Raw genomic sequence first — 70,149 nt, forward strand, 5'->3', positions numbered from 1 at the left:
AAAGATGCTTTGAGACAGAGGAACTGAGAACTACAGCCTAAACCACCACAGAAACATCACAGACAGATACCTAATTCTAGAAATTCACATCAAACCTACCTCGGTCTTCAAAAGTTATGGTAGACGTGCAGCTCACTGCTGCACAAGTTTTCTGACATTAGGCCCGAGCAATCCTTTTCCTGTGACAAGAACCAAAAAAAATATCATTTTTGAGTATTTTTCAGAATTTACAAAATACAAATGCATCTACAAAATGAAACTGTGACACTAGCTCCAACCAAATATCAGACAAATATCAGACGAGAAAGAGCGAACATTACATAGACTACTAATGGTCAACAGAAAAATAGGAAAGCCAGAAGTTCCTTGTCATCATGGACATGAATGGAGAACAATGGCTTTCATGGACATGAAAGCCAGAACAATGGACATGAAAAGTTACTCCACTATAATTCTAAAAACTCATTGTTTACCAAGGCGAACTAGGTTAGTAGTTACATATCAAAGGCGCTCAGCACACCTATTCTGTCTTAAACTCTGAATTAATCTGGTAACCTTTCCAGTGAATTCTAGCAAAGTTGTTGAATCAGAAAACATTAAACAACATTACATCTTTCTTACTCGTTACCAATATCAATAAAACCAAAAACAAAAAAAAAGTACTTCTACAGTAAGACAAACTTTTTAGCGATGTTTCCGTCTGGTTTGGGCCATTTTCGTCCTTTTTTCTCCTTTCTCATGTCTCCTATAAACAAAAAACAATCATATATGTATGAATGGAAAGGATAAAAGTAATTCACTCCAACTTTAAAAGGAAAGGAAAAAAGTTTTTTTCCAATTATTCGATAAAATCCAGAAACAACTTTTCCAGTCTCAAAGATAGGATACAGAAAAATGTAGCTCTAAAAGAAGAGAAAGAATAAAAAATTGACTGCAAACTGTTCAATAGATGAACCAAATTAAATTTCTACCTCCTCAAAGATAAAGGCAGACGAGTTTTTCCTTATTCTAAAGGAAACTGTTATTATAAAGGAAATTGATCAAAGGCAATCCTTGCACAAGTTCACATTGAAAATGTGTACCTTGCACAGAAGCAGACCAGCAACTTTGTTTAATTACATGCTTCAATGTTTCTTGCTGCAGTACAGTATGCTTAATGATAGTACTTCTAGGATAAGAATATCCATCTACATGCTGGTCTGCAATGCTGATTCTTTTAATCTTTTGTCCTATATCTCTAGTCTCCTCAGCTACATTCTTCACTGATTCTCCCTTTCTGCCTGTAAGTGCCATTTCAGAGCAAGACATTGATCCTGAACTAGAGAAAATAATTGAAAGGTCCATACATAACAATAGTAATGGCATCAAGTTCAAAGGTTACATCTCCACCAGCATTAACACAACAAACACTGGGGACACAATCAAGGGGAAATCATGGACGAGATGCAGCAGTCAATGACAGGAAATGCAGCAGAAAGTAAAGCACAATAGCAGAAGTAATGAAAGCGTAGCAAGTGTTTCATCACCAATTCCACACCTTAATTGGCACATGATATACTAAAATCTTAAAACGCCTAAAAAAACAATTACAATCATAAGGGTTCATATAACACACTTGACTGTATGAAGTTATTATACACTTAAAGCCAAGCTTTTGGATAAGCAGAAAGGTTGATTCCATTACTGGGCTTTAAACAATGACGTTCCTATGGAACAAGCTTATTCTTGTGCCAGGTTAATTGCAAAAACATGTCTCAGTTAAGAAATCTGCAGAAAGGTTGATTCCATTACTGGGACTTTAAACGGCCAAGTACTCATAGAAGAAGCTTATTCCTGTGCCAGATTAATCAGAAAAACATGTCTCAGTTAAAAAATCTGCCAGTAACTTTTCCAACTGTAAACTTTTCAGGCCTGCATTGCAAACTTTTTTCAGAATTCAAGCATAGTAGAGTGCAACAATAGATCCACATAATGCATTGGCCAACACAGCTCTCTGCGGTATAATACAATGTAATCCAACAGAAGTTGAGTAAATTATGAAATTCCTGTATTCTAACAAATCAATTAACAAGGTACATCCAACACAGAATCATCACAAATCATCTTTGCACGCAAGGCAGTGGTTCAAGACTTTCCTATTGATGAAAAAAATGCTCCAAACGGCATGAAAAAAAAAATTTCCAAGGCACAGGTAGAATCTTTAAAAGCACGAGTCCAGCATACCTGATTACCATTCTACCAATTTCAAATATTTCCTACCAATTTCAAATGAGACCAGCATATCGGTCATATCTTTAAAATTTCCTTTACAAACTTCCTACCAATTTCAAATAGATATATCCATCTCCGCTCATAATAACACCACCCCATCCCCAACCCCACCAAAATAGAAAGTAATTAACAGACGAAAGCTAAAAATTTATTATTAAAGTGTTGAAGGATAATAAGAGCATCCTCATGAGACTTCATTGTCTAATTGCACCCAGCTCTCCCTTCATCCTTAACAAACTTCCTACCAATTTCAAATAGATATATCCATCTCCGCTCATAATAACACCACCCCATCCCCAACCCCACCAAAAAAGAAAGTACTTAAAAGAAGAAAGCTAAAAATTTGTTATTAAAGTGTTGAAGGATAATAAGAGCATCCAATTGAGGCTTCAATGTCTAATTGCACCCAGCTCTCCCTTCATCACAGTCTAATGGATTTCCCCAAGTTGCTCCACCTTAAGGCTTTTGCATTCCTAACACACTTTCAAATTTGAACTCAAAACCATACTTTGCAAGCTAACTAGCAATTACGGAGATGACCAAGGCACCTTTGGCATATGTCTAGTACCAATTGTTAAACTTGGGGTGTCAGGTTGTCCTGTATACATGGAGATCACACTAAGTACCAACAGTACACCCTAGAAATTATTAATAGTATACACGTACCGCTTAATAATACATAATTAAATTCACAAAGACAAGATAACACACCATTTTAATTACATCAGAACCAAAATTACCTGTAGCAGGACTGACAGCATGAATTGGAGAACGAAGCCATGGCTGATGAGTGACCAATGGGGCATACATGTAACAATCAGACTTCATGTAATCCTTAACCTTTCCAAACATATCTTCGTTTTTCACCTCAAAGGGTTCATATGCCTGAATCCCTAATGCAACAATATAATATTTCATTCAACCCCACAAGCCATACTTGAATATATATATATATATAAATTCCAGATTAAAGAAAGAAGTAATCATTACTCAACTTACCTGTAGAGGTAGTACAACATGAGTCAACATGATCAGAAGTCTGAGAGGAAACTAAGGGTGCAAACATGTAAACATCTGACTTGAGAAATTCTAAAACTTTCTTCAGCTTATGCAGCACTTTCTTCTTCTTGTTGTCCCATTTTGTAAGCTTCTTGTTGTAAATTGGAACAAAAGAAACCACTTTCTTGGCCATAGTTTCGATCATATCCAACAATTCCAAGGAATTTTCGAACACAAAGTTGTAGATTACGTGAATTTGGTGCTTAAAAGTCTAGAGATTTGGTTTCTGTTTATTCAGTTTCTTGCGCTTTTCTACTTCTAGGAAGTTGGGGGCGGTTAGAAACAGATGTCAGCAAATCCCACCAACAGGTGGCAGCACAGTTCTAAGTCCCTGAGTTCCCACTCTTTTGCTTGGATATTATCCACAGACGCATTTATAATTTTTTTTTAAAATTTGCCAAAATTACTAGTGGACCACTTATTTTGATTTTTAAGAGTAAATCAAGATATTTGTTTTCTGCTTGTATCTGTAAAACTTAAAAGGAAATATATTCCTGTACTCGGTCGTAATTTTTTTGTTTTTTCTATTTTTTTGGTGGATTAATCTTTAATTTGGAGACCTAATTAGCTTTAGATCCTGAGGTGAGCCTAATTAAGAGGAATTCATGGTTGTTTCCAATTTTTGTACGACTAATTTTTTGCATATTTATTTGAGAATTTTGAGCAATTGAATATGCAATAATCATCTAATATTTCAATCTTTAAAAATTTATTTTACCTTTTCTTAGTAAAAAAATATTTAAATAAATTTAATTTCAATTATTATCACGAGTCAGAGAACGTCCTATTTATTTCACTTTACTTCTTTTGACTTTGAAGTTCTCCGCCAGCAAATCCAGAGTCCCTCCCACCGACCCATTTATGATGAGTTTGCTCCAGCTCTGTCGAGGAAAATTCCAGCCCAACAGATTTTTTTAATGGTTATCCCCTGTCCTGTACCTCCACTCAAAACGAACCATTTTCTGTTCTTTTTCTTGTATGCTTGAGAGGAATTTTTCCACTCCATTTTCGTCTATAATGAATTGTCAATTTCAGGCAGGGACAAGGCAAATTAAGGACCCTGATAAGGTTGCCAGTTGCTGGCAGACAGATTAGCTGGAGGGGTGCAGCATCACAACCATATTTTGTTTACTAGAAAGGATCCTTTTCTGCCAATTCTAATCCAGTGGATTACTACAGAAGGAAATTGTACATTAATTTGATCGACTTCTGTTGCTACTAGTGACAAATTAAGACATTTATTTATGGCTAATGGACACTCTACCTCTAGCAGATGGCTCTGCAAAAGCTGTACACAAGATGATTAATTCCTCTGAAGATTAGGAAGCAGTACTTTCATTTCTTAGTCTGATAGCATGGAGGGGAGGCAGCTAAATCCACCAAATCCTTTTTTTTTTTTTGGCATTTACAGCAAAAATTTCGGAATTGTGTAATTTGCTTTAGTAAATTTATTCTAGTAGGAAAGCAAAGGCGGAATCAATGGAAAGTGACTGGTTGAAATGCTATTTCATCACTGGAATGTATAAACGGTAGAATCGAACAAGACATGTAATCCTTAAGTTCTTTCTTGATAATTTGTAATTCAATATTTTAGGGTGTATTGACTTGAGCCAAATTCTGCCATAGCTGGCAACCTGTAAAATGAAATGCCATAATAATTTTGTCAAAAACCAATTCTGTTCTAATGCTGAATCAATTTTCTGACGCTTGAGACTGGTTTCAGTCCATGCTTCAATGCTGCTTCCCATACAACATCAATTCTATCTACATCAATTGCTCCAACTTCATGGTGAGTCCAACCTTCCAAGGAATGAACCAGCCCACCAGCATGGCATGCATGGACAACACCTCTATCCATGGTATACTGTTTTATGATAATTAAGCAGAAAACAAGAATTAAGTTAGAACAAATTAAAGACTTAGGCAATCAATTCGAGGGATTTGCGTAAAACTGCTTACCTCACAGCATCCTAGTCCTTCAACATCTTCAGGTAACTTCATAGCTGCTAGATCACCATACGTGCAGTCCCTTCTGAACCGCAGAATTGGTGGAACCACAAATTGATGAAAATGCGTCCCTGGTGGTGCAAATCTTTGCTCTCTAGGCGTAATCCACTTGCCAACAATCCATGTCTGTCAGGACAGAAGAAACTGAATTGGACCTTATAAAACGAAGGTAATACATTATTGTGATGCCAAAAAGTTTTTCTTACTCCTGTAACAAGTTTATAGGTCTTTCAGAACTTGGTTTTTAAGGTTCATAATTGGTATCATACACGGATTCTGTTAGCAATAGTTAGCTGCACAAGGCAATCGATAGAAATGATAATTCTGTGGGAAGCTACAATATCATACCTTACAGTTCTGAGCAGCTTGGTACTTTGACACTTGGACTAGATACTTCTGATATTCTGTTGGGGCTTCCTTCTGAATCTTTTGAAATCTTTCTGTTGATAATGTCAACATCTGCAATGGTGTTCTTACATATTTCAGTTCATGAAACACCCTTACTATCATAGTCAAATAGGTAGGAAATGAAATTATTCGCAGCATAACTTCTTTTTTTGTTTGGGGGGGGGGGGGGGGGGGGGGGGGGGATGGGGTACGTTGAAGGAGACATTAAGGACTTGTTGAGAGAAATAATAAGCTTTGAAAGTGTAGTTACCAGAACTCTAACTCTTTTCCTGCACAGGTAAAGAGCAATTGCTCTTCCAAGTTTGGAGGTAGATCCGCTTAAGAATACCTCTGTCACATCGTCTGGAATCTCATTGAGAGTCACAGCTGCTGTTAGTGTGTTACCATGAACAACTCTAACTTCAAGGTCTGGATGCTTGTTCACAAACAGTGTACCACCGCCATTCAGAGCCTCATTCTGCAAGAAGATGGATTAGGAAACTAGAATAGTTAATTAAACCAAACCGTTACGATTACATATTTTTACAATTCATACAAGCATTCATTTACAATCTGCAAATAGAATATAAACGGGCAGTCCATTTTGCAGATAAAAAGCTCATTCTTGTCAAGGTTTCGACATTGTTTATCAATGGATTGAGATTACTTTGCAAAAATTTGCAAATTGTTTTTGGATCAAAATTTTCTGATCTAACCATCTAGATTCAACGTTGTCTTCATTAAGACAATGTCAGAATTGTTCAATATAGGCTCTTCTATTTAATTACAATGGGCTAATTTAACACTGCAGTGCGGGAAACATTGAAATGACACGAGTATATATGACACAAAACTGTATGAAATCACAGATAAATGTATGAAGGGCAATGCTGACACAATAGGTACTGTATTTTGCAGGGCCAAATTACGAATCCCTTTCTTTTATAGGGATAAGGACAAACATCTCCTACTTATATGTCTTCAATTGGATTTGCCATTTGTCAAATCAAGCCACAGTAACAATCAACAACTAATGAAGATAGTTTCAGCTATCACAATCTGTACTCGTAGATACAGCAGGCCATTGCATGTGGCTTCCTTACTAACATTAACTCATGCCAGACAAGTTCCCAACGGCCCCTATTTTGTCACATGGACATGGACAAAATTTCATTGAACTTGTGAGATTGATATTAGAATCTAATTCTCCTTTGACATCAAATGTTTGATGAAAACAAGAAAAGGTTTTCATTGAGCTTGTTCCCACTAGACCAGCCTACTACACCCAGCTGGTCCCCTGCTGGTCTAGTAGTTTTCACGCCAGGAGTAAAAGATTTTAAGCTTACCAAAATATCCAGCCCCAAGAAAAAAAAAACCACATTTAACAACAAATGAGTGATGATCATGAGACTAGTTAATTACGCAATGTCAACAATTTCAATCTCATATCTATAGTCGATATTTCTTTCACCATGCAGAAAAACTTTTGTCATGCATGAGCTGAAAAGGTGAAACAACTGTACGAAAAGTTAGGGCAATGTGACCTTATTCAATGCAGCAAGGCTGATAACTTTGACTCCCAATCTATTAGCCCTTAGAATAGCCTCCTCAATGTGTTTATTAATGCCATCAGCCGCAAACGGTAAAAAGTACTGCAGAAAGAAAGAAACACGCAAATCAGGGATTTTCCTGGATTCAGCAAAGAATGCTATATATCATCAACTGAACTTAATAAATGATCACAAACCTGAAAACCAAAGCGAGGAACAGACCAAGTTTGATGCAGCATGCCTCTGAGCTTGTAGAAGGAGACCAAGAAAGTTTTGGACTTAGCCCACATCAGAAGCATTACGACAAAGCAAATTGGCAACCAAGGGAGTAAGATAACTCTAGTTGTGTAGGGCATGGATCCATATGATCTGAATACAAATTGGGCGTGCATGGCTGAGGTCATGTCCACCACATGAGCCAAGAACACAAAGTCTGGCACCCTAGAATTTTTACCTGCATTGGAATTCATGTCCGATCAATATCAACTAGAAGAAGGTGAATAGTAATTCCTGTACCTTTGCCTTACTGGATAATAAAGAGAGTAGCAGGCTGTATAAAGAGGTTATGTATGGACCCCATATTTATTGTTCGAGTTACGCTTTTTCTTAGTACGCTTTTTCTGATAATTTATTTGTTTCCATTGTGGCTTGCTCTAGATTTGGGACCATTAATGAATGGCATACTACTCTTTCCCACTGAATTTGTTGTTGCCAACGAGAGTCCAGTCCTCTTGGGGTTTTTTCTTAATTTTTCGGTTATAATGGACATTTTCTGCTCTGGTACGAGAAAAAATAATCAACTAAATTCTCAAACTTTCAAGAGGAGGCTCGGTGGATCTAAGAATCAGAAGCCTTGAATCAAATTCCTCTTCCTGCTTCTTAAATCCCTTCCCTCCCATGCCAAAAGAAATTAAAACAAAAACTCTCAAACTTCCTACAAATATAATGTGCATGAAAAGGCAAAAATATTTTCCCATCATGATATGTTTTTGAACATTATACCTGCGTCTAAACTGAATTTCTTGTGCATGTCCCATGATTTGCTGTTCAGGGTGTTGCCTAGCAGATCATAAATGGGCATGAAAAGGCAAAAATTGGTACCCATCTCCGTGCGGTGCAGGCTGTGATATCTGCAATGTCACCCAAAAAAAAAAAAAAAACCGAATGCTGCGTTAGTGTGGGTGATAACCCGGAGAACAGACACACAATGGAAGCTATTCAAGAGTTATCTACATCAGAATTCATGTGCTGATGCCACAGCCTTTGAGGCAGGTGCACCAACTTTTGTAAGTCACTTGCTTTCTTCTAGTGCTAAAAATTTAAAACCATCTGAAAACTGGCGCGCGGATAACAAGGACGCCGAACCCCACTTATTAACTATCCGCTAAGTTGGATGGATGTATTGGAAGCTGTAGTTTCATGATTGGTTCATCAACTGCCAGTCTTTAATCTCAATAAATTAGTAGGTCTCGCACAGTATTACTCTTTTGGATGTACTAGATTTTGAAAGTAAATTTTGCCCATTAAATAAATTTTCAGCTTTAAACAAAGTGCAAGTGTGTACTAAAGTCCAGCCTATTAACAGTTCTCCTAGAACTTTGGAAATTGTTTTGTAGTAAAGCAAATTGAACTAAAATATTTAAAATCAGCCGCATGTTTTTTTGCCTCTTTGTACCGAACTGTCTCTCTTAGTCCCAATTTATCTTAATAAATAATCTTGGTAGCTACAATTTAATAATTACTCTATAAAAACCTTCTTACTTACCGCGTCAAGAATGTTGTCTAACTTCTCAAATTATTACTATAAAAACATTCTACAGTGCTCCATAACTTTGGGATCACTCTACTTCTTGCAGAATTATAGACTGGAAAAAAAGTAAAAGAAAAAAAAAATTTCGAAACATGCGTAAAATTAACCTTGCAGTTACTTACGTTGGCGAATATAGGAGGTATCGAAGAAAAGGGAATTTTTCAAATATCTGATGGGGCAAGATTTCGGTATTGCAATGCCCTAAACATCTTAGTAAATCGAAAATCAAGACGTAGCCATAGATCATGCTTATTGATCCAAGTCCAAGAAAACAAGCCCCAACAATAGGAACTCCAATCACAACAGCCAACACAAGATGCTCAAGAAGTGTGAGATGGCCAGCTGCATATTGAACAACAAAATTATCAGCAAATAAATCGAAGTTTTGGGTAGAATTTAAATCTAAAAAGTGGGTTTTGAAGTTCCACCTGTGAAGGGTTGAGGGACAGGAGAGGAATGATGGAGTGAATGGTAATTGGTGAACAGATACTTCCCGTGAAAGTATTTATGCGTCAAGTAATATAGAGGCTCCGAGATTGCAATATGGAGCAAAACAATAGCAACGAAGCCTCTTGTGTTCCATAGAGGAAGATCAGCAAGAAACGGGAACTTGTAGAAGATTAACGTAGCAAGAGCTGCTTGAAGCAAAATGAAATTATCCCTGAAAAATAAAACCAGCAAATGTCAAACTAAAATTGCACACAACTATTGTTTATTAAAAAAAAAAAAAAGTACAAAAAGACCAGCATCTACCAGTCCCATTCTTTATCAATCTGCTTAAAATCTACTCCTTCTTTGATGATCCGGCGATTTCGAGTAAGAAAAAGCATGTTGCTGTAAGAGGTCCATGAATGATACATGAAACACCTAAGAACACATAAGATTAGAATGTGCAGACACCAAAGGGCCTGGCTGCAGGTATCTTCTTGATGCCTTGCATGTAAGATCTTTGCAAGAAATGGTCCATATAGGATATACTGTTCAAAAGAAATGAAACAAAAATGAGCATCCAGCACTAAAATACATGAAGAGCCGTTCTTGTTTTCTTAGACAGATTAAAGTCCTGTTACCTTGAAACTTCCCAAGCCTTCCCATGGCCATGTTGACAAGAGTGCAACCATTTTCCAAGTCGTACAATCTTTTCTGGCTCTGTCTTTCTCTTATAGGTGTAAATGGAAATGGAAACGATTGAAAACCAGAGAAGAGAACCAAGAGGAAGAAATGGAGAGATTTTGAAAGTTTGGTTTGGTTCTCTTATCGACAAGCAAGGTGTAAAAGAAGTCTCTCTTGCTCTTTTTTCTCACCCAAGGATTATATACTTATATACTGAGTCATCAACTCCATTGATTGCATTTTAGTGTAATAACTTTGGAAGACAAGTCAAGTGTGAATGTGTAATCAAATGTATCGAATTCGACGCGTTCGTCGATGTACTACTCTTACAGTACAATATGGCACAGCTGTGGTCCTGGCGACTCTCAGAATTTAATGCATCTTTAGTGCTATGCACTTGAGATCCTCGGTGACATGTTTTCTATGCCAATCCAATGCCACCAATAGTATTGTGTCAAGTGTCATGTTATTATTTACCCTTATGTTAAATCAAGCCAAATTAAATTATTAGAAAATTAAAATATAAATAATAACATGACACTTGGTACAACATTATTGGTGGTATTGGGTTGGCATAGAAAATATGTCACCGAGGATCTCAAGTGAGTTCCATGTAGCATTTTTGCGTGTCTTGGAGATGCGGATGTAGAGGTTTTTTTTTTTTTTTTTTTTTTCTTTTAAGAAAATTACGGAGTACTAGCTAATGGAGAATTCAAATTCTTATCTTGGGGGGAGGTGGGGGTAGTTGCCTTGTCTAAATAAGGCACTAGCAATCTCTCAAAGATCAATAGTAATAATATACGAAACCACCCAAGTCACTGAAAAATGCATGGATGGCCTACCCTGTTTTTTTAAATGGAATAGCTTCTTATTTTCTCCTAAACTTCTTTTTTTATTGATGAGAGATTCCTAATCTTCTAAGAGAAAAGTTGAAAAGAGAAAGACTTAAAGTCGCGCTAGAATACTCGTGATCACTCAAGTAATGAGTGTGTTTGGATAGGAGATTATTTGAAATTATTATTGTAATACTTTTTTGTAATGTAATGTATATAAAATAAAAAAATATGTTGAAAATTATATTTGTGATATAAGCAAATAATTTAAAACCTAATAATGGCTATAACAATTATACATGTTGAGTCTTAGAACTTTTCTTGCGGTTTTCATGAATTAAAACTCAATTCTTTTCTTGTCTTTCGGGCAATCGACCAAATTTTTGGTTGTATAGGCTGGATATTGCCTGGTTAGTGTAGTTGATCGGTCCTAGGAGGAAAACGACATGACTTTCCCATAGCCACAAAATGCCAAAGAACTTTCCCTCTTTAAGGCCTTATTTGTACTTGAAAAATGTAAAAAAATTTTTAAAAAAAAAAAAGAAAAAGAAAAAAAATGTAAACTTGGAAACAAGAGTCAATTATTTGATGATTCACAAGAACACTTGTAACAAGAATCAGAATCTATGATTGACTTTCCATCACCTTTTCTTTCTCCCATATCTTCTTGCCCCCGATTTAATCTTTTGGTTTAACCAGGTGAAACAGATGTTGTATGCATATTTGTTGAACCGACCTAGGCCTCTTCCTCTTCAATTTGTCTTGCCAACCACTAGAGGTAGCCTGCTCTTTTTTCCACTGATTATTTTAATGCGGACCGTAATTAATTAAATCTTGTTGAGGAGGTCCAGTTGGGACCGACCGGTTTCGTGAGGGGCTGTCATGCATTCAATTCATCAAGAATTAGTGGATTTGATTTGTATGGTGCTGATGAATTGTGCCCAAAACATTTGCTTAAACACATCCACTTTTTTTTTTTTGTTCTTCCCCAATTTTATTGAGGTTTATCGATGAGCCAAATGGCAGCTTTTCCTAACCGGAAAATTTTAAATCGGATGATTCCAAATTCCATTTAGCATCAGACAGCACATTTTGGAAACACTACTAATCAATAACGCCGCAACAGCACATGAGATTAATTTTTGGATTAGCCAAATTCCATGTTTTCGAGGTTGTGGTGTATAATCACAATCTGTGTTTAATTTCTCTAGCCAATTTTGACGGATTAGGTAACAAGGATGTTATGATTAGTGAACTTTGGAACCTTTGAAGCTAGTAATCTTTTTTTTTTTTGTCTGTATTTGAAAATCCTTTTAAACCTACCATTTGTTTTGTACTTTACTTAACAACCACAATTAATACCTCAACGTCGCATGCTGCTGAAAAACACAACAGACGCCTGCTTGTCTGCATCTCATGAGTTTGAAAGACGGCTCCTAATTAATTAATAGGGATTAGAAAAAGTAAAGGCGATATTTTCAGCAATGCATCACAAATTTAATGTAACTGGGTGCAATTTGCAGAGTCGTGTGAGAGGAAGAGAGATACTTCTGGCCAAGGGATTCCCGTGAAGGTGTTCGTATTGTCAACTATGGTGGGCACAACTAATCCAAGGCATAAATTAGGCTAAATCCAACAAAGTGTCTAGCAAACACTTGTTAACCAACCCTTTATTTTTTTTTATTTATATATATCTATGTATATGTATATATATATTTTTTTTCAGGTCTGGATATATATAAGGGCCCTTAATGCATGCTATTGCTAGGATCAAACTTAAAACTGAATAATGTTTGCAAACAAATATTAAATAATTCACATATATATATATAGTGAAATTTGAACATAAAATCTTTAAATTCTAGCGTTAACGCTTCATTACTAGGGATTATCCGCTCCAAAGACGAACAACAACCTTTACTTGGAAAAGATTTTGCTTCAAAGCTCAAGCCAATAACTTAATTGAACTTACGATTTGACCATTTCCCGATACGAAGTAAACCTATACCTATATGCCGACTGTAGCCATCAACCATTTAGGCCTACTATTCACCGGTAGCAGATGGGCAACTGGTCGTCTTGGGCCAATCATCCCGTTTGATCTATTCAACATTGACACACACTTGCTTGTCTTTGGCATTTTTTGCACAAAAAATAGACAGGTCGGTGAGGTATAGAAGTCCAATTCCTCCTCTTGGGGGCAAATGAAATACTTCCTCCGTCCCGTTTTGTTAGTCTTGGTTTTTTTTCACACAGATTAAGAAAGTGTAATTAATTTGGCTGGAAACATAAATTTAGATTAATAATTTCCTAAAATACCCTTATGCTAATCACGAAAAGTGCCAATTAATATCAGTTACAGCTAATGGGTTAGTATTGGAAAAGCTCAATGTATTCAATGTAGTGGGTTAGTATTTAATAACAATGTATTAATAACAAGATATTTAATAAGGGTATTTTAGACAATTTGAAAGATTACTACATTTCTTAATGGGAAAGTGGACTACAATTTGGGACAGACGAAAAAGGAAAACAAGACTATCAAAATGGGACGGAGGGAGTAGCACCCACTTCATAGACAATAAATTAGGAACAATCATTCACGCACTAATAATATATATATATATATAAAAAATTCTACGCTAAACGACAATAATATAATATGTAGAAAAATTCTGTACTAAACGACAATACAATGCGACTTAAGCGTAGAAATGAATTAAAAGATGACCCCGCCTCCTTAATTTTAAAGAATTCATTTTTGTAGACAGACTCGTATATATTAAATAGGTTTAAGTGTATATTATAAGCACAAATTTTTAAACCTCCTAATGTATATGCTATATCTGCATGTAAAAAAAAAAAATTAATGCAACAAATAAAGAACTACTAGGCTCTGCCACCTCTCCGTAGCCTCCAATTACCATCAACGAAACCAGCTTATGCATTTCTTCACAGCAGCGTCATTATCGAACCAGAACAGCTAAAATGTTACAAGCGGCAAGTAGTATGCGCCGACTTCAAATTTGATAACGTGCAAGTTTTGAAATTCTCTTTTGGACTAATTTCACGTGAACTAGCAGGACTGATTTATTCTACAAATTCAAAAACCATGTAAATCCAGATCAACTTATACAAATATAGACGAGACGACGGTTAAGGTTCTTGATTCTGAATTTTGCCAAGATATTTAACCATTGCACACCACGTATTCTGGATTCAGCCCCATGTTCATGATAAACACAAGTAACTACTTCCCACATGTTGATGGTTTTAGTTTCGATCCACTTGTGGTGCCCGCTTATTTAGTTGCAGGCGTACTGATCTGCAGCATATTTTGATATTTCTCATTCGAGCCGCATTCATGACTAGACGTCTAGGGGAGGAATAATAACCACATGTTTTCTTGAATCTTTGAAAGGATAAGGGCCTTGTTGGAAGCAAGTTTTTTTTTTTGTTAAGTTTGTCTATTACAAGTTTTTTAAAAGGTTTAGCTACGGTAATCTCAAAAAATTTTTAAAAATTTTTAAATTATACATTTCAAAACTTTTTTTAAAAACTTCTACAGTAAAATTTTAGATAAATATCCAAAAAACTCACCTTCCAAACAAACGAGGTTTTCGTGGGATAATGATGCAAAGCAAACATGTTCAAGCCCATTTTATGTTTGCAGCCGTAGAGTTATGGAGAACTGATAATTGTTTCAAATGTCAAGATGTCATTTACGTAAAGAATGAAACTTACCATGTGAATACCCTACCTAACCAGCTGTCGCCATACATGCAATCAAAACTACATCATTTTCGATCATGCCATACTTTGAGTGTTCATTCTTTTGTCTGAACAACAGCGCTAATAAGAAGTAACTATTCCTTAGGCAATGAAAACAATATAGGATCCCTGTTTCTAGGTTCTTCTTCTTCTTTTTGACATGCGAATGAAGGGATTTGTTATCAATACCGGCGACTGGGACGAAGCGAGGTCCGTATGTAAAGCTTTTTCATAATTTCCTGCCGGACAATGACATTGGGCAAAACTAGATAAGTGACATATGGAAAACCAAGAAATAGTTGCAGTTGCATTGGGAAAGAAATAGTGTTCCACCAGGGACCAGGCTAGTTCAGTACCATGTAAAAGCTTTTCATAACCTGGAAATGAAGGGAATTGTTATCAATGCCAGCCACTAGGGACCAAGCTAGTTTAGTATGTTAAAGCTTTTCATATTTTCTTGCCAGAAATAGTGCACAAAACTAAATGATGTTATCAGTGAAATTATAAGAAATTGAGAATCAAGGAGGAGCTCTGCAGTTTGGAATGTCATCAGTGAAATAGTGTTGCAAAATTGGGACCAAGCTAGTAATTTGGCATGTAAAGTAGGGGTGGGCACGGATCGGGTACCCGCCCCTAACATGATTTAACTGACCCGACCCTAATATTTTCGGATCAACCATTTTGTGACCCTAAGCTGCTCCTAATATCTTCGAGTACCCGAAAAAAATACAGGTCATAGGGTACCCGCCTTATGACCCGCCACTAAAAAAAAACTATTTTCCAATAAAAAATTGTTTTCCACTTAATATCAACATGTTTTTCAATTAAAAAAGCATGCTTTCCAATTAATATTAGTAGAGATATTGTAATTAAAGTCCATACATCACCATTTTCACACATTTCATCCAACAATCAAATCGATCTCATAAATTTAGTATATATTAGAATTATAATATCTAATAGATAAAACGAAGTTTCATAATAATTTTGAGTACATCACCATTCTCATACATTTCATCTTTTTACAATACAACAAACACAAGGATAATAAGTATTTGGCAACTTCCCCAACTTTCTTAAGGATGTTATGGTACAAGACTGCATCCCAAATAAGTCGATAGTGAAATCAAGTTCAGAAAAGAATTGAATAGAACTAATTATTTTTTAAAAAATTATAACAAAAATAACCTTGAAAAATCTTCCCCAACTTCTTTACATCTTTGGAATAGACCTTATGGTATTAAAGGTGATGAAAAAGAAAAATAAATTTCTTACACTAAATAAAAGAGACAAATTTAAGAGACATAGTTGCAATAAAATAAATCAAATAAATAAATAAATGAAAGACACAAATGTTTTAATTATCTAGCTAACAGAAAATTGAAACTCCAAACACAAATCTTTGATTGAATTGATGCAAAATTTGCAGGAAAAGATCGATGGAGGTAGAATAAAAATAAAAAGGATGAAAGGAATGAACAATTTTTATAACAGAGTTTCACAAATTTTTTTTTCATTTTGTTCGTTTGGTTCATGTTTCATCGAGAATATTCGCTTTCTTCAAACAAAATGAGGAGAGGTGGATCATATAGGATTAGAATATAAGTCTTTGAACCACTTCACTTGCACTTAGAATTAAAAATTATAAAGTTATAAAATGATGCATAATTTTTTAATATTTATATAATATACCTTGCGGGTTTGAATTTTTCTGATCCGCATCCATATCCGATTTTTACAGGTACCAAACCCTCATCTATCCTGCTAAGAAAAATTGGATCGAATATCCTATTTTTCGGATCGGATCAGATCGGATTCATCGGATTTTCGGATCGACGGGTTTTTTGGCTCACCCTTAATGTAAAGGCCTTTCATATTTTCGTGCTAGAAAAGGTGAACTAAATGATGTCATTAGTGTGACATTATAAGAAATTGCGAACCAAGAAATAATGTTGTTGTTGCACTGTAAAGAAACAAAGAACAAGATATAGCTCTGCATTTACACCAAAGTTGTCCGGTTTAGATTGCACTTTTACAAGTTTTTCAGAATGTTTCAAGTAATAGTTTCAAAAAACCAACGGCCCTTTGAACTGTTGCCACCTCCAAAGACTTTAAATCTTGGTGAGGTGAGAAGTCAAAAATTCAAATTTTGCATCCCATTAATTTGTCACTATATGTGATTTCTTCTAAATTCATACATGTGCGTAATGCACTCGTCTGGTCCAATGGTGGTTTAATCCCCATCGATTTCTCTAGGTCTCGTTGGACCTCTCCCTCTCCCCTCCCCCCCACCCAAAAAGTGTAAGCTAGAGTAGGAGTCGATTAGGCTAATTGTTGCCGTCTAATAAAAAAAAGTAACAGTATCAAAAGTGATGGACGTGAAATAAGAAAATTATTTATAATGTGTCCAAAAATTGTTTTCTAGAAACTTACAAGCCAAACAAGTTTACATCAATTCCAAGTTCCTACGGGATTTTATATACAGCATTCCAACTTTTAACGAGGTCTTAATGAGTCTTTCCACAAGGTAAATTATTATAATTTCTTTTTGAAGGAAATTAAACCAAATTATTTTAGTATTTAGTTTCCTAATTCGGTTTGATATTTTATTTATTTAGTTTCTGTATTGGTTTAGGAAATATAAAATCAATTTTTCAAATAAGTTTCGGTTTACAATTGTATTTGTTTTAGAAAATTTTGGAATCTATAAAAAACTACCAGTTTAGTAGGTTATTATTTGAAGAGTTGAGTTGAATCTTGAGAGCAGATTTGAGAGAAAGTCTCACAGTTGAGATTTATAAGTTGTCATGAGTGAAAAGTTACGACTTGATATTATTATTGGTTGGGTTTTGTTGAAATTTGAGTTAATTAAATTATTGAGTATTTGTTCTCCTCCAATTCCCACATATTTTTATATATGCTCAAATTGCTTCCGCTGTGTGGGGCGCGTGATTTTTCGTGCCAATAAGTGATATCAGAGCTCTAGACTTTGATCTTGGGGCTTGTTCGTGAAATTAAAGTATAGATCCGTATTATTGATCATGTTGTGGTATTTTTATCTTTGATGGTAAAAATGATTTTGAAATTTGGAGTTTGATGATGAAAAGATTTTTTCATGTTATTGGAATTTGGGATATTGTTGAGAAGGGGTTCATGGAACCTAAAGCAAGCTCAAAATCATCAAACGATCTAATTAAAGAATTAAAGAGGAATAGACAATTGGATTGTAAGACATTTCACTATCTCAACACTCAAATCCAGTTGCATGTAGCGAATAAATTTATACACGCAAAGACAGCAAATGAGGCTTGAATATTTTTAATATATTTCTATAGTCATGGTAGAGAAGAAATTTGTGATGAAAAAGAAAAAAAAAGAATATTTTAATAAGTCAAAGAAAGAAGAAATTGCAGGTACACCTGAAGAATTTGTGATTGAAAAAAAAGTTCGCAAGTGTTTAAGAGAGAAAGTGAAATTAAAGATGTGATTGAAGATTATGACAATACATAAGTTATTAATTTTGTCGAGATTGATGATTTTTTTGAAGAGAAAAATCAAGTGATAGAATTGATTAAAAACAGTTTGTGAAGTGGACAAATTAATCGAAAGTTGTGATACTGTTAAAAGTGATGCAGTTGTTAGTGCTGAAAAAGTAAAGGAAAAACATGATGATGTTAAAAACATTGGTAGCGGCAACTATGATTTTTTGGTTTTGGGAGATTTTATTAGTGACGTAGCTAAATTAAATTATGAAGCATTGAATGAAGAATAGGTGGATATGTTTGAATTTTTTCATAAGAGTAATCAAGTCAAGAAATTGATCGAAAACTACAAATTTCGTCCATTATTGCCCGTGAAGATAAAATTGGAGATCAATTACAAGTTGGAGTTCCACGTCATCTATACAGCAACCAAGTTATTCATGGAGATTCAAACTCATGATGGCATTGGAGATGACAACATTAAGAGCTTTGTTTAAGGGAAGCAATGAAGAAAATTAAACCAAACTACTTTAATATTTATTTTCCTAATTTGTTTTGATATCTTATTTATTTAGTTTCCGTATTGGTTTAAGAAATCTAAGATCAATTTTTCAAGTAAGTTTCGGTTTACAATTATATTTGTTTTAGAAAATTTTGGAGTTTATAAATACTACCAGTTTAGTAGGTTATTACTCAAAGAATTAAGTTGAGTCTTGAAAGTAGGTTTAAGAGAAAGTCTTGTAATTGAGATTTATGAGTTGTCATGAGCGAAAAGCTAAAATTGATATTGTTATTGGTTGGATTTTGTTGAGATTTGAGTTAATTAAATTATTGAGTATTTATTATTCCTTCTCTTCCCACATATTTTTATATGTGTTAAAATTGCTTATGCTATGTGTGCGCGCGATTTTTTGTGCCAACACTCTTTAATAGAGTAGTTCATGAAGTAGACTATTATAATTAATCAGTATGATAGTACTCCCTCCGTCCTACTTTGATAGTCTTGTTTTCTTTTTTCGTCTGTCCCAAATTGTAGTCCATTTTTCAATTGAAGAATGTAATTGTATTTTAATTTTTCTAAAATACCCTTATTCAATGTAAGCAGTTGTTACTATAAACCTACCTTATTTAATGAGAGTTGATTCTTTTTTTACCATCAATTCAAGTTCCCATAAAGTTGTACCATATTTAATGTGAAGGTATTTTAGGAAAATAGCAATCTAAATTTATTTTTTCAACAAAATTAATTATTTTTTCTTAAATTATGTGAAAAAAGAAACAGGACTATCAAAGTGGGACGGAGGGAGTAGAAGTTTTTCTTTAATATGAACTATCTAATTGCCATGACGGACACGGCCAGTCATGGTAACCTACAATTTTGAAAAGAACCCGCTTTTAGTAGCATGTAATTAAATTAGATTGAAACTTTTCATATTGTTCCGCCAATCACCACAAACCAAGTGTCTTAAAATCACTAGCCTACACTGGATCATTGTGTAAGTTAATAGTTGTAAAAGCACTAACCAAGAAGCAAGTTTCTCAACTAAAATCAATTTCCAGCATCATGCAGTAGTAGTGCAACGCTACAAACGGACGTAGACTTGATTTGACTTATTGATTAAAAATCAAAATGAATAATACAATTGATTTGAATTTAAAGAAGAAAAATTTGAAACCCAAATTTTCAGAGCATGTTTCTATTTAAGCAATATAATATATACTAAACCACAAATTTTTAGCGGTTAAAGTAGCATTCCATTAATTCTAAAGATCCTACTAAGATTAGGATCCACTTTATAAATTAGATCATAAAGTTGTAGGACCATGAAAGCAAGATGAAAATTCTAACTATGCCCCACACTCCCTCTCCCCCCAAAAAGGGCAAAAAAAAAAAAAAAGAATCCGTCTTTTCTATAATTTCCATTAGTGTACCACCCTACAATTTTTCACACCAAATGTCAACACAACTTTTTCTGGCATTTGCTCTATACTACTTCAAAGCAAAGATAAATTATCATATAAGAAAAAGGAAAAAGTATTTGAAGACTTAAATCCCTACGCTTACCACAATTAAACATTGCCAATAACTTGACTCTAGGTTTTTTGTGATAAGGTCATAGAGAGTAGAGGTGGAGCTGATTCAAGCTACTCGACTCGAGCTCGATATGTACTCGATCAGAAGCTCGAGCTCGAACTCGCTTCATCGAGCTTGAGCTTGATCTCGAGCTGCTCGTTAGAGCTATCGACTCGAGGTCGAGTTCAGAAATTTGAAGCTCGACGAGCTCGACGAGCTCTATCGAGTATCACATAAAAAATTAAAAAAAATTATATATAAAATTACTAATATAGGTAAATAAATTCTGAGAAATTACCGGTGAGTACCCTTATCGAGTCGAGCTCGAGCTTTTTAAGGACTCGATCGAGCTCGAACTCGAGCTGTGATTCTCCGACTCGATGGAGTTCGAGCTCGAGCTCGAGTATAATTATATTATAGTCGAGTCGAGCTCGAGTATAGCGGTACTCGAGCTCAACTCAGCTCGAATACACCCGTAATAGAGAGACGGTGGTGTCATTTTCGATTCTCAACATCTAACCCTGGAGTGTACTTAAAAGATATGTGAAGGGATTTATTAATGAATTGTACTTGTCATGCATGATGCCTAACCAAATTTTGGAATAAAATATTTTGGTATGTTTGTCCCCTGATAAGAGAGACTCCATCATTTTTAATACATAGTGGGGAGTCAAGAATTTACGAATCAATAAACTAGGCATCTTCTGTTCTCAATCTTTCCAATCATTTGTTAAGTGATAAACGTGGCTCAAATGTCCGAGAGGAGAGGGGGACAACGTTTTACTTTTGTTTTAGTGGTTGCAATTGCAAACAATGAAGAGCCCAACGACAATTGCAGGTGTTAGATTGCCTTAATAGTGTGATTCCGGTTTGGTTTCTGGGCTGATCTGTTTTGGTCAAGGAGGCATGAAGCCTTGTGTGCTTTATGTTGCTTAGGCCTATCTATCTATAAGGTCGTTTGAAGAGATGATCCAGTTCTCAACAACAAAATATCTGTCGGCAAGTGTCAACATGTGTGGGCCAACGATTGCCTACTAAATCAAAGAGGGTAGGCTTGATTGGGATGTTACTGGCAATTGGCTGACTAGTGATTTGACAACTTATGGCCGGAACTGGCATTCGCCCCACTTTCCACCGCATTTCTACTCCCTCGGGCACCTGTGTCTCCGTTGCCAACCTTGCATATTTTAGTTGGTTTTGTGACATGGTGGGCTTACCTGTTTGTTTTGAATACGTTCCCTTTAGATATTTTTTTTTAAAACTTTTTTAACGAGAACACATTTAAATCACATCTAACTTATCATATAAATATACACACAAATAATTATTACCCCTCTTTACATTAATAGATATTATCTAATTAACTTTGCTTTTTCAAAATTTTAGTACCTTATTAAGTACAACTTAAGGAATGACCACTGAGCGCCCATTAGGTAGATTTTATTTTTTTTTTTAATAATGCTTTTGATGCATTTGGCTTTGACTATGATTTCGTTGTTCCTACATATATCATTTCGTTTACATACAAACTCTAGGTGGGGAATGGGGGAGGGGCAAAAAGGCAAAGCTACAAACGAATTACCCTGCAAATTTAACTATATACTTCCAGCAGTTTCAAGTAAGGTTGTGCATCACAAGGAAGCACGTACTATGCTTTCTTTGTTCTAAAAAAAATTTATAAAATTCTCTCTTTTAGTTATATTGCCCATCCTTAAATTTACGAGAATTTCTTTCTCTATATAGATTACCCTTTAAAGTTTTATGTATTCCCCCCATATTCTACTCCCTAAAAAAATAGGATTTTTATTTTGATTACCTCTAACAAAAATTTTGAACCTTTCCAAATTAAAGATTAGTACATAGTATATTTCTTATATAATTATAAGAGCATAATTGTAATTAAAGCGCCACTTTCGTATGTCTATTCATGTACCAAAACTGAAAAATGGGTAAGGATTTAAACATTTACTAACCTGATTATAGGAAATATTGAATAAGGAGAGAGCTATTTAATTAATTTTTATTACTTTATTTGCCAAATATAGTAAACAGTGAGGGACTCTTGATGATTATGATTATCTGTATGCCTTGATAAATGGACTAATGACAAGTTTAAGGCTGTATTTTGCGATGTTAAATGTCATGATACGAGTACCAACTGGCAAATCGTGTTAGACTTTAGCTGTGTCGTATGTGCTGGTTTATTACTTCACTTAGCGAGTATTTTACTATCATATTAATTGCTATAAATGATATTAACAAGCTTAAATACACTATTATCATCTTGGAATATATGCATGCCATCTTATAACTCAGTCCACAAGAACACTGTACTATTTGCAGCATGATGAATCAGTCAAATTTTCTATTAATTGGAATGTCTCTGCCAAAACAGGAAAAGTGACGTGGTCTCTTGTCTCTACATAATAGTTACTGATTTAAAAAAAAAATTTAATTTCTGAAAGAAGCTGCTGAATTAGCTAGTTTTGTACTATATTTTAGTAAATGGAGTTCTTGTCCAAAATATTATGACGTGCTTGGGAGCTTATACAAGAAAGGCACTGCTAAATGCTAATAACAGTCTCCATATCTTCTAATACTTTCAAATTAAGCTTAGACAATTATGGGTTTTGAAAATAAAAAGCTTGTCATTTTCATGGTTGTGTTGGAGCGTATGTATGCAGGAATTACTCTATTTACTAGAGCTTCCCTCTCACAAGGATTGAGTCCCAGGGGGGGGGGGGGTTTGTGACTTAATTTTGGGCAAGTGATTGCCACTTTGCTTGTTCCTCGAGTGGCATTTTTCAACTCGAGATATGTTTATGGGAAAAGCCACCTTTCTCGTCCTTTTATGGCATGAAACATATAACCGAAGCTGTAAGCATGGTGTTACACTGTTACTCAAACAAAGGGCCTAAGCTACTTCACGCAGAGTTTCACTTTGATCCCATTCATTCACTATTCAGCAAGGCAGGTGAGACTTGATTGCTTGGTTGTTTACTAATCTTGGGAAGCAATTGTTGCTGGTCCATTTGGATGATTCTGCTGGTATTTAATTAACACGATGTTATGCGAAAATCACCTAAACCATGTTACATTTTTTTTTTTTTTTTGTTAATAAGTCCCTGTATCGAAGAGGTTTGCATCCAACTGAAAAAGAAATAATTAAGCTCAAAAAATTACACTTTATAGACCGCTCACTAATTGATAATACGCTCTAGGCTGGAATGTCAGCAATTCCATTCTTTGTTCAGTGTTGGTGCATTTCTAAAAGAGGGCTGCCTTTGAATTCATCCACAACATGACAAGCTTGATTTGGATACCTAGGCAGACAATAACGCTATCAGTGGTTTGTTACAACCCACAATATGCAATTTTTTTTTTATTGTTTGAATTCATACCATTTTGTAACTGTTCAATAAGACATGATACGACAAGCAAATTATTTTTTTTTCAGCTTTTTAGGTGCAATTGCTGTAATATATACTTGGTCTATATAATGCGTAGTGAGAACTTCTGTTGGGATGTACGAATTATCTTTCTAATGTTTTTCGGGGAGAGGCATCAATTTCAAAGGCATCATATGCATGGTTTCTCTTGAACCAATTGACCCGCGAAAAAATATTAATTATTCCATGACAAATTATAGTACTATAAAACATTAGTAATTTACTCGGTTTACTGAGATTTTCTAACATCATTGTGTACTTAAAGTGTAACAAAGTATTCAAAATTATTAATCCCAATCGTATTCAAAGTGTCCATCCGATGGACATGTACTAATCACAGTCGGTAGTGTTATTAGTGTACAAATTAAATTACTATAGCACAATATTGTGTGCAGATAATCAAAATGACAACTGCAAATGGAATATTCCCATTATATATCATAAACCGGGTAAATGCCATTGTCCAACTCAGCTCTTCATCAGAGCCAACCTTGCAAATACCATGCTAGCTCGATAAGCATCATTTTTTTGGAAATATGCTTTGGCTGACGAAGCCTTCCTCATGACCCATCAGAGTTATTGAATCATGATGGATGTGCAAAAAAAAACAAGAAGTTTTGTCGTCCTATCTGTTCATCTTGAAGGTTCATATGCACTACGTAACGCATATTGGCAAGTGACAAGAAACTTCCGAGAGCTTTGTCCTTTCAAGAAGCTGCATGATTTGTTGTATATCTTTCAGTACACAGAATTATTGTACAAAGAATATAGTAAATATAGCGTGGTTGGAAGCCTATATAAGAGCGGTGCTGTCTCTAATTGTTTCAAATCAAGCATAGGCAAAGATGGGTTATGAAGATCAAAAGCCTCTCATTTTCATGGTTGTTTTGCAGTTTGTGTATGCAGGAATTACTCTATCCACAAGGGCTTCGCTCTTACAGGGAATGAGTCCCAGAGTTTTTGTGGTTTATCGGCAAGCCCTAGCCGCTTTGCTTGTAGCTCCTGTGGCATTTTTCAGGTCAAGGTACATTTATGGGATATCCAACTTCTTTCTATTCATCTTATGACATGAAATATAAATTTTTGAAATTAAGCCAAATCTAGCTCTGCTTTAATTATTTTAATTCTTTTTTTTTTCTTTTTGATTTTGGGGTGCAGGAAAGGAGGAAACACATGTTCTTTAGGATGGAAGAACTTCTGCTTAATATTTCTAGTTTCTCTTGTCGGGTAAGTTTTAGTTAAAGTATGAAACTGTATACATTACGGAGGGTACATGTGGCTAAATACTCGATTACTTGCCCATTGATTTCCTCTGCAGTGTGACGGCGAACCAGAATATTTATTTTGAGGGTCTATACTTGGCGTCATCATCAATAGCAAGTGCAATGGGGAATCTACTACCTGCAATTACTTTTGTTTTGGCATACATTGTGGGGTAATTCCAAATAATTCAAGAATTAAGAAAAGTGTAATTAAGAAGATGATTGTTAAAATGATCTACATCTTTGAATAGAGACATTCATCACGAGATAACTTAAAGCTTTAAATGGTTTTTTTTAATGGCTTTCATCTTTCTTTTTATTTTCTTTGAAATAACTAGAGCTTTATTTGAATTTAAGGTGTTTTTAAAAAAAAAACTTTTTTATTTTTCTCAAGTCTAGATCAATAAACTCTAAAAGTAACTTCAACAACTCTAAAAACACAACATCTCAAACAGGAGGAGGGAGGAGGGAGAGGGGGGAGGAGGAGGGAGGAAGGAGAAGAGAGGAGGAGGAGGAAGAGAAAGAAGGAGAGAGAGGAGAGAGGAGGGAGGAGGTGATGGTGGTGGGTGGTGGTCATAGGTGGTGTAAATTTTTTTAAAAAAATATTTTTAAAAAATTATAAATTCTAAAAATATTCCAAAATACATTCGAAAAAATCCCCTATAAATACCCTTAAAACATCCTAAAAACATTTATAGTAAAGTTTTTTCATATATAGAGTTAGGGTAAGGTTTTTTGAAAAAATCCCCAAAAACAGCTAATAATAGAAATAACCCAAGAATATATTGTTCTAGTGTTCTTAATTCATATTTTTATATTATCAGACAAGAAAAAATAAACATCCGAAGCTTGAGAAGTAAAGCAAAATTCATCGGCACGATCATATGTGTTACCGGAGCCATAAGCATGGTGTTACTCAAAGGGCCGAAGCTACTTAACAAAGAGTTTCACTCTGATCCAATTCATTCAATATTGAGATTGAGCAAGGGAGGTGAGACTTGGTTGCTTGGTTGTTTACTACTGTTCGCAAGCAATTGTTGCTGGTCAATTTGGCTGATTTTGCAGGTATACAAGTTCGAACATTGTTGAGATCATATTATGTGAAAGTCACTTAAACATGTTATATCTTCTCATAGGCACCGGTGTCCAAGAGCTATCCTGATCATTTATCTCTAACAGCATGGATGTGCTTTATTGCTGCCTGGCAATCGGCAATTGTGGCATTCTTTATCGAGAAAGACCTAGATGCTTGGAAATTACAAACACCTCTGGAACTTGGATGTCTATTCTTTACAGTAAGTGTGAGGTTTGCATTCAATTGAAAAAAAAAAAATTATGTTCATAAAATTTTACTCTTAGACCACTGATAAATTAATTCTATTATAGGCAGGAGCATCAGCAATTTCGTTCTTTGCTCAGGCTTGGTGCATATGTAAAAGAGGACCACTTTTTTCTGCCATGTTTAATCCTTTATCCACTGTCATCGTGACCTTTATCGCCTTCACATTCTTTCGAGAAGAGCTCTACATTGGAAGGTAATACCTCCCGCTGTAATTTTGAACATCATATATTGTCATGGAGGGAATATTAGATGAATTTGAATGAAAAACATGAAGTGTTAGCATGTTAAAATCTCAAACAAATTCGAGTGTACAAAATTAGTAGCAATATATTCTCTCAGCATGTTACACAAAATAATGTGTTCGAATTCAAGCACAACAGAACAACTTTGATTTTAAATCCAGGCACACAATAACATACATTTGTTATTTTTGGGCCCAACCGAAAATCCCAAAAGGTTGATTATAACTCTACCACATAAGGTTTTAAAAGCAAGTGATTGGTAGCAAATATGATTGAGATTAAGATTGTCTTGAGTTTGGAATTGGCTGAGAAAACCAGTTTTCTCAGTAGTTCTTACCAATGCTTTGATTATTGTTTGTGATGGTTTAATATGATATCATCTGACAGAAAGACATCTTTTTCAGCTTGCTCGGTGCAATTGCTGTAATATTTGGACTGTATATTGTGCTATGGGGCAAAGCTAAAGATCACATGATTAACAGCGATGTAGAAAAGAAGCCAGAGGAGGAAAAAATTAATTATACAATCGTTGTCGATGAATCCACAGACAAATTGAGTTGTAGAATCGATTTGGAAGAACCCCTTTTGCATAAACAGACAATAGATCTCAAAGATGATCAGAAACATTAGTATTGATGGGAAAAGTGTGACGGCCTCACCTTCTCCTAAGGCGAACCAGAGGGTTCGGCGGGCCACCTACCCAACTTTCGCCGAAATTCAGTCGTTCACTATAGTTCTCAAATAGATTATAATATAAATCTCAAATATTACATCAAATTCTTCAATAATTACATGTCATAAGCGAACCGGAAACAATTCCCAACTATACATAAAATGATTTCCAAATCCAAACTGTACAAGATATATGCCATCCAGTCACGTGAATAATTACTACAAGCCTTCCTTCGCCACGAGCCCTGTGGAGGTGAACCCTTTGGTTCGCCTTAGGGGAAGGTGGGGCCATCACAGGAAGTCTGTATTTCTACATAAATGAGGTTCAATATTGTAAAGAAGACAGGACTCCTCTTCTAAGAAGAGATTTTGTAATTGCGCCTCTGGTTCTAGGCATTCATCATTGGTGTTATTAGCCTTTATCCCCCCGGCAAGGGACAACTTGATTTGAAATTTCTAATAATCATTTGAGATATTTGATGGGATCTATATACAAAGAGAATTTCTCTTAGGGATAACTTCAGAAACCTCTCTTGAGGTTTCTGACAATTTCACTAAGCTCCTCTAAAGTTTGAAAAATAACACTTACCTTCCTTGATTTGATAGTTGTAGTAACAAAATCTTAAAATAATATTGACTTGGACAATTTTTTAAATGAATACCCAAAAATGCTCTTGTGGAATGAGTTTTAATTACTTCTCTACACAATTATGAGATTATTTAGTATAATTATAAGGAAAATGTGCCAAATTTTTCATGTCTATATTTACTATTTGATAAACAACTATAATATAATTTTATTACTATGATATGATATTTTTTATGGCATTTTATTATGAATTTAGATTTATAATATAGAAAAGAAAATGTTGAAATAATTCATTTAGAATTTATAAATTTTTGGAGTAGTGGAATTATCATAATTTAGTAGTGCTTTTGGGCTATTTCTTTTTGATTTATTGTTAATTTTAATACTAAAAACTAGAAAACAAAGTTCAGCAAAAACATTGGATTACATATAAAATTACCTCGTCAAAAAAATCACTAGTTCGACATTTGATTATAGTAGAAACTTAGAGGCATTAGTGGCAGTTCTACAATTTTATTGGCAAAAAATTTAAAGAAAAGGAATAAAAAGGAAAAAGAATGAAAAAATAATTTTAAAACTCATTCTAAGTATAAGCATACCAAATAAGAGAATTTCTTTAAAATATTTAAGGGTAAAATTGTCATTTTAAATGAAAAAAATGACAAGGGAGGTATGTGTAATTTTTCAAACCTTAGGGGAGCTCAGTGACATTGTTAGAAACCTCAGGGGAGGTTTCTGAAATTATCCCTTTCTTTTACCATGTACAAGTTATTTTTCTCTTTCTTTTCTTTTTTTTTTTTTTTTGGCTTTTTGGAGAGTCAAGTTGGTCGCTAGAAAATTCACAAAATAGTATCCTCTCAAAAGCATCATGTAAATTCAAAGTTTCTCTTCAAACTTTGTGGTTCAACCAAATTAGTACATTTTACATGTGAATAATATTAATCAAACTTTCCGCAAAATTAGGTATTGACGATTCAAGTGCCAGTCTCAGCATAATGAAGCATGAACCATACTAAACGCGCCATTGTTATTAACACAAATTACTCTTGTCATACAACCACAGTTGTAATCTTATCATGCTAGAAGTCTACTAAATGACATTTTCCAGCTCACTTCTACATAAGGGCCAACCTCGTTTGTAAGAATGATCATGTTCGATAAGGATCATTTCGAAAAGATCCTGGTCTGACAAAGCCTTCCTGAGATGATTCATTATCAATATTTATCATTCAATGATGGATGGCAAATTGTTTTACTGGCTTACGTTGACCAAGAAACAACAATTTTTGTCATCTTTTGTATAAATCTTGCAAGTTCATTTGTATTGCATATGCACATTAGTTGCTGACAAGATACTTCAAAAAAATTTGGTCATTATATAGTTTAATATATTTTGTACAAAGTGTGCCCACCCACATGCATGCTTGAAGCTTATATACAACAAAATGTACTCCGACGTCAGTCTTCATATGGTCTAACTTTTTCGTAGAATCTGCAAAATTGCAAATATGGGTTTTGAAGATCAAAAGCCTCTTATTGTCATGGTTTTGTTAGTTTCTCTATTCAGGAATCACTTCATCACTAGAGCTTCCTTGTTACAGGGAACGAGTCCAAGGGTTTTCGCGGTCAGCTATCTATAGCCACTTTGCTTGTTGCCCTTGTGGCTCATTTTAAACAGAGGCGTATTTATAGGAATTTTAAATCCTTTCTCCTCGTCTCAGAATGTGAAACATAAATTATGTACTGGATCAATTACACGAAAACCTATAGCCTCTTTGGCTGTTGGGTGGTCAAGTTTCGACCCTTGTCTCCCAACACTTGTTACTAATAAGTGGTTTCTACAAATTCAAACGGGTGTGTAGTGCACCCGTCTGATTCGATAGTGGTTCAGTCCCCCTTGATTCCCCCTAATCTAGCTAGACCCTCCCTTAGATAGGTTATAGTGTAGGAGCAAGAGCAGTGTAGAAAGTGATGATTGACCCAAAAAAAAAAAATTTACACAAATATATATAAATTTTTTTTGGTTGGGGTTGCCCGGAGTAAAATAAGCAGATATTCTTTAGGATGGAAGAGGTTGATATTTTAAGGACAAATTCCACTTTGCACCTTTGAACTTATATCACTTTCTCACTTTGTACTCTAAACTTCAATTTTGAACACTTTACACCCTAAACTCTCAATTTGAGACACTTTACATGCTAAATTCTTAAGTTCGTCCTATTTAAATCTAGTTAATAACAACTTTTAAAAAATTAACTGTATAGAAGATCTAACAAATCAATGATAATGTGCCAAAAGTAATCAAAAGGTGCCATGGTATTATAGCAAAAATAAAACAATACATTATCATTAATTTGTTTTTATTTTTTTCATTATCATTGATTTGTATCATCTTTTACCTCATTAATTTGCTAATAATATTAATAATTGAGATCATATAAATAAATGATAATGTGCTGAACATGAGCAACAAAGCTAAGGAATCGTAGTCGAAACAAAACAGTACATTGTTGTTAATTTTTATCGCTCTTTATCTCATTAATTTTGCGAATATAATAATTGATTGGACTTAAACCGAACAACTATGAGAGTTTAGGGTGAAAAGTGTCCAAAATTAAAATTTAGGGCGCAAAGTGAGAAAGTGATACAAGTTCAGAGGTGTAAAATCAAATTAATCTTATTTTAAATATCGCTCATTTTGTAAGTTATTCTCTTTTGAGTATCTGTGTGTATGTGGAAGCTAAACTAATGTTGATTATCCAATTGATTAAGTTTTTCCTCTATACATTCCTTGTGCAGAGTAACATTTAACAAGAATCTCAATTTTAAGGGCCTATATATATATTTGGCCTCATCTTCAATAGCAAGTGCAATGGTCAATTTACTTCCTGCAACTACTTGTGCGGCGGCCTACATTGTCGGGTAACTATCAAGGAGATTAATGCAAATTCAAAGAGGGCTGAGTTTACATTCATCATGAAAAAGTAAATGATTCTATATACAATGGATGATCTCATCCCTTTTACTTTTGATTGCATAATTATTATGTTATCTCAAAGCAACAGAAATCTATTAGCACAGTAACTTTTATAAATTCTTTTGAACTCTTTTTGTCTATAATTATTTCTTAAATTTCACTCGAATACCGTACCTTAACATATGTCAATTACTGATTAGAGAAAGTGAACATCCAAAGCTTCAGGAGTATAGCCAAGATCATCGGAACAATCAGCTCTGTTGCTGGAGCCATAAGCATGCCATTACTAAAAGGGCCAAGAACTCTAAGCATGGAGCTTCAGCTAATGCATTCGTTATTCAAAAAGGGAGATGAGATATGGTTGCTTGGTTGTTTCATCCCCTTAGCAGGCACAATTTGCCGGTCAACTTGGCAACTTTTGCAGGTGAAACCACCCGATATTTCCCTATTGGAATCACACAATTTGAGAATCAGTTAACAGCATATCCATATTTGTGTTGCATTTTCTCAACAGGTGCCGGTTGTCCAAGAGCTATCCCGATCATTTACCTGTAACAGCATGCAAGGATGTGCTTCATGGTTGCCTTGCAATCTGCAGCTGTCACGTTTTTTACTGAGAAAGATTTCACAAGCTTGGAAATTGCACTCACATTTGGAAATTGGATGCCCTTTATATAGTGTAAGTTTTGTACTTTAATTTGATGGTTTCCATTTTACAACCATTTTGTATCGAAGATAAATTTGAAAGAGTTCATCAATATTATACCTGGCTGGAGCACCAGCTCAATCTTGGTGCATTTCGAAACGAGGTCCAATTTTCTGTGCCATGCCATGTTTAATCCCGTAAACAACGTAACTATCACCATGTTCGCTTGTACGTTCATCCACAAAGAGATTTACTTAGGAAGGTATTACCTGCATTGCAAAAATTGATTAATACCTTTTATTCCTTAAGACTCCAGTGTTCCGATTTCTTTATTCTTTGGATGATAAATAATTGGGAAAATGATCGGTTTCATCCTTCACATTTCACAAAAATATTCTTTTCGTCCCTCACTTTTAAAACGAAACAATTTCATCCTTGACATTTAAAAACTGAAGTTCTTACGTCCCTGAACCCAAATTTCAATCTGAATCAAACCACCAATCAATCTGATTACAAATTTTGGGAGTGTAATTGGTAGATCATTTGGTTAACTCAACTTGATATTCATGTAAAATTTAATGAATCAAAAAAGAAAAAAAGAAAAAATTATAACATAAAAAAGAAAGATTAATCTTTCCTACATTATCATTGTATACACTGACGGTTTTATGTACCGTCGTATCATTTCAATTTAAATTTAAACACCAAATTTTATATTTATGATACACATCTAGATTCGCAAGCAGATATATTAACGGTGTATGAAAAGATTTACCCAAAAAAAAAATCCCACTATACCAAGACAAAGAATGGCCTTTTATGTTATAATTTTTATTTTTTTGGTTTAATAAATGTCATGTGAATATGATGAAATTGACCGAGTGATCTATCAATTCTATTTTCGAAATTTATTACTGGGCTATTGAATGATTTGATTCAGATTGAAAATTAGGTTCAGAGATGTAATAGTTTTAATTTTTAAATGTCAGAGATCAATTTGCTTTATTTTAAAAGTGAGAATATTTTTGCGAAATGTGAAAGATGAAACAGGCCATTTTCCCTAAATAATTTATATATTTACTCATATTGAATTTTGAAGCCCTTTAAATTGATAACTTATCGGTTCCATCGGCCTCGAGGAATTTATGGCCTCGTTTTCATGTACCAAAGAAATATCTAAAACTAGCTTATTTTCTAATCTAAGACGCAACTTTACCACAATAAGCTAGAATTTCATAATTACGTATTACTTTTCCAAACAGCTCTTGGAAAATATCTTATACCGATTTGCCCAAAATATCAGTTCCTAGTTTCATCTGCTGACCAAGTTGAATTTGAGTTGAAAAATACTAAGTTTGTTAGCTTGCGAGTCGATTCGAACTCGAATATATACATATATATATATATTATTTTTTATTTTAATAATAAAATTACATATATATATCCCTAACATTTTATTATTTATTAAAAAAATTATTATTTTATTTATTTATTAAAAATAAAATATTTATTTTTTATTTTTTCAAACTCGAACTCGAATTTGAGTTTCATAACATTATGTTGAGACTCGACTTGATTAAGTCGAAGTTCGACTCGACCAGTCACCCCTAACTTGGCCTATACAGTATGGAGGGAAAGGAATCTTAGAACATTTCAATTGATTCTTTATGAAATTCTTGAGATATGTTCGTCATGCCAATAGCTGGATGCCTGGATGGAGGAAAATTCCAAGGACTCGAGAGAATTGGGAGCTGACTTTACATTGGAACTTTTCAATGCAAATTTTCTGTAGATTGTATAGAATATAGTGATTGTGATCAGTTTTATTTTCTTTGCTTAGTTGTATAGATTCCAGTACTATGTGGTGACTCTGCAAGTGTCTATATTTAACTTTTATTTTTGTTTGCATATTCCTCAAAGCTAAGTAAGTACTAAATGATTTGTTTTGAGATGAAACAGTAGAAGGGGATAGTTGAAAGTCACATTACACCAACAATAGCACTAACAAAATTGAGCTACTCTACCATTCAGTCTAGCCAGCTTTTGAAATTAAAAAAAAAAAAATGTCATCATAAGAAAGGCCAAATATATTGACGGGTAGGGAACATTCAATTGACTCTTGGGTGATGGTAATTACTTATTTCCATCAGCCCTTCGGGTTCGGTTCCGTGGTTGTAGTCCCAGTTGGGGAAGAGCCACGTCCAGGGATCGAATCCCCGCACTACCGTGGCTGGTGATGCTTGGGGCAGGCCTCTCCCAGCTCACAGTGGGATTAGTTGGGTCGTACGGTAACCAGTTCACGGGCCCAGATATCCACTGTCGATTAAAAGAAAAAAATTTCTTATTTCCATCAAAAAGCAAAGCTTACATGTACGAGCCCTACCAACAAACCCCACCAACAATGGTAGGTATGGAGAGGAATGAACGACCAAAACCCAGAGATGATGGGTCTTTACTCTTTACAGCTTTTCATTGTTGGTCCTGCAAATAATTGGAGAGACAGAAAGGGACGTCGACTTCCATTAACTCAAAGGGATAATTTGAAATCTGACCCCAGTGTCCGGCGGGCTATTGCAAAGTCTGGTGGTGAAAGAAGAAAAAAATAATCCTTCACCACACAATTGGGGATACAATCAATAAGATGAGATAGAGGCAAATGAATGCTTAATCAGACTCAGAAACCCGAGGACAAGTGTGATGCATCCTAATCGACCTGACAACCTCAATTGATAATATTTCTGCCACATGGTAGAACTTTTGGAGTGATCTGGATTTTGGTCAAATTGAATTTAGCATCTAAATCACAATAGCGTAGACAATTAACAAACTGCATAGGACTCAAACTGGAGCCCGCCACAAAAGAAATCAAAGCTTTAAGCAAAGAGAGGAATAAGGGCATATCTAAATCAATGATTGTTGGCCACTATAAAAAAACAGTGAGGAGCAACTTACCCTTTTTTTGCAGGTAATCAAGCAGAAAAATTTTTTATTTCTTAATTAGAAGAAAAGCACCAGAAAACGTGGCATTAAGAACAGGAAGTCTTTCCTGCATTAAAGAGAGAAAGAATGGACAAAAATCCGACAAATTTTGAAGGCCAAAACTTTAGAGATCAAACTCAAGTACGCAGAGCAGAACCTGTTCAGAAGCAGATCTGAAAATGGCAGGGAAATCTGCCAATGTTTTTGTCAAAGACTGAAAAGTCTATATAGAAACTAAGCATTAACGTAGGAAATCAATCATCCAACATGGTCTGAATGAGCAAAATCAAGCTATACATAGAAGCAACTAACAAATAGGTAGGAAGTTGTATTGCATACATTATTAGAAAACCAGTTTCAATCCAAACTCTAATATCTACTCAGATATGAGCTTGATCGCTCAAGGGTAGCGCTTCCATGCATTATCCTCCCTGTTGTTTCTGAATGCGCAGCATCCTATAGAGTATACTATGATGAGGAAGACCAGCACTATAATATTCAGAATGGCCTCCTTCTTCCAATCACTCTTGATATTGTCCAGCAGACCAGCCTTGCATGATTGGCAGTTGTAGCATAGAACTTTCTGATCATTACTCCAAGCCGTGCAGTCTGGATTAGTAGACCCTGCTGTTCCTGTCCAGTTGGTTGGGGTGACATAGGTGAATTTGCACTCATCTGGTGGCTTGCAGCATCCAGACTGGCAAGAGTAAATGAACAGAGAATGAGAGAGACAACATAAAAACGATTTAACTGCAAATGAACTAATTTCAATCTAGTCATATATCTGTGAAGAACCTTTCCAAGACATCGAGTTTAGGCACAGAAGCTGAAAATTTTACAGATTCTTTCACAGAAATTTGAGGCGTGCAACTAGTACATCAACCAGGAGACGATTCTCAAAATCACAAAAGGAACATCTTAGTTTATAACAACCTAGCAGTTCAACAATGTGTCAAATGTATTAAAAACATGCTTCCAATTCAAAAATGGAAAATGCAATCAATCCAAAGCAGGACAATTTATGATTTTACAGCAACAAGTTGAATGCCATTATTCTCCTCTGGAGATACTTGTTTGAACATGTATAATAGCAAAACAAAAATTGACAGAATAAGCAATAGGGTCAAGTAAATTGATATATCATTATTCTTAAAGGCACCACTTTATGCACCACACCACTTTTTGCAACAAGAAATATATACAAGCAGCATCACCAATCTGTCTCAGACAAAAAGCAGAACATTTTAAGTCGAGATTCTAGTCAAGTCTCTCAACTTTAGGAAACTACTCAATAACCATCATTCAAATATAACAGATCCATGGCAGTTAGTGATTCCAAGTGAAGATCAATACCCTTTCTCAAGAAACTTAAAAAAGTAAAATTACTATACCAACAAGAACAAACTACTGACACACAGTCCCAGCCCCTAAAGATATCTTCCAATTGAGTATCCAGATCTAGAGCGAGGCAGCAAAAACAGAAAACCCCTTCTCCCCTCAAGTGAAAAACTCAAGTTTTAGCTCAAAAAGAAAAAAGAATGACAACCATGCAGGTATGGAGAGCAACAAAAGATGCAATACTTATGAATCTGTACATACCTGAAGAGCAGAAAGCGTTTCCTTGTTAAATTGTCCTAAAGGAGTGGCACCTTGTTCAATCAGGTGCTTGCAGATCTGTGAGTCCTGAAGACAACTTCTAATCCTGGGCCAATTTTTGTTCACCCTTTTCTGCAACCAAGTGTTGTAATCCCCAAGCCTGTACTCCTTATACCCCTTACCTGCAAGGGCCTCACCAGCACCTTTATTTGTAACCACAAACGCAAAGATTGTGAAGCAAAAGAGGAGCACAATCAACAGAAACATGACCAAAAGGTACACCCAAAGAAGCCATGAAACTCTGCAACATGATCCAATGAGTCCTGCCAATGAAACCAACAGCAGAAACGCCCCCAATACTATCACTGGCTTTTCAAGAAAACGTTCACATTCAGTATTGGACTGCTTTGCTAGCCAAATCCCACCTGCAATTATTGGGATTGACAACAACAGCGTCAGAAAATTCAGTATCCCAAGCAAACTGTTGCTGCAACGTGGCATTTTCTCTGGTATTCTTGAAAACGAACCAAAAATATCAGTAACTTCTCAAGAAGCCAAGAAGCAAAAGGGGTGATTAAACTCCAATAGTTATGTGCTTCTTAATGGTGAACGAACCTAGTTAACGGTGAACAGTTTTACCAGTTTTATAGTAGGATCCGATGGAAAATTGATCTGGGTTGGAGCTAAGAAAGCGAGAATCTGGAAAATAAAAAGGAAGATATGATGAATGGAACAAAGGGTAAGGGTGGTTATATAATACTGGTGAAGACGGGCCGTTTAATTGCATTCTTAGTCCTCTAAGTTATCATTCTAGCCCATGTATCACGCAGTACCCTATTGCGTGTAATAGATTCATTAGCATTCATTTTACTATATATATGATGATTGAATTAACTAAGATTTAATTTCACATAAATTTATGTCATCTTTCATAAATTGATTCTAATTTTTACTTTTTGTTTGCATATTTTTTTGTTTGTAGAGTCAAAGAACATTTTGTGTAAATTATTAGTAGTACAACTTTTTGTTTGGTCAAAAGAATTTAGATGGATTAGTCTTGACTCAAATGGAGTATCTATATTAGCAGGAGCGAATGATCAATTGTGATTAATTATTATGCAATCTACACAAGCATATATATATATATATATATGTTCACAATCAATAAAAAAATTAATCCAATTTAGATGCTTACACATATTTAAGAGTAGGAAGGAAGGAAGTGGTATGGTATCTCTCTAATTCAAAGCTGAAAGATGTAGTCCCCTGTGTTTCAATAGCTACAATTGTTTGTAGGTTTAAATTGACAAAAATGGAGAAGATGAGAGACTAAGGTAAGAAAACCCAAAATGTTGGGGTCCCAAAATCTGTATGGGGAAATGTGAAACTCGTGGAGGTTGAGCTGGTCTGGAATTTGCTAAGGAGTTTCGGAGACGTGTGGCCGTTTCCGAAAAAATTTCAGCGTCAAGCGATAAGCCCAGTGCGCCACGTGTGACACGTCGTACTCGCCGTGTGAATTAATTGGACAAGCGCAACAAGGAATCGAAACGGATGGGAAAGCGTGGGACCAGACTAGCAATGCCAAAAAGTGTTTTTCTTTTTCTTTATCTTTTTTGAGCCCATTAGAAGCCAAAAATGTAACAATAAAAAGTTTTGACGCTATGGTAGACTTGATCGTTTTGGCTAGTAACTTATCTTGAAGGATGATGTGACTTTTGATCAAGAACAGGAACATTAGAAGATTTCCAAAATCTTTAATTTTAAATGTCCCTCCCCTTTTACCCCAACCATTATTGTCTCGATGGAAGATGATTGAAAAATACTCTTGTTACGAGTGTTTGGATTAAAAAAAAGAAGAAGAAGAAGTCTTTATGATGTGATGTATTTTATGATTAAAAAATGGTTAGAAAGATTTTTTTTTAGAAAAAAAAAAAAGAAAAACAATGTTTATTATGCATAGGATTGAAAAATAAACCAAATTACATGATATTTGAATCAAATTTGACTTATTAAGAACTCATTCAAATTTGGATCGCCAACTAGTCAAGTTAAGATTGAACAGCATTTTATATTCGCCAACATTTAAATTCGATAAAAAAATTAGTTCAAACTCGATTTGGCAAAATAAATAAGTCAAATTTGCATAAAATTTTAAATTCATTAAAATAATCAAACAAACTTGAATACTAGGGTGTTCAGTTTGATTAGACTAGTTTACACCCCTAATTATGCATGTGAAAAAAATCTTTTTTTTTTTTTTTGCAAAAAAAGAATATATCCAAAATCTTCTGGTCACTTAATCTTTGAGACTAATATTCAATGCTGACTGACTCAATGCAATTTATGATACAAATTCAAATATCCACTTCATTTTTTTTTTTAAAAAAGGAGTCTTTATACTTTAATTGCCTAATACCTTCTTGATTGGATTAATTTTGGTCTCACTTAGATTGCAATTTTTAAAATTTTTGAAGAAAAAAAAATATATATATATATTCTAACATTGTGATGTACGAGATAAAAAGGTAATTTAAAATTATGTCAAACAAATATTCCTAGTCATTGGAAGTTGATTTTAAATAGGAGAGATTCTACAAGATCACACACACAAGTTAAATTTAGCATTAAATGTGAAATAAGTGATGTTAAATTTCTATAATTTCACAACTTTAAAATTTCAACTGCTATTATCATTAAGGAATAGAAATTGAAGAAATGGTTCCACGAAGGGACCATACAATTTCCCAAAGATTAGTATCAAAGTAGGTCCTCCAAAAGAAAGAAAAAGAAATTGTTTAAAGAAGAAATAATTGTTTGTAGCCATATATATATATATATTTTTTCTTGTTTTTCTCCTATTTGAGAAATTGGACGCCGACTTATAACTTGAAATCAGGCGAGTCCCGCGCGCCGTGTCCATCGTTTAGTAATAAGTACTATAATAAATGAGTATGATGAGCTTACTTGGAATATTCCAAAGGCAGAGGCAGAGGATGATAGTTACTTAAAGCCAATCAACTCTCTTTCGTCCGTTTGTTTACTCAAATTCCTTATCACACGTTAAGAGGCTTCTTTATAGTCTCGGGGAGTTAGCTTCACAATCTTGCTGCCATCCAAACCTTTTGCCCCTTTTTTTTATTTGTAAATCTGTTCTCGGAATTTTCGTACCAACCCTTTCTTTCTTTCTTGGAGCATTGAGCAGATACACCAAAAAGAGTGAGTTGTAAGTAAGTAATGGTTGAATTGACCAACACATGTCGCTTTTGCTTAAACCTGAACCATCAATAACGCGTAATTTAAACCAAACTTTTTAATACTAATAATAATAATAGACTGAGCCCTTCTTCATTTTTAGTCCATTTTAAGAAATATTTTAATACTTAGCTTCATAAATCCTCAACTAATGTAAATCAATATAAGCATCATGGACCGATTCAAAGGAAGATAGGAAATTTCCCTTTTTATTTTTATTATTATTATTTCCTCAAATTGGTTGACGGATATAAGAATTACTAAATAATATTTTATTGTTCATTATGTGTGTCAGACGTTTTAGCCAATTAAAAAGGCATAAGTTATTTATTATCCCTAATTTTGGGGTCAACAATCAAAAAAAAAATAAATAAATAAATATATATATATATATATATGTGTGTGTGTGTGTGTGTGATTGCACTTTGTTTGTACTGAATATAATAATTGCAGCAACGGTTACGTGTTTTTTATGAATGAATCAGTACTTGCAACACAAGCACGCTTCTCAAGTTTACAGTTGTTGTACATTGGAAATAAATACACTACCTTATTGATCCATAACGCTGAAACAAAAACCCACAGATCAGCATCAGACAAAAGACCATGCAAAACTCAGCTCCCAATGCAGAGACATGAAGACCTAAAGCAGTTTCAAAATCAAAGGGGCCCTGGGAAAGTCCCATTCTCCCTCTGCTCGTTCCATCTCTCAACCTGTAGAAATGTAGCAGAAACTAGTTAGAATGCATTCAAAACTATGGTAAAATGGTAGAATGTTATCATCCTATTGCATATGGTAAAATAGTAGTCAAAGACGTTTATATAATATAATAAACATAAAAAGTGGGAACGCTGGAAAGCCAATAAAAGATTTGGTGTTGTACCACTTGGTAATTCAAAAAGGCCATCCCCATCAGCCATTTAATATATCTCCCTCAAACAACTAGAGGTTTTCCATACGCCATTACTAGAGGTGTCAAGAAGATAAAACGGGCTGCACAGAAATTCACATGAGAGTTGCAAGCAACTTCAAGCTCACAATCCAAAACTTACTCCGAAAGGAACTAAAACAGATAGTCAAACATAAAAGAAAAACCATAGCTGTTTTTGTTAATAACGATTAAGTTTTAACTATGATGTCATGTCACCACCCAATTCCCGTGTAACATAAAGGAGCAATAGTTTCCAATTGCAATGCCATCTCAAGCAGAATCACACATGAAATGGGACTTTTTATGAGGACAACAGTGCTCATATCTGACCTTTTGAAGAGGACTGCTGTCCCCCAAGCCTATGACAATCAATACCAACATTCAACAGGTAAAAGCAATTCTACATATATATATATATATATATATATACTTACTTACCCATTCACCAGGACAGAGGGACCTATAGTACTTGGCAAATTTTTCACATTCTCCAGAATCATCACCCTTGGCAGCCAAGCACCTGAAATCCAAAAAAGTGTTGAATCTGTGTAAACCAAATCATTATGATAGACCAACAAAAGCTTTACTGTGCTCTAAAGAGAAAACCAGGCAAGAGTAAAACCTATATCAATTACATATTCAACCGATAGAAAATCATCTTGAGTACCAAGATAAATATTTCTGTACTCACTCTTTTCTTTTTCCCCCCCAAACATCAAACCCTATTCATGAGCTTCTAGATTTAAAATGTTAGGGAGTAGTAATCTAGTCAAGTAAAAATATTTTAACTTAATCAGGCACTTTCAAAAGATATTTGCCTAAAGGTTTCAGCCTACACCTTCTTAACAAACACAAAACTAACTTAAGATTTCTCTTTCAACAACTGAGGGCTAGAATCAAAACTACGTAAGTTCAATGGTTTTACCGGAGTTGTTCCATGACACAGAAAAAAAATTGGTTTCTATGACACACTATTAAGCAATCAACAGCCACTCATATGTAACAAAGTCCAATGACCAGAAAAGCCTTATGCAGCCACAACTGACAGAGCATGTCCTTTTAAGATAATTGGTTTTATGGCATATTATTCAACAACCACTGGTGTGTAACTAGTCCAATACCCAGAGATGCCTCATGCAGCCAAAACTGATAGACCATTACCTGTGGAACTCAATGTAGCGTGTGAAACAGTGTCTAGTTTGATTAGTTGTTGGGAATCGGAAGTCAGCTGGTGCAGTCTTCAGTTCAATCTGACAATATTAGCATACAAATATTACTAAGAAGAGTGTAAGACAACTGTTCAACACTAAATTGCGTCTTCCGCTTTCTCATCATAAATCACACACTTAATTCACTACATAAAATGAAAAGGAAAACTATCAAAAGTTCAGAGAAGCAAACATTGTCACTTTAGAAAAAAGGTGAACAAGAAAAGTATTTTAACAAGTTACTTAATAGTTAAAATATTGAATAAGCATGTTTCCACTTAAGACGGCGTTCTCCTCCATCATGCTTAGATTTCATTGTAATATTTCCCAAGACATCATATCCTACCAGAATTCCAATAGTTTCGAGGCAGGAGACATCCACAGCAAGAATACATAGTTTTGACCCGATTGTAATTATGAGCTAAATCATGCTTTGCATGCTAAGAAGCTCTAGCCTAGGCACAGATAAAACATCTTTTCTCAGAATTAAAATTTCAACACATCATAATCATGAGATAGAAGACATTAAGCGTGTTCAGAACTAAGGCTTTCAACAAAACTGGATGCACTTCCATGCTTTTTTGAATAAGAATGTCCAATTGATAAAGAAAGAATTTTTTGAACAGGCAACTTTCAAAGAATGAATCAATAAAATCACAACCTCAAGAAAACCTTTTTTTTTTTTTTTTTTTTTTAGGTGTGTCCCGCAGGGAGTGGACCCCGCAGACTATTCACCACCCTCAGCAACTTGCTGGCAGCAAGGTTCGAACCAGGGACCTGAGGCTCCATCTTCAGCAACCTCAACTACCAGACCAAGCCCCTGAGGGCGACCTCAAGAAAACCTAATTCCTGCATATGACAGTTCTGTTCTGAAATCAAAAGGAAGGAAAAAAGTTCACTCTTGAGGCTAAAGGACAGTCCAGACGAAAGAAAAATTGTTTTTGTCTATTGTGGCAAATGAAAAATACTTTATCAGCAGACCTCACACACTCTGACATGAGATAGTCACCTCACACACTGTGAAATGAGATACTATTTGGCCCAAAGGACTAGAAATAAAAGTGCATTTACACAAAGGGCCAGCTATGGCTCCCTTTAGCTGTCAACAAGACTAGATAAAGAAAACATTTTACAATTGAGTCAAGAAAAGTAAACTACAATTTACATTCTCCTTCTATAAACAACTATTTGGCTAAAAAAATTAACAAATATAAACCACAACCAACATGCTCTATGATGAGCAACCATTTGGCCAAATAATTAATAAGTAGACCATCTGGAAATGAATAAAGCCTAGGTATGAGAACCAGTAACTTAAAAGAGCAGGCAAGGATATAGAGATCCCCAGAGTAATATTCCAAGAAGGTAGATTTCTTCTCTCAGTCTGGACTAAAGAACAAAGTCTACTTCAATCCTTATATCACCATGAAAAGAGAAGGGGGAGTCAACAACAAACTATGTCACCTTATAGGGATTTTAGGCTGGATTTTGAATTTTTATCTGCTTAGTATCCTCATAGTCATGAGAGAACTTAAACTATGAAAGCTCTTGCTTGGCTATTGGAGAAAGTGGGAAAGAAGGCATTCTGTCTCTTGGTATGGAACCCCACATTCACCTGTAATCTGAAACATTTTCAAGTATGACAATTAAAATACAGAGCTTTGAGAGCATAGAGAACCAATATGGGATTCGCTACAACAACCCAATTTTCGATCGGCATTAGGAGTACACAATTCTTCCCTTCATGTATGGATACTCATAAGAAAATCTTCCTGACTTGATATATTATACAGATGGAACATTGGGGGCACCCGTGGATGGGGTTTTCTTGTTTTCTTCGTTTTTTTTTTTTTGGGGGGGGGGGGGGAGCACAAAGAAAAGAAGGAAAGAAATATTAAAAAGTTTACAAAGAGAAAGAAGGAAAACAAGTCTTTTAGTAATTTCCCATATCATATCTCAAATTCCAAACATCCAGGTAGCAGGACATTTCCCTTTCCTCAATAAATTTACTATCAAAGGAAACCCAAACTAAATAAAGGCACAAACTTTTCTCTAAGAAAAACAAAACAGCAAATGTGCACATCCAACTAACTCTATGGTTTTGTTATAAAAATAACTCCATCATCCTTTCATACAGCTGCTTGCTTTCAACAAGAGTTCGTTCAGATTTGATAGCAATGTATTTCTTTACAAATACTTTGCTTTTAGGCCTCACTAGGTTTAAACTTTTCAGAAAAGCTATATCTATTTATGCTTCCCCTACAATCATTGGAAATTTATTCTACCATGAAATTAAACCCCTAGCACTCCAAAATGGTTCTTGACAACAAGAAATTTGGGCTCATCTCTCACCAAGGCTTGACAAGGCACAATATGGCAATCCAATCCCAAAAATTCCAACTTTCTCAAAAAAAACTAAATAAACATCCACTGCTTGACCTAATACTGGATATTGAAAGATAACACTTCAACAAGAACATCTACTGAATATCTGTTTACTTGGGATTTCCAACAAGAAGCTGAAAACCCACGATCATATATTGCATAAAAGCTAACATCTTGTTGAAATTCCTAACCACACCCATCTTAGAAGCAACTATACCATAGCTGCAACTTTGCCCCCTGGTAGGCATGAATGCCAACCATCATTTGCTTTTCCTCTTTAATTCTGAACCATATAAGTTCTATAACTAGATTCAAAACCAATTTCTTCTGTGTTAAAACTGAATGCCAACACCGCACTCTTTTAGTTCCCAAATTAAAATACCCATTAACCAATGCCTTTTACTGATTAATTCAAGCATAAATCTCCATAAAATCATTCATTTCTTGGATCTCTTGCACATTGTTTTATACTAGCTTTTAACCCAGAATTTCCTTCACACTTAAACCATATTTTCACAATTTTCTGCCAATAAAATACATGCAAAGATAACAGAAAATACATTGACTGAGTGGGATATATATACATAACCACGTTGTATGAGTCCATTGTGTACAGAACCGGCAATTGAATCAAATCATTAACAGATCACATAAAAAGGATAATGTACATAATCTCATCAGCAATCAATTAAGACGAAATTGAAACCACAATAAAACAAAGGTAGAAAATCATAGACTAAAATCCCTTAAAAATTAATGGATTAATTTCATTATTTTCAGTTTACCTCAGCCATTTGACGAGACGGGATCGATCGAAAATGATGTGAAAATGAGACAGAGCACTTTCTTCTGGTCGGCGGGAGAGAGTGTTGGAAACTAGAATTGTTACGTTTTGTTTCAATGATTAGTAGCAGTAGAATTAGCTCAGATTAGTTTGCAACCCTTAATATTTTCTTAGTTTTTACTTTTCGCCCTTCACCTTTTAGTTTTTGACACATAGCCCCCAACTGTCTTACAAAAGCTCTGGTAAAAATATTTTTTTTTCCCAAAATAAGGTTACATATACCTTACAATTGCAAGATCAGTACAACAAATTAGTTGTCATTTAATTTACAACTAATACCCGCAATTGATTTAGAGAAATGCCAAACTAGAAATAGAGCAATCTCATAATTAACTTGTATACAACTTATACACTTAATTTAATTTAATGGAAAAGGCATTCTTCATGCGTTTGTTCAAGAAAAGTAAATCATGAGGGAAAAGAGCAAAAAGAAAATGAGAAGGCAAAGGTGATTTATGCATTATTCCTTGGTTTGGCAGTTTTTTTTTTTTTTAAGTCACAAGTATATTAGTAGAATTTTCAAAACTATGACAAACGGGTCATTTTGAATCTCTTGCTCCCAATTTATGCATAGGAAAATAGTTCTTGAAATACATTTAGCTCCAAATATAGTGGTTAAGAAAAATTAAGGGAATAAGTGGAGCGCTGATTTTAAATATAAGGGAATAAGTGGTTAAGAAAAATTAAGACTACGCGTGGGTAAAAATTGAAGATATATTAGAAGTATCAACAAAACGTGTTTATTTTGCATGTTGGAGACACACAACTCTAGACTTTTTAGCCAATTTCCTAATGTGTGGATTTTTTGGTATGAAGTTATATAAGGATGGGAAAATTTGGAGATTAGTTATTGTTTTTGGCAATTGATGAACAACAAAGAGGTAAAAGAGTGATAAACCACATAAATATGAGGAAATTATAATGGTAAACGCAAAATTAGGAGGAAAACTTATAATTAAGCTTTCTCTAATCAATTAACTGTCTATTTTAGGTAGCATATCTTTTATTCTTGCTCCCACAAAAAAAAATTTTTTTGTTGTAGAATAGCTCTAATTCTCATTACTTAAATCCAGCCAAATCCCTATAATACATATATTTAAAATATCATATCTCTATATTTTTTTCTCATAAGTTGCAATGATAAACCTCTTCGAGTATTCCTATCTTCCACATGTTTAGGTGAAATTTCTCTGATAGGCTCCGGCTTTTTCCGTTTAATAGGTCTCCATATTTAAGAGGAAGTTTGGGTTTTATATTGTTAGAATTTCAATTTTTGCTATCCATTCTCTTAAAAGAAGTTAAATCATATTATTAACGATAATTTTTAATGCTTTTAGTTTACAAGAAGATGATGGCTAACAAGTAGCAGCATGTTCTTCAACTAATGATCAAATTACGAGACAGTGATACTTTATTACAAGGTACCACTACATCAGTAGATGTGTTACTGCTGTTTCTAAAAATTGATATGGAATTCAGGTTAGTGAAACCCTATATGTCCACCGATGCAAAAGTTCAAAGGTGTCTCTAAACCAAAGTTTTCTTTTGTACACTCTCTCTTTTTTCTGATCATTAAAAGCATGAAAGTTTACGTGTAAAAAAAGTTTTTATTACATGTCAAATATCCTTATGATGAGTGAACCCTACATGCTTATTTACTCATCCCCAAACCACCAATCCTAAAATGTCTCAACCCCCGAAAAATTGCAGTTGAATTCGCATCACCTAAAAAATAGTAGACGGCCTCTTTCATACACGTTGACTGACTAAGTAAAATGCTAAAAGAGAGAGAAAAGGAAGAAATGTTCAACAGAGTCCAGTAATAATACTTCGTAATTAAACCACCTTCATTGATTTGTAAACCATCTTGGAAAGACCATTGTTGTTCCATACTGCATATTTGCTCATGGCTGAGAATTCTGCTCCCCCAGAAGAAGTTGTAGTGCCTGTTCCAGAAGAAAAAAATGAAGCCAAAGAAAAAGAAGTCGTGGTGACTATTCCTGAAGCAAAAAATGAAGCCGAAGAAAAAGAAGTTGCAGTGCTTATTTCTGAAGCAAAAAATGAAGCCAAAGAAAAAGAAGCTAAAGAAATCCCTGATGATACTACCACCACTGCTGCTGCTGCCACTACTAATACTAGTGTGGCAGCTAAAACAGATAAAATGAAGATTATTGTGCTTTCATTAACCGTACTTTCATTTCTTCTTTCCTTTCCAATCCTCTTTTCAATCGCTTGGTTGCTGTACTTGAGACAATATGACTGTGAAAACCTTCTTGACTTGCCAAAGTTACAACTTGTGATTGTCATTGGTCTAGCAATTGTCTTCTTTGTGAGCAACTTTGTAGTGAAATTTGGAAGCCGGTTTCCTATGCTTGGACTTCTCTTAGTTGTGGTGCCACTGATTTTGATGCTGATTGTTGGTCTTGGACTTGAGGGTGCTTTTGACATGGAAGCTCGTACCATACCCGGTACTCCTAGATGGCTTGAGTTCAGGGTGGATAATGACTACAATTGGAAGGATATCAAATCCTGCTTGTATGCTACAACGACATGTAGAGAGTTGGCGTTAAGGTCTTATACCACCAAATCCTTTGACTTCACAGCAAGCAAATTATCATCGATTGAGGTACTAAGCTAATATAAATGTCACATGAAATAGTATACGTGTGCTTGAGTAGACATTACAGACAAAGAATTGTTTGGCTGGTCGAATATATATATAGGTATATGTAAAATATAAATCACTAGTTTTGCATATGGCATATCCTAAAAACATGTTGAATGCTATTGGCTTAGTTTTGCATGAGAAAATTAGTTTTGAAACTAATTTCTACATTAGCAGAATACTTCTTTTTCAATGGTTCATACACATGTTATTAGGCAGTGTTTGATACTTTAATTCAACCAACAACTTAAAAAAAAAAATTATGATCGAATTTTTTTCAATAAATAGTGTGCTTAGTTTGAGTGATTTGTGTTTTCTTTGGTCATATCACTTCTACAATTGCACCTCTATTTACATTTTACATTTACTCACTGGACTGTTTTTTACATTGGCGCAATTGTCTAGTCTGGTTGTTGTCTGCCGCCAACAAGCTGTGGAATGGAGTACGTGAATGCCACATTCTGGAGGAAAGAAGATTCAACACTGGATGCGTCCAACCTATTGGAGAGGGATTGTGATCTATGGAAGAATGATGAAACCATTCTGTGCTACAACTGCCAAGCCTGTAAAGATGGATTTCTCAAACCATTACTTGGTAAATGGCAGAACATTGGGACCTTCCTCGTTGTCATGGCTGCTCTGCTTTCAGTCTCGCATCTGTTGCTTTTTATTTCTACAATGTGGGAGCAACTTCGAGGATACCATAAAAGCAAATTAATCGCACATTCATTTTAACTGACTAAGAGTTATTAGATGAGGTTTTGGATTTGCAAGCTATTTCATCCTTTGTTCTTTACTTTGTTATACATCTTTTTCGTGTATAATCGGGGACATCTTTGATGCTATGGTCATCTTGGTTTTCGGTTTTTCACCATCCCTTGACAGAAGCAGAAGCTACCAATTTTTTCCATGCTATCAAGCTCTTCTTTGATTGTCATATGGGCAAAAGTATGTTTTGGATTATATACCACGAATTTTTAAGGAGTCGTAAGTTATCATTTCCTGAACTCCAAAATCTTGGTTTCATCAGGCAAATCACACTGACTAATTAGGAGTGGTCAGTTATAAAACCTCCACCATTAGGTGCCAATACGACAAATTTGTTTTATCATACACAAGCCAATTATCCTTATTAAGCTTTACCAAAACCAAAACTCTCCTCCTCCCATCCTGAATTCATGCACAGTGCAGACTAGGATGAAACAAGATGCAAGGAAAACCACAGGATTGAAGAGACTGCATCTCTTCTGAGTATTCAATGACATGAATATCAGCATCCATGGGCGTCTCTTGATTGATAAGTACTTTCTTCAAGGTGATTAATATATTCCTTGCTATTTTCCAATCCCAAACCTTATTATGCCCCAACCTAAGCCCAACAGAGGGAGACCAAGCGGGAGAATAGAAGGGAGGAGACATAAGTCAAAATAAACTACACAAACATATCTGGACTGCAAAAGGACAATAAAAGAGGAAAGCTATATTATACAGAAGCTAACAACATGCTACAATTCTTGTAGTAAAATTTGGCTAAAGCCATGAAACAGGTTACGATAACTTACAAGGAATTCTCAGAGTTAACGAGTACAAGCCTACAAGCTAGTATTTGGTAAATCATCAACACAAGATTCTACTAAGTTGCATACGAAGGGACACCAGGATCCAGTTTTGGCTGATACATTCACCTCCGAGCATGCGAGGCATCATATGTTCCCGTCCATGAAGGATTCCCAGCAGCACCAGCAACAGCTCCTGCTACAGCTCCAACTCCATCAGGAGCACCTGCAGTGACGGAACCACCATACGGGATCATTCCCGGGGATATAGGCCCAGCACCCATCGGAACAGCAGGTCTTCCATAATTATCAACATATCCACCACTACCATGTACAGCAGGTGGGTAGAATGTATGTGGATTGATGTTGGGTCCACCATACGTGTAGGGAGCTACACAGACACCAAGCATTATTGGCTAAAGGGATCACATTGGAACTTGAGAAAATAATAACTTGAGAGGATTTCAAAAAACAAACTTGCTACCATGTGCTCTCTTCTCGACATTGAACACCTCGGCACGCAATCTTTCCAGTTCTCCATGCATGCCCACCATTTCCTTCTCCATGATTCGCATTTTTTCCACTTTCTCTATGTTTAAACCTTTTTCGTACTCAAATGTCATTCTTTTGCCCAAAAAGAAAGAAATTTGAATTAAATGCTTGCACTAATATCAGTTAATGGGTGATACCGACCAGAATAAGAAAGCCCAATATGTAGTAATCAGAAGCAACATTACTTTCCTGTTCACCAGAAAATTATTTATAAAACACACACATATCAAGCACAAAGCAACAGTTTCCAAATCTAAAAAGAGATGCAGGGTGAAAAGCACAAGTGATTGTTTCCACGCTTTTCCTGTTACTAACAAGGATAAATCACGTTTCGAACTGAAATTAAGCTTTACCACAAAACATAGCATCAAGGATTTCTTAGTCCATAACACATAAAGAAAAGCTCAGAAGTGAATGTTTCAGCTCATCAAAAAGATGATATTAAAACAATATGAACAGTTGACTCCACTCACCGTAACCTTTGATGTTCTTTCCTTAAACTATCGAGTTCAGTATTCATTTCCGGTAATGTTTTGACATCAGCACGGGCTTTCTCCAGCTCCTGACTGGCCTTTTGTACTTGAGCAGTCAGCTCTTTTCTAGCTAATGCCAGGCTCCGTGCCTCAGAATGTGCTTGCTGCAAGTCCTTCTTTACACTCTCACCAGCTCTGATGTCAACTTCCATTTTTGCTATCCTTTCCAATAATACACGAATCTGGATATCACTCTCAGTCTGCATGCTTCTAATATGATCTGCAAGCTTCTGTATTTCTTGCTGAGCAGCAACAAGATCCTGCCTCAAAGCCCCATGGGAGGCTGCCAACCTATGATTATCCACAGCAAGCTGCTCAATTTCCGCTGCCTGAACAGCCAATCTACTATCTAAAAGCTCAGGAGGAGGAAGTGGCTCCATCGGACGATGGCCAGCAGGCAATGCACCATGATGAATGAAAGCAGGACCTGGTACAGAACGTCCTTCATGTGCTGATGGTATGTGTTTTCTCGAAGTCATTGGATTAAAAAAAAAGCCTCCTCAAGTAAGGGCGGCAAAGTATAACTTTCTCCCCGAGACTATTTAGGATAAATTACCTGCAATATCTTTAGAAGATGAACAATAAGAAAAAGTAAGAATCTCTTCCAGGTTCCATCTAGAGAGAGAAACACTTAAAGATGTACCCAAAAAGCAAGAAGCAGATACAGGAGAGTACAAATTATTCAGCTATTCGAACATGCATCATAGGACAAAGTGCACTTGAACTCATGGAGAATAATTTGGAATTCATATTTTAGTACACAAATTGAAGTATTGAATAAAAATTTTAAATAAAATCAACAACAACAACTAAAGAAGTTAAACTACCATTGGCCAATATCTCATCTATTAGGTCAACATCAGACAAACGAGCATCATTTACTGGGATTAGGCAAAAGAACGTTGTAGTGCCAACTATAATCATAAATCAGAGTCAAATCATTCTGATTGCATAGAAAATTTTCCTACCAAAGTAACCAAGCCAGATGCCTTTTTCTTCCACGATAAGTTGACCAGACAAGAAAGCAGATCCATAATCATTTTCAAACTCAGAAATCACACAAAAATTCTTCCTTCTGTGTACTAGTACAGTTAAGGCCTGGGATTCCTGAGCATACTTTCAGAGACAACCATTTTGGAACAACTATGTAGTCTCTTTTTTGGGTGTAGAATCAAGCCATTTAAAGAATCACCCCAACAAATCAGCATTTTCCCCACTGAGAAGTTGTTCGGTGATACTGTTAATTTAACAATTAGAATTCCAAGTTCTTTCTTGAGAATCAATAATTAGCATGGTCAAAACTCCATTATCTAGTATTTGTCCTATTACATGACAAGAAGTCCACCTAAATGAGCATAAGGATCTAGGCATTGAGCAATCTCCACCCTCATCGAAGTTCATAATAATGAAGAAGTTACCATCACCATTATTGCATGATGATATGGTGTCTATGGAAATTTTTGCATTGTAGAAGTAACAAAGAAACGTTAAAGAAAATCACAAACTCTCTCTTTCAACGACTATTAATCATCATTTGTCACAAGATAGCAAGTAGAACATTAAAGCATGCCTCAAGTGTCATTAACATGTCAATATTCAGAAAGTTTTAATATGTTGATTATATGATCAACACATGCAGTGTAAAGATCCATATCCTACAATGAACCAGAATTTAAACGTACCATTTATAAAAGTTGCCACGTTTCACACATCGGCATCTATGAAGCCTAGTTGCCATGCTTCACACACTGCCATCCTGCTTTTAGCACACGATTCTACATTACCACAATTTCTTATTACCTAGACTTCTCAATGGCACTTCCAAAAGATAGTCAAAATATTTAAGATCGAACTTCGCTCATATTTCCCCGTAATCTGAATTTGTATCATACTTCCCAATAACCTAAAAGCAACCCAAAAAAAGCTTTAAAAAAATCAAAACTTTATCCACAGTGTCCTGCTTTTCACGAAATTATGCATCACCTGTATTCCCTAAACTTTTTCCAAGAGCCCAGTGAAAAAGCTTAACATTGAAGATACCTCATACTTTCCTATAATCTAAGAACAACAGAAAATAATAATACAACAAAAAACAAAACAAAAAAATGAAAAAAAAAGGATCAAAACTGTATGTTTCTTGTGCTCCTCCTCTAATTTCAAACCAAAGCCACAATTGCAAATGATCAAGATATGCCTATTTCACAGCAGGATGCAGCAAAAAGCTGCTGTCTCTCCTGAGAAGTACTCCTTCCGCATGCCTAACCAATCAATGATTAATGCAACACAAACCCACGTAAAAATCTCCTTTTAAGGCTAAAATCAAGTGTCCCTTTTCCTTTTGCCATTAGAATGACAATTTTACGCTAAAGAAACAAGAATTGAACCCTGAACCATGAAAATTTTTTTCAAGACAAATTTTGGTTTCTTAAAGCAAATCGAAACAAGCCCAGATAAAGAAAACTGAAAGCAAGTAATTACCTGTTCTCAGGACTGATAAATCGGAGGGTTCACTCCAACCACAGCTCATGAATTGGGAAAAATTGCAGCATTAGGTACCAACTCTCGTGGAGCCATGCCCATCATCTAATTGCACTCAAATCGTGGACTCGGGTCACCAAATTGTGGGCTTTTCTAACTCAAAACACTTATGGCCTTTGACGGGATAATTAAACAGAGGGCAGGGACAGCCCAATAGGTGTTGGGTTGACGAACCCTGGAGTGTATTAAGATTGGAAAGTAAAGAAATAGGTGTCATAAAATTTTGCAGTTTTTATTAGTATCTTCTAGAGCCCTATAGTTTTTTTTTAAAAAAAAAATTCCAACAGGGGAGGATGGGACCTAAGAAGCTGTGTAAGAGTAAGGGTATTTGAATTCAGAACTTCTAATTATAAGATGGAAGTGGAATATTTTTTAATTTGGGTTAATACATAATAATAATCCAATTTTTGGGATAGTTAATTTGTTCTTCTTTTTTTTTTGAGTTAAGTTTTTCTTACATTACACATTCTATTGGAAGGTACTTGTAAACTTTTACTTTTACAAAAATGTTTTCCTCCTATTGCAATTCCTGTTTGTGGGCTAAAAAGTCAAAACCAAACGAATTGATATTGGAAAAACACTCTAGTAAGAGGATCATGACTCGTGAGAACATATGGAAGATACTCCGTCCGTCCCATTTTGATAATTCTATTTTCCTTTTTCATCTGTTCTAAAGTATAGTCCATTTTCTAATTAAAGAATGTAATTATCTTTTAATTTCTCTAAAATATCCTTATTCAATATAAATTGTTATTAGTATAAACTACCTTATGTAAAATAGATTGTTAATCTACCCCGCCCTCCGGGGCTTGGTCTGGCGCTTGAGATTGCTGAAAATGGAACCTTAAGTCTCTGGTTCGAACTTTGCTGCCCACAAGTTGTGGAGGGTAAGGAATAGTCTGCGGGGGTACACTTCCTGCGGGAGACCCTTAAAAAAAAAAAAGATTGTTAACCTACCCCATATAATACATTTAGATTTAATCTGAAATAATATAAAATGAGGATTCATTCTTTCTTGACCATCAATTCAAGTTTTCATGAATAATTAATATAAAGTTATACTTTATTTAATGTAAGGGTATTTTAGGAAAATAGCAACCTAATTTTGTTTTTCCAACAAAGTTAACTGCTTTTTCTTAAATTGTGTGAAAGAAAAACGAGAACTATCAAAATGGGATAGAGGAAGTAATATTTTTAAACTAAGGCTCATAAAAACTATTTCTTTTGCTTTGAAAACAAATTAAAGTAGAGGGTTAAAGATAGGCTTAAAGCTCTCACACCTCACACCTAAGTGCAATGTTAAATGGCATTTCATGGATTCACTAAGGGCCTATTTGGAAGTGAATTTTTTGGCCAAGTTTTTTAACTACAAGTTTTTTAACAACTTTAGCTACAGGAACCCAAAAAAACTTATCAAAATTTTTAACTTACACATTTTAAAATATCTAATACACAAAAAACTTCTATCTTTCTTCTTCTTTCTCCCCCATCCCATCCACCATATCTTCATCGCCGGCCACCATCTCGGCCGCTGTTTCCGGTGTCGGCTACCTATTTTGGCGCCAGCGTTCCCAAATTTTTTTTTCCTTCCTTTCTCCCTCCCTCTCTCCTTCCCTCCCCTCCCTGGCCAAACTCTCCCGACCTATGCAGTAGCAGCAATTACTTTCCTCCTGCTCTGGTTTTTCTTTCTCCCTCCAGTCACGCCAACGCTATGGCTGACGGAGGAACAGGGGAACAGGGAAGGGGGGAGGCGGGAAACGGGAAATGGGAAGGGGAACATGGGAGGAGGAAACGGGAGGAGGGTGGCGAGACAGAGGGGGTGGCATGTAGAGAGGAGGTGGCAGGGGGAGGGGGTGGCGGGGCTGCAGGGGAAGGAGCACAGGGGAAGGGGAAGAGGCAGGGCAGAGGGGCTAGCGGGGACAGGGCTGGCGGGGAGAGGGGGTGGCGGGGTAGAGGGGGGTGGCGTGCAGAGGGGAGGGGGGAAGGGGCAGAGGGGCTGGCGGGGGAAAGGAGTGGCGGGGAAAATGTAGAGGAGAGGAGAAGGGGAAAGGGAGGAGAGGGGTGGCAGGAGGGGGAAGGAAGAAGAAGAAGAAGAAAGAGAGGAAAGAAAAGAAAAAGGAAAAAAAGAAAAAGAAAAAAAAAGAAAAGGAAAAAAAATTCACCTTACAAAAACTTTTACAAAATTTTTTATCTTACAAAAACTTCAACAAAAAAATTTTTTACCTTATAAAAACTTCTATAAAATTTTTTCAAAAACTTCTACAGTGTACTACGTTAGAGTTTTAGATAAACTCCTAAAAAAACTCAGGTTCCAAAAAGACCCGAGTTCAAGGGAAGGAGGAGTTAATTCATGATACTTCCAAGAGTACCATCTCTAAAAAAATAATAATCTAACGGAGACATTTGAAACTACAAGCTGTTCAGCAATTAGACATCCATTTTCCAATCCCACTCACTTAGTGCGAAGAATTAGGCCCGGCAAGCAGTGGACGCCTGTCAAAATAAGCAAAACCCCTGGTGTTTCAACTGATTATATTAGCCACACAAAATGCTGCAATGCCATTCTTGAGTAACAAGTCAGCTCCTCCATTCGAAAAATCACCAAATGTTTCCTTTGTGCTTCACTGCTTAGTTTACACGTACTAAGGTTTCATCATTCATTGTAAAATGCACCAACTTTGTCATTAGCTCACCAACAGCAATAAATAGCTGAAATTGCATGCAATTAGACATGTAGAAACTAGACCTTATTCTACCTCGGAGGATTCTACCAGCACCTTGTAAGTTACAACCGCATCACTCTTGACCGACTTTGTCTATCATTTTCTAGCGACCAGACATAAAATTAGACGATCTTGATTAGCAATAGACTTCGGTTGTGAGAAATGGCACCAATCAAGTCCTTAGCATTAGTTGCATTTCTTCTTGCATGTTCTGCTCTTATATCTGAGTGCAGGGTGGCGAGGAAAGACTTGGGAGTGGATCTTGGTGGTGGTATAGGAGTTGGAGTCGGAGCAGGAATAGGGTTGGGCATAGGAGGAGGTAGTGGTGCGGGTTCCGGGGCTGGTTCGGGATCTGGTTCTGGTTCAGGTTCCCATTCTAGCTCGAGCTCATCATCAAGTTCATCAGCTTCTTCTTCAGGGTCGGGGTCTGGATCAAGTGCAGGATCAGAGGCGGGTTCATATGCAGGATCTAGAGCTGGGTCCGGGTCTGGATCAAGTGCAGGCTCCGAGGCTGGTTCATACGCAGGATCTAGAGCTGGATCTGCATCGGGGCAAGGACGTGGTCGTGGTTCAGGATCTGGTGCTGGGCATAATTAAAGACTCTAGCTTTGTTCAAGATTATTGAAGAGGAAGTGGCAGAGAGTAAAGATCCTCATGCAAAGCCTATTAGTAACAGTTAAATTTGTAGCAGATAATTATCGTCTTGCATCTAAATAAATTATGAGTAGCACAACCGCTTTTCTACCACCTATTGTAAAAGTAGATGTGTGTGTCTTGAACTCTTGCGTCAGTTGTAATCATTAGTTATGGAATGTTTAACAGCTTCTCTTTTTTTTTTTTCCTCCAAGTTTATGTTACCTCATCTCGTACAATCTTAGTTTCTGTTGGTATAATGTTCAATGAGGTTCTAATATATATACCTGTTTAATTAAGGCGTAATACCAGTTGATCAGATCTCAAAATAATCATCAAATAAAAAATGATGAAATTAAACTATATAAGAGATAAAGCATGGAAGAAAAGAGGTGGAAGCTAGTTATAACTTCGTACTGCTATTTACAAGGACAGTCATGAAAACGAGACTTCGGAAGACGAAAACAAGATACTTGGCCAATCTGGGAAAATGAATCATTTAGGTACTAGGGACAAGGGGTGGATACAGGAGAATCCCAATAAGAAACAGAACAAATTCGGCTCCTGAATTTATGTTGTTGTCTTTTCAGTACCAGGAGATCTAAAAGATAAATCATAAATGTGCTTAAATTTAGTGTTCTTGGCATATTCTCCCATCGTGATCTTTATAATGATGGAGATCACTATGAGCTACACACATAAGGATATATTTTCTGATAGAGGAACAGTTGCTCTTCACTATTAGTCATGACAGGAACTGACGTCTGAGAATATCTTGGAATATTATTAACTAGGTTTCGTAAGGAATCCTCCAATGATTAAAAAGTCGACACCAAAAAAAAAATATATATATATATCAGATTTAACAGGTGAACCGCACCCGAAAAAACAAAAAATCAACCAAGACTCTGGCATATGCATTCGTCGTAGGTAAATTGTTTGGGATAAACATGTACCACTTTTCTTGGGTGTCCAGGTCATCTGTTCTAGCAGTTTCTGAATCGTTTGATACTTCACCCCACACTATTTAGAAGTTAATTAGAGGATTATGCAGCCCCTTGTTTTTCTTTTAAAAGTGTACATTTAATTAATTAATGTAATGATTTTAGTGACTTCACACATCTTCTTGGTTTGGATGGTTATCCTTACTTGCAATATCAGGCAACACCAATATCAAGCTCTCGATTCTAATATTGAATAATTAATTTTTATGATGCTCTCGATTGTTTTTACATTCTGATTATAGATTTTTTTTATCACCAAAAAAATTAAAATTTATAATCATTCAAAGAGTAGCATTACTTGTTCTGATTATCTCTATAAATAATTTCTATAATCAGATTATATAAAATCTAAAGCAATCGAGAAGAAGGCCTATATATAGAATTTAGAAAACAAAGCCCCAATTGTTTTGTCTAAAACAGACAGTTTTTAACATATTTAAGAACATAAATGAAGGTAATATATCAAATCTACATTTTCCCTTCCCTTCTTGAACTGATTGGAGTTTGTTTATCACTTTATCCCCATTATTAAGTGTGCCAAAATACTTCTAGATCATTGATCAATCAACTTCCAAAAAATCAACCCATAGCATGATATAACAAGCCAAATTAAGCTTGTCAATTGACAAGCCTCCATCTGAGAGGTTGACTTTGCGCCAATCATTTTCAACGGATTGCTTCTCTTACTGCACCATTTATAGCACTATAAAGGCATTAGAAGGACAATTATTGATACTAATACCAATTGTTAATGGAATTGTTACACCTCACCCTCCATTCAGGAGTTTCTTAATCTCTTGTTCTTTATCATCAATTTTCAAATTATTTTCGGGGGAATAATCATCCAATCTCAAGAAAACGAGTTTGACAAACAATTATCCTTTTACATTGTTTAGTCCCTTTCCATAGCACATTTTTTCATCCTTAACTAAAAATATTATACTATTTAGTGCATGCAAATACATCAAAAACTCTCCACTACGTTAGTGGAATTGTGGGTCGGCAGTCGGCACCATAACATGATAAAATGGCCGTCGCACATGACACTCCCTACAGCTTTTGCATTCCATGCGTTAGCTTTTCTCGTCCACAAACTTTGCTTCGTTTTCGTTCAACGTAAAATCTTCATCTTCAACAGTATTCTCAATAATATAATTAATACAATTGTCCCCCACTTCTTTTCTTTTGCAAGTTTGGAACTTTTCTCACCAACTTTGCTTCTTGTACAACTATAAATACCTCAATTTTTGATGAATGTTAGCACCAGAGAACATCCAAGCATTAGTAGCTATAGACAAGAGAATTGTATCATTCACATTGTTTAGAAGCTAAATTGTAATTTTAGCCAAATTTAGCATCAAAGATGACTAAGTTGAAGGCATTGTTAGTTCTTGTTTGTTGGCTTATTTCAGCTCTCGCTATGGTGGCTGAAAGCCGAGTAGCGAGAAAGGACTTGGGTTTGGACTTGGGGTTACCCATAGGGGTAGGGATTGGAGCCGGAGTAGGGATTGGTTTAGGAGGTGGGAGTGGCTCAGGAGCTGGAGCTGGCGCAGGTTCTGGCTCAGGATCTAGTTCGAGTTCGAGTTCGAGTTCAAGTTCGAGTTCATCAGGTTCCGGTGGTGCAGGCTCAGAAGCTGGCTCGTCAGCAGGATCATATGCTGGATCAAGAGCTGGTTCGAGGTCAGGCTCTGGTGGTGGAGGCTCAGAAGCAGGCTCATCGGCAGGATCATCAGCCGGATCAAGAGCTGCTTCAGGATCAGGAGGCAGTCGAGGAGGAGGATCTGGGCGAGGGTCTGGTTCAGGCCATGGTGAAGGTTATGGCGAGGGTTCAGGAAACGGAGGTGGCCATGGTGAAGGAGGTGGATCTGGATCAGGTTATGGTGAAGGAAATGGAAAATGAATACATGTCAAATGCATATATGTTAAAGAAGGAAATAAAGTGGTAGTCATGCAGTACTTGGACTCGTGTATTTTGTTTTAGACCTTGTGTAACTAAGAATGATCATTGCCTGCACTTTAAGTAAATTGAAGAAAGTTGAATGGTGTCGTATGTTTTCTTCCGTTTGTAGTAAAATCTATGAAATCCCTAGCTACAAGGGTAACAGCAATAAAATTATTGTCATTTTGTCACTGTATCAGTCAATTTCAGTTAAACTCCCATGCATGTCAATTGCAATAAACTCGTTGATGAGGGAAAAAATAGTTTTCCTTGTTACTGTTTAAGACAAAATACTGAGCATGGTCATAAATCTTTGTTTCTTGATGCCCTACCAAAATATATGCTTGCTTGCTAAACATCTCTCTTTTATTCTCTGATGGTTTTCTTCATTCAGGTCCGTCCCCTTCTTCTGTTGCTATCGTTTCCTCACTCTTACACAAGAAATTACTAAAGTTTTTCTGAACTTTTAGTTTCATCAATGTGCATATTCTTAGATATCAAACTAAGTTTTATCAAGTTTCTGTTTAGGAGATTTTAATTAATTAGGAGGATTTCACCCCTCTTGTGAAGGATGTTGTGAGTCTGAAAGAGTTTGAAAATGAAATTTAAACAAAATTCGAAAGTTGATTTAAACTCTTTGCGTGTCGAAATATGACTTTCTTACGTATTAAGGACGGTTAAATTATGAAAATAGTATGTGAACATTTTGCTACGACTACGAGAGATGCAGTTGAAAAAAGAAAGCTAAATCCAAACTACGAGAACCGAAAATCAAAATCAATTTAGAATCCTGAGAGAGTTTCCAACATATCGTTATGGAATGTCAATTTACAAGTAGATAAATTGTTAAAACTATTATTTATCTTTGACACCGGTTTTCAATTTTCTAGGTTTGTAAAGTAGTAGATGATTAATTCTTCTACGGACTATAAACTGGACTTAGCCATTTGCAAGGATCATGAGTCTGTGAATTTGTTGGTCAGAAAAAAGGAAAAGAAAAGAAAAAGAAAAAACGTAAGGACGTTAATAGCTCTATAAAGAGTGCAACCGAACAGGTAAATAGCAAATGGAAGATAAAGCTAGCAAAACAAATGTTTTTTTTTCTATATATATATATATGTTCGTGTATATATATGAACTTATCTGCGTCAACTTTTTTTTGAAAGAAAATGCTTTTTTGATAGAACACTATTATTGAAAGTATTTTTGTTTTGATAGGATACTATTTTTGATGACCATAATGAAGTAGAGACGTGATTTTGACTGGTGCTTAGCCACCACCGCATTAATATTTGAGTTTAATGAGTCAGCCTTTCACAATTCAAAGTGTAAATATATGGTTCCACTCATTGATTATCTTTTTTATGACTGCTTATTTTGTCTTCATTCTTCATGTTTCTGAAGTATCTGATATGCTTGTGAGTTGTGACACCTCGTTATTCTTAAGTCCTATCCTACGTGACTATTGATTTGAGTAATTATTTTCCTAGCTGCGGCCAATGAGATTTTCTTTTTTCCTGCAATTTCCTAAATAAAGCAATTCTACCCTTATCACAAGTCTCATTAGCAATTTTAAGCAACATTGTAGCTTCTATAATCAGGGTAAACTATTACTTATGAATGTTCAACTATATACTTCTTTGCAAATTTTGTCCTCAATCATTGTGTAAGCAGCTTATCGCCAGTCTCTCCTTTGCTAAATCTGGTTCTTAGATTCTTGTTTCTAGTTTTTCTGTTTTTACTTTTCACTAGTTTGCTCTTATTGTTAGTGAATATATATACACACACATACATATACATATATATATGTGTATGTATATGTATGTGTCTATATACATATATATATATATATATGTATGCGTGCATGCATGTATGTATTAGTGATGTTACAGTCCTCGAGGACATGGATATCTTGATCACGGCCAGAAAATTCGCACTACCAGTTTTTTTTCCACTTCGTTGCCTCAACCTTCTTTTGACAACTTAGTGCGCTAAAGACGTGCAAGATTGATTGGAAGAGTCTTGAATCTCACCATTTTTAGCACCACTTCTGCTACACTTTTGGAGGATGCCCTTCCACTCGTCAAAACTCTTCTCGCGTAAAACCTTTCTATACATAAGGTCGCGCTGTTATGGATTGGGAACTCTACACTGACAGCAAATTGAATCATTCATAAGTTGACTTCATTTCCTCCACTCTACCTTGTTGATTCATCTCTATTTGCAATTTGCAAAGGAAGACTGTGCCTCGTACACAAGGAGCAAGGGCAGCTTCTTGTTCCTTGTGCTGATTGAACAAGTTCTTGAATTACCAAGAGCTGCGGTGCCGTTGATAGCTCATTTGGTTGTTATGGTTTCTGATGCCATCCTTTCTACTACAAGCTAGACATCGGATGTGAACTTCTCACATAACCAAATAGGAATTTAATGAATGTGATGTAAACTTGAACTTAGATTTGTCATGGCTTAATTAAGTTGATGAGTGTGGGTATCATGGTTTATAAATATATGCACTGATTTCGAACTTAGAATAAAAATTGTCTGGATAACGAAGCAAGCTTAATCTTGGAACAATTTCCATAAAGACTTGTATTTTCAGTTCCTGTAACTCAGTCAACAAATCCTTCTGCTTTCTAGGGGTTCCATGTTACTTTTCGTTGTTCTCTTTTCCTTCCAAACAAGAAGAAAAAGTTTTAGTTCCTTTGCCGTGTAAGAAGACCGGCAGCATTTCAGTATTTCTCCCTGCGTTTGAAACATATTGAACGATTTCATCTACTAATTCTGCCCTTTTACCTGATGTGGCCAACAAAGGTATGGCAAAGGAGGAAAAAAAAAGCCATACCTAAATAAAATGAACCCAAAAAATAGTAGCTGTCACTCGTAAATATACATACATTTTTTTTTATATATATATAATTATGTATTTCACGCAAGATTAACAAGTAAGCTTGACAATACGTACTCAATAAAGCCTGAAACCTGGACTTACTTCTCTGATTAGCGGGTAATATACCTTGAACATTTACCATTTGCCTGGAAAGGAGTTTCGGCTCAAGATCACCCTGTTTAAACAAACACAGCCAGATCAGATGTCATCAAGCTACAATTCTATATCTTCTCAACAAGTTCTTTGCCAATATGTAACGATGAATGATGTCCTTTCATCAAAAACTGAGGCTTAATCCAGAAGACGCACTTTTTTATAGCTGCTACGCCAAGCAAACTCGAGGCTGCAAGCTCGTGGAGAGTAGGCATCATAATTATAGTTGTATTCATCGTTAATTATCATGTCCATTTATTTGGCTGCAATTTTAATTGTTGCGAGTTTGACAAGCCATCAATTATATTGATGCAACATGCAGTGAAATAAGTACTTTACAGTACGTACGTGGGGGAGAGAGAGTGGAGACTCTGCTAATATTCTCTATTAACTTGGCAGTGTTGTACTGTGACGTACTTTTTTGTGGTTTAAGAAAAAAATAATAAAACTAACAACCCCAAGTCTATACTATGGCGTATTAGTGTTGTATTAATTTCCATGTCACAATAATATTACACTAACAGATTAATTAGGTTCATCTGCAATATTCAGAACTCAGTTCAGTTTTAATACTGAAAGGTGTTTCAAGAAAATTTATAATAAGCTTTTGTCACTAAATTTGCTAGTAGTGGAAGCTGATGACTTATAATTAGCAATGTTTAGAATGGCTTCCATTAATTGAAATCCATGATTTAAAGAAATCGTGTATATATATATATATAGTTACCCGTAGAATTAATGTGAACTAATTGATTACCTAAAATTTTGAAATTGATTGACAGATTTGAATTGTAAATTCCTGTGTATAGGGTCAAATCATACGCAATAAATTGAGGGTTATTACAACTAGTCGAATAAGTTTAACAAGCAGGATGAGATGATGAGATATAAAATTTTTTTATAGTGAACCACAAATAGTTAACATCACGTCAATTTTTTGCTGTTCTATACATCAATAAGTGGCAATAGCATTTCCCATCGTTGTGATTTCTTAAGTTAAGAAATAGTTAAGAAGTGTATTAGATTATTAGTAAAATAAAAAAAAATTCACAGTCTAAACCTAAACATTATTGACTTTTAATTATTGCAACAGATGGGCAAATTCATTTGGCTAACAAAGTTCGAGTACGTAATAGAATTTTTTGAATATTGAGAGATGTATAGAATCTTGAAGGGAAGTGACTGATTAGCAATATATAAACTTAGCCGAAGTATCGATTAAGGATCGCGGCCAGGCTGCTCATCCTGATAACCATATATTTATTAGATTGAGCAAATCATAATCCACATACCCAACGGTTCATGCTTCTAATCAATTAAGAAAACAATAATTACGAGGGAAAATTGTTTAAAACATCCCTCGTATTTAGTTAAATGAATTTTGCCGTCCTTCACTTTAAAAATTGTAACTTTACCTCCCTAACAATACCAAGTCGATAAAATTTAGTTCCAACCCAAATTTTGTTTTATCAATTTTACTCTAACTTTGTCATATGACTCATACATGATCATTTTCTTTGGAGCAAAAAGATTAAATTTCATTTGTAATTAAATAAATGATATGATCTATATCCATTTTTATCCCTAAAAAAGTAGGATTGGCCCGAATCATATTAATTTTTTCCCATAAAAGTAAAATTTGATCCAATCCATATTCATTTTTATCACTAAAAAAAAGTGGAATCTAACCTTTTTGTACATCAAAATAATTGTATGTGGATCACTTTATGATTTCAAACTAAAAAGTGATTAAAAACTTAGGTTGAAATCAAAATTTTACTAACTTAAATTTGTGAATAACGTATAATTAATATTTTAAAAATAAATGAAGAAAAAAATTCATTTGATAAAATATGAGCGATATTTTCAACTATTTTTCCTGTACATAAGACAACCATTTTCATCGACAATAATAATGTTAGTACAGCGAAGCATTCACGTAGTTGCACTCGACTGCCGTGTGTTGACAGAATCGATGAGTGGTCAAGCATTTCTTCGTTGAACAAAATAAAAGGGATCCAGTTCACAACTCTTGAGTACAAATTAATGGGCGTGTTCATATGGTGGTGGGAAGTGGGAACTCGATTTTCCTGTAGTATTATAATTGGAGTTGCTTGTTAGGTTTGGTCTAGTCAAAAACTCTTTACTTGCAAGCAAATACATAATTAATCTCACATTCTATCTTATTTTTTAAGATTAATTATTTTAATACCACCACCACACCCACCCACCAAGAATAATATATCAATCCATTGACCATTAACTGGAACAACATTTATTTAGAAAAACAATAGCCATTATTTACTTTAGAAAAACTCCGAGATAAATGGACCAAATGTTTGTGGCTTTGCTTTGGAACTCCACTCCACATCCATCTTACATACATAAGCATCTGCTAAACACAAAATAAGCCCTCTATCTTACAAGTATTGCTGTAGCATGGACTTTTACCGTTTCTTTTGGTTAAATGGAGTTTGTGTCTAATCAATATTTTACATTGGTACCTGTGGTAAGAGCTAGTGAATAGAAAAAGGAACTTTAAAAGAACTCTACAAAAAAAAAAAGTGAAAATGAACACAATTTTAAGATTTTGTTTTTTTTTGGGTATTACAGACAAAGAATTCACAATAATGAGAGAGCAATACATATAAATTACGATTCAACGATATTACAAAATAACAGACAAATGGTGGGATAAATACTAACATATAAGTGATATAACTAAAAAAAAAAAAACTTGTATATATCGCGATTTAAATCTAGATTGAGATGATTTCAAATAAAATAATTTGTTTCACGAATTTCAATCATTTTTTTTTATCTTTACAGTAATTATCTCAAATAAACTCTTATTCAAACAAACCCCTAGATCTCTAAGTGTCGTCGAAACTTCTGGTCACGGGACGAAAACCTCATCGATACAAATATACACGTAAAAGAAGATAAAGAAAAAAATACATTTTGTTTAACATACATTTATGTGAATGAATGGATAAGCCTTGCATGTCCTGCAATAAAAGCATTTATGAATGCGTGCATTGAAATTTTGCCAGTGAATTTACCCCCCCCCCCCCCAAAAAAGCCATCAATAATCCCCGTGGTACAGTTATAGCTGTAAAGCCAAGCTGGCAAGGAGTGCTGCAGACTACATAGTACCAACTATCACACTATACAGAGGGGATGGATTAGAAATTAACATCGATTGTGTACTACTTAACGTCCTCTTCAGCGTGATCTAAAAGTCAGCATGTGTTTTGAACTCGACTGTAAATTTTTCTTAGATAGTATGTGTATGCGTGTTTATCTACTGTTGTTGGTGGATTAGAAATTAGCAGAGACTGTGATGAGGGAAGGGATGGAGAAGTCAAATGCAGAAAAGAGCACCGCCCATATCCTCCAAACCTGGAGAAGTGGGGACCAACACCGCCTGGCATTTTCCGGTTCCGCGTTTTTTCTCTGGTATCGTCTCTGTCCAGAGCCAGAAACCGGTCGCCTCGAGTGCTCCTTGTAATTAAGTAGTTTTGATTAAACTGAAATTTAAAAATAAAAATATGAAATTTGAATTCACCGAGTTATTTGACTATTAAATATTAAATTAATATATTTAAATATATATATATCACATTAAGTGATAAATTATATTATTTAGAGCAAATTTTATCTAAAGAATTTAGTATGACTTTTATGTCCTATTTTTTTTTGTTATCAAATATGTTTGAATATATTAAAATTTGAATTCATTGAATTTAAATACTAAATTACAAGCAGGGGCTTGATGTCACGGTTGACGCGGGATCAGCCAATGAGATGGCCCCATGCTGTAGAATGAATGATTCCACTAAAAATGGTTTTTACAAATTAAACTTTTTTTTTCCTTTAAAAATAAAAGTCTTTCTTTAGCTATTGCACTCTTTTGAGGAGTATTGCCACAAAAATCGACGGCACAAATCACGACATGCCTGTACTACTTATAATTTATGGAAGTAAGAGAAAAATCATATACAAATAGAGGAGATAAAAAAATATATATATAAAACTATGACATGAACACGCATCATATTGTAAATTATCATTCTATTTTAGGTACATGACGACAGTTGTTTGCGTAACTCCTTGACATGTTAATTAAAATTTTGAATTTTTTGGGCAAATTTTTTTTTTTTTTATGTTTTTAGGATGTTGACCGGCGGATTATTAGAGAAAAATAATTTGATTGATATTTCTTTTCCATTTCACGCCTTCGAGAAACTGACGTATTCATCAGTTACCACGCCATAAGAATTTTTTAGAATTGAACAGGTATGGCTATTCCAGAATTTATACCCCTCTATGTTGTTGATGAAAAAGAGTTGGGCAGATGAAAGGTGCAAGGCACTGAAGTTTGTAAAGGAATAAAAAAAAATACTTAGCACGGAAGTTTTGATCTGCACTCAAAAACTTTAAAAAGTAACAGACAAGTGACATTTGACGTCCAAGAAGAAGTCCAAAGGCATGTTGAGCATTTGGTTGGAACCCAATTATTTTTATCTCTCTCTCTCTCTGATCAGATTGAGTCAAGTGAAGATAACTATCTGTTATCTGGATGTCTATCCATGAACGTGAGGAAGTGATACACACTGCAGAATCCGATTGAGATTGTGCAAGTAAAATTGCTAAATAGTCCCTGAAGTATTTAGCATATAATCTCAACCCTACAAACATTTGGAACTTTTTGCTGCCTTTTACCAATTTGATATTTTGCTTGGGCATTTGAAACATCCGTAGATTTTCTTCCAAAAAGTTAAACATTGCAAACAAATTATAGGTGAAAGAAAATTAGGGGATATAAGCTTGTCAATCAACCCCAGACTCCCCATTATGAAAAATTTGCAAGTTGGGTAGGAAAAAGAAATAATAATATCTAACATCTCAATTCTCATATATGAAGTTTTAGCAGATATTGAAGTTGATTTGAAATGGATTGTTGAAGGCCTTTGCATGTGTTCAATTCCAGAGTATACCAATTGGCTACATGATGGTGGTGGAGGGGATTTTTTTTTTTTTTTTTTTGGTAAGAAAGAACATGCCTAAAGGAACAAATTGGACTCAAATAGAAAGAAGTTGGGGGCGCAAGGATGTATGAACAAAAGCTTTAGGACTAAGTAAAAATCAGGGAATACTTTAAGACAAATTTAACCATTTGGCCAAAATATATGATAGGATCCTACAAGATCTTTTGGGATTGGAGCCGTTTATTGAAAAGTACTTCACTTAATAGAAGAGATTTTTAATACAAGAGCTTATTATTTGGATACATTAATTGTTCAGTAAGTACTTATTGTATTAGATAATATGTAATTTTAAATAACTAAATTTGTTAAAATATAGTATAAAATAATACATTTATTTACTTCATAATATAGGATAAAATAATTAAATTTAATGTTTTATTTTTTAAAACACAAAAATTATTCCAAAAGTACAAAATTTTAGCTTGCTAGAAGCCTAGAAGAGCTTTTAACACCAAACATCTCAAAAGTTTTATGGAATTATGTTTACCAACCATCTCAAAAGTGTTTTTAGCAATTAAATGTGCTTTGTTTTATCAAAAATACCAAACATTTTAGAAGTGTTTTTTTTTTTAACCAAAGCACCGCAACGCAAACGAGGCCTAAAACGCCTACGAAGTATCAAGTATCAAATCTAGGAGAAGTGTTTTGAAAGTCTTCAAGTGGCATCTTAAATAAATAATGAAAATTACGAACTTGACAATCACAGGCCGCAAAAGTCCAAGCTCAAATTTGTCAATCACTGACTTTAAGTAAATTTTTAACTAAAAATTGTCAATTTACTTACTTTAAGTGAATGCTTAGCTCAAAATAATTCCATATACATACGCATAAAACACCAAAAAAAAAAAGAAAAATGAAATGAAATTTACACATAGTGTGAACTTGAGCCACGTAAGAATTTAATTTACACGTAAACGTGTATACTTTGCCAAGTGGAGCTTATTTGGAAACAGTCTAGGCTTAGGTGTTAAATTTTCCAAATACAGTTTAAATACAAGAATTTTGCTGTGTAAATTAAGTAACGGACTCTCACGTCATCAACAAATAACTAATAACGAATAACAGAAAATGTTAGAATTTTTCTAATGGATACTCTATAACATATCTAATATTCACCTAATATATCATATATACACATATTAACAATTATTATTTTTTCTTAAATTTATAGAATTAATCTTTCATATACTGGCAGTGTGACAGTGTATACACTGTCAGCGTTAGATGAATGATAACTATGCAAAATTTGAATTTGAAATTCGATTTTTGCACACATGTCATGAATCCAATGGTGATATTGTATACACTTTCAGTGTATATAAGATTTACTCAAATTTATACATTTTTTCTATTTAATCTTATCTACCCTTTCTTATATTTATTTACTTTTTAATTAATCTTATATTTTTAAAAATATAATATCTAAAATATACCTTAAGGGTACCCGTTGTACATGCTCTTTTTATACGCAATTTTGTGTCTCGAATAACCACATATTTCCTTTAGCAGAAAATTTCCCCCAACATTTTCAATCATTGTAGCGCGTACAGCCGTAGTCCCAACAGCTAGTCTTTGCAGTAATACACTTATACAACACACAGAACACACACTGATCATTACTTACCTGTTATCCTAATAGTCAAATCCATTACAGCGTTACAACACAGTCAATGCACTGCTATCTTTACTCGTTCTCACACATTTTCTCTTTTTCCATTTAACCGTGTAAACCAAATGCTACAAATAATATATATTAATATATATATGCCCTTCCTTGTACGCCAAATAAATTTAGTATGTTTTAAAATGGGTAAAAAAATTCAAATAAATTTAGTATGTTTTTAAATGGGTAAAAAAATTTTAAGTTTGTTTAATTATTTTACCAATTCAAAGGTCATGTCTCCAACTACTTAGTTAAAAAAATTCAAAAAAAGTAATTATTCTCACGAGTTAGCCAACAATCATTAACGAGTAGTTAGTATATCTTTGTATGTGTGTTTCACATAAATATTAATATATATATATACCAAATTATTTTAGTAGTCTTTCTAAAATAAATGTAAAATTTGAGTTCATTTAACTATTTTACAAATCAAGTTGTCTTATCTCCAGCAACAAAACAAGAAATTCAAAAGGTAATTCCAGCCAATTACCCTTGTTTGGATTGTGATTTTTTGTAGAAAATTTTTTATATTTTTCGTAAATATATTTTTCAATCATTTTTTTACATCACATTCATCAAAATCGTTAAAGTACATTTTTCTATACAAAAAACTTCTAAAAATAGCAATCAAAACGGGCATAACCTACATAAAATATTTCATTTGCTTTTTGAGAAAAATATAGCAATTAAGTTTATATAATTAATGTTATCAATAAAACCGTCATGTTTCTAATGACTAAACTAAGAAATTCAAGAAGGCAGATCAGTCAGATCACAGATTACCTACAAAACAAGCCCATAACCTCATAAATATTTTGAGAATATTTTCGTCATGTTTTACTTAATATAAAAATATGCTTGATAATGATAATTTTTTTTTGAAGGACTGATAATAAAATTGAGCTCGAAAAGAATTCTTTTTTTGTAAACGCCATAAGATGATAATCATAGTGGCTTGACGTCATAATCTTTATTATTATCATCTTAATTCACACGTCCATTATGTATATAAGTTGTCACGTACATCATATATGCATTCTTACGTATAATATACCATCCTCTCCGTAGGGGGGACAAGTAATCCCAAATCTAAAATACCGCTTCTGTTCCCCTGCTCCCCGTCCCTTCCTTTCGTCGAAATTCCCTCACTGATTGGCTGTCCTCTGTGCCTGTCCCATTCCCCACTGACCCTTTTCCCTCTCTTCGGAATGAGATCCTACGCAAATACCTTCCCATACCAAAAATGAAAAAACCAACAATATAATAAAAAGAAAGAAAAAAATAAATAAAAAGGAAAAGTTTCTCATTTACCATTTCTCATTTTCCAGTTCGATTAGTTTATTTCCTCCCTCGCATCCAGCCGTCCTTCCTTTAACGCGTTCACGCGTAGACTTGTCTCCTGCTTTTGTGGTCTCCCACACTATATATATATCTCACCACCATCCCCCTCCCCTCCTTAACAGGTGCAGGCCTTTCTTCTCCGCCATCTCTGCATCTGTTTAAAATTTTTGGCTTTTTTT

At 34.9% G+C, this 70,149-nt stretch overlaps 10 protein-coding genes across 18 annotated transcripts in view; 5 read left to right on the plus strand and 5 right to left on the minus strand.

The window, feature by feature from the left end:
• Positions 1–3,658, minus strand: part of LOC113692258 (uncharacterized) — a 3,741-nt gene extending 83 nt beyond the window's left edge. Inside the window, exons 1-5 of one of the 4 annotated variants that reach the window (XM_072052963.1) lie at positions 3,271–3,644; positions 3,012–3,164; positions 1,083–1,313; positions 682–745; positions 1–179 (exon numbers count right to left, since the gene is read on the minus strand). The exon at positions 1–179 is cut by the window's left edge and continues 83 nt beyond it. In XM_072052963.1, coding sequence (XP_071909064.1) covers positions 158–179; positions 682–745; positions 1,083–1,313; positions 3,012–3,164; positions 3,271–3,475 — 675 coding nt within the window. In that variant the 5' untranslated portion in view covers positions 3,476–3,644 and the 3' untranslated portion in view covers positions 1–157. Of the gene's footprint in view, positions 180–681; positions 746–1,082; positions 1,314–3,011; positions 3,165–3,270 lie in introns of all 4 variants that reach the window. The other 3 variants (XM_072052964.1, XM_072052966.1, XM_072052965.1) reach the window with 3 other exon arrangements.
• Positions 3,659–4,879: 1,221 nt separating this feature from the next.
• Positions 4,880–10,345, minus strand: LOC140008487 (very-long-chain aldehyde decarbonylase CER3-like). Its single transcript, XM_072052968.1, has 11 exons — positions 10,155–10,345; positions 9,838–10,061; positions 9,513–9,745; positions 9,207–9,426; positions 8,277–8,404; positions 7,472–7,728; positions 7,269–7,376; positions 5,996–6,202; positions 5,686–5,796; positions 5,290–5,463; positions 4,880–5,194 (listed from the first exon to the last, which is right to left on the minus strand). Exons 1-11 carry the CDS (start codon positions 10,203–10,205, stop codon positions 5,012–5,014), a joined length of 1,896 nt encoding a protein of 631 aa, XP_071909069.1. The 5' UTR covers positions 10,206–10,345; the 3' UTR covers positions 4,880–5,011.
• Positions 10,346–24,362: 14,017 nt separating this feature from the next.
• Positions 24,363–27,799, plus strand: LOC113697551 (WAT1-related protein At4g30420). The gene is made up of 7 exons (XM_027217221.2): positions 24,363–24,830; positions 24,965–25,033; positions 25,125–25,241; positions 25,893–26,133; positions 26,205–26,363; positions 26,455–26,603; positions 27,057–27,799. Exons 1-7 carry the CDS (start codon positions 24,652–24,654, stop codon positions 27,280–27,282), a joined length of 1,140 nt encoding a protein of 379 aa, XP_027073022.2. The 5' UTR covers positions 24,363–24,651; the 3' UTR covers positions 27,283–27,799.
• A 6,890-nt stretch (positions 27,800–34,689) lies between these two features.
• Positions 34,690–36,956, minus strand: LOC113692860 (tetraspanin-8-like). Its single transcript, XM_027211455.2, has 2 exons — positions 36,115–36,956; positions 34,690–35,212 (listed from the first exon to the last, which is right to left on the minus strand). The coding sequence occupies exons 1-2, from the start codon at positions 36,610–36,612 to the stop codon at positions 34,916–34,918; spliced, it is 795 nt and encodes a 264-aa protein (XP_027067256.1). The 5' UTR covers positions 36,613–36,956; the 3' UTR covers positions 34,690–34,915.
• A 2,854-nt stretch (positions 36,957–39,810) lies between these two features.
• On the minus strand, positions 39,811–44,816 carry LOC113692861 (cytochrome c oxidase subunit 6b-3). The gene is made up of 4 exons (XM_027211457.2): positions 44,674–44,816; positions 41,457–41,545; positions 40,734–40,815; positions 39,811–40,077 (listed from the first exon to the last, which is right to left on the minus strand). Exons 1-4 carry the CDS (start codon positions 44,680–44,682, stop codon positions 40,024–40,026), a joined length of 234 nt encoding a protein of 77 aa, XP_027067258.1. The 5' UTR covers positions 44,683–44,816; the 3' UTR covers positions 39,811–40,023.
• Positions 44,817–46,638: 1,822 nt separating this feature from the next.
• LOC113692953 (tetraspanin-15-like) lies at positions 46,639–48,137 on the plus strand. The gene is made up of 2 exons (XM_027211551.2): positions 46,639–47,358; positions 47,803–48,137. Exons 1-2 carry the CDS (start codon positions 46,639–46,641, stop codon positions 48,130–48,132), a joined length of 1,050 nt encoding a protein of 349 aa, XP_027067352.1. The 3' UTR covers positions 48,133–48,137.
• Positions 48,138–48,856: 719 nt separating this feature from the next.
• On the minus strand, positions 48,857–52,656 carry LOC113692857 (protein FLX-like 4). Of its 6 annotated transcripts, none has more exons than XM_027211447.2 (5): positions 52,517–52,649; positions 51,721–51,813; positions 49,979–50,603; positions 49,438–49,577; positions 48,857–49,344 (listed from the first exon to the last, which is right to left on the minus strand). In XM_027211447.2, the coding sequence occupies exons 3-5, from the start codon at positions 50,515–50,517 to the stop codon at positions 49,079–49,081; spliced, it is 945 nt and encodes a 314-aa protein (XP_027067248.1). In that variant the 5' UTR covers positions 50,518–50,603; positions 51,721–51,813; positions 52,517–52,649; the 3' UTR covers positions 48,857–49,078. The 6 variants fall into 6 exon arrangements, with proteins under 6 accessions (XP_027067248.1, XP_027067252.1, XP_071909070.1 ...); XM_027211451.2 differs by having other exon boundaries at positions 51,721–51,941; XM_072052969.1 differs by having other exon boundaries at positions 49,979–50,594; positions 51,721–51,794; positions 52,517–52,627.
• A 2,485-nt stretch (positions 52,657–55,141) lies between these two features.
• Positions 55,142–56,146, plus strand: LOC113692954 (uncharacterized). Its single transcript, XM_072051631.1, has one exon. It carries the CDS (start codon positions 55,462–55,464, stop codon positions 55,894–55,896), a length of 435 nt encoding a protein of 144 aa, XP_071907732.1. The 5' UTR covers positions 55,142–55,461; the 3' UTR covers positions 55,897–56,146.
• Positions 56,147–58,182: 2,036 nt separating this feature from the next.
• LOC113691865 (uncharacterized) lies at positions 58,183–59,066 on the plus strand. Its single transcript, XM_027210189.2, has one exon. The coding sequence runs from the start codon at positions 58,300–58,302 to the stop codon at positions 58,834–58,836; it is 537 nt and encodes a 178-aa protein (XP_027065990.1). The 5' UTR covers positions 58,183–58,299; the 3' UTR covers positions 58,837–59,066.
• An 11,014-nt stretch (positions 59,067–70,080) lies between these two features.
• LOC113693855 (UDP-glucuronate 4-epimerase 1-like) overlaps positions 70,081–70,149 on the plus strand; it is a 1,819-nt gene continuing 1,750 nt past the window's right edge. The window contains exon 1 of the mRNA XM_027212602.2: positions 70,081–70,149. This exon is cut by the window's right edge and continues 1,750 nt beyond it. The gene's annotated coding sequence lies outside the window, so the exon portion shown is untranslated.

This window comes from Coffea arabica, chromosome 6c, assembly GCF_036785885.1.
Source record: "Coffea arabica cultivar ET-39 chromosome 6c, Coffea Arabica ET-39 HiFi, whole genome shotgun sequence".
Classification (NCBI taxonomy): Eukaryota; Viridiplantae; Streptophyta; class Magnoliopsida; order Gentianales; family Rubiaceae; genus Coffea; species Coffea arabica.

Bases quoted from the DNA above. Each gene is read 5' to 3' on its own strand.
- LOC140008487 (XM_072052968.1), bottom strand. From the start codon at position 10,205: ATGGTTGCACTCTTGTCAACATGGCCATGGGAAGGCTTGGGAAGTTTC. The intron at 7,729-8,276 runs GTATAATGTTCA...ATTCCAATGCAG, and splicing joins GAAATTCAGTTTAGACGCAG to GTAAAAATTCTAGGGTGCCA. The intron at 5,195-5,289 runs GTAAGCAGTTTT...ATCATAAAACAG, and splicing joins AAGGACTAGGATGCTGTGAG to TATACCATGGATAGAGGTGT.
- LOC113697551 (XM_027217221.2), top strand. From the start codon at position 24,652: ATGGGTTATGAAGATCAAAAGCCTCTCATTTTCATGGTTGTTTTGCAG. The intron at 25,034-25,124 runs GTAAGTTTTAGT...TTTCCTCTGCAG, and splicing joins TTTCTAGTTTCTCTTGTCGG to TGTGACGGCGAACCAGAATA. The intron at 26,364-26,454 runs GTAAGTGTGAGG...ATTCTATTATAG, and splicing joins TTGGATGTCTATTCTTTACA to GCAGGAGCATCAGCAATTTC.
- LOC113692860 (XM_027211455.2), bottom strand. From the start codon at position 36,612: ATGCCACGTTGCAGCAACAGTTTGCTTGGGATACTGAATTTTCTGACG. The intron at 35,213-36,114 runs GTATGTACAGAT...TACTCTTGCCAG, and splicing joins AAACGCTTTCTGCTCTTCAG to TCTGGATGCTGCAAGCCACC.
- LOC113692861 (XM_027211457.2), bottom strand. The intron at 40,816-41,456 runs GTAATGGTCTAT...TTTGGATTTCAG, and splicing joins CGCTACATTGAGTTCCACAG to GTGCTTGGCTGCCAAGGGTG. The intron at 40,078-40,733 runs GTAAGTAAGTAT...ACATTTCTACAG, and splicing joins CCCTCTGTCCTGGTGAATGG to GTTGAGAGATGGAACGAGCA.
- LOC113692953 (XM_027211551.2), top strand. From the start codon at position 46,639: ATGGCTGAGAATTCTGCTCCCCCAGAAGAAGTTGTAGTGCCTGTTCCA. The intron at 47,359-47,802 runs GTACTAAGCTAA...GCAATTGTCTAG, and splicing joins GCAAATTATCATCGATTGAG to TCTGGTTGTTGTCTGCCGCC.
- LOC113692857 (XM_027211448.2), bottom strand. From the start codon at position 50,517: ATGACTTCGAGAAAACACATACCATCAGCACATGAAGGACGTTCTGTA. The intron at 49,578-49,978 runs GTGAGTGGAGTC...TTTGGGCAAAAG, and splicing joins AAAGAACATCAAAGGTTACG to AATGACATTTGAGTACGAAA. The intron at 49,345-49,437 runs GTAGCAAGTTTG...GTGTCTGTGTAG, and splicing joins TGTCGAGAAGAGAGCACATG to CTCCCTACACGTATGGTGGA.
- LOC113692954 (XM_072051631.1), top strand. From the start codon at position 55,462: ATGGCACCAATCAAGTCCTTAGCATTAGTTGCATTTCTTCTTGCATGT.
- LOC113691865 (XM_027210189.2), top strand. From the start codon at position 58,300: ATGACTAAGTTGAAGGCATTGTTAGTTCTTGTTTGTTGGCTTATTTCA.